The sequence below is a fragment of the Vicugna pacos genome, chromosome 7 (assembly GCF_048564905.1).
Source record: "Vicugna pacos chromosome 7, VicPac4, whole genome shotgun sequence".
NCBI classification, from domain to species: domain Eukaryota; kingdom Metazoa; phylum Chordata; class Mammalia; order Artiodactyla; family Camelidae; genus Vicugna; species Vicugna pacos.
Genome location: NC_132993.1, coordinates 77402164 through 77474252, shown reverse-complemented (window position 1 = coordinate 77474252; position 72089 = coordinate 77402164). Strand labels below are relative to the sequence as shown.

General features: G+C 38.3%; 1 protein-coding gene and 1 non-coding gene across 2 annotated transcripts; both read left to right on the top strand.

The window, feature by feature from the left end:
- Positions 1–78: 78 nt before the first annotated feature.
- Positions 79–151, top strand: TRNAS-ACU (transfer RNA serine (anticodon ACU)). Its single transcript has one exon. It is a non-coding gene; the product is annotated as a tRNA-Ser (tRNA).
- Positions 152–33040: 32889 nt separating this feature from the next.
- CCDC71L (coiled-coil domain containing 71 like) lies at positions 33041–34220 on the top strand. The gene has a single exon (XM_072965211.1). It carries the CDS (start codon positions 33344–33346, stop codon positions 34052–34054), a length of 711 nt encoding a protein of 236 aa, XP_072821312.1. The 5' UTR covers positions 33041–33343; the 3' UTR covers positions 34055–34220.
- The last annotated feature ends 37869 nt before the right edge of the window (positions 34221–72089 follow it).

Below are 72089 nucleotides of genomic sequence, written 5' to 3'. Positions count from 1 at the left end.
AGGAGTTACCCAGATGCAGATGTTAAAGGCAGTTTATTCCAGACAAAATGAGCAGTACTAAGAAGCAAGTATGGGGAAGGAGGGCATAGCTCAGTGGTAGAGCACATACTTACTATGCATGAAGTCCTGGGTTCAATTCCCAGTACTTCCATTAAAAAGTTAATAATAAAATTTTAAAAAGAAAGTATGGGAGAAAACAAGTGGCTGGAGAGGTCTGAATTTGGGCTGGCAGTGAAGGATAGCCATGATGAAAGGCAGGATGGTTATATTGGTTGTTTGCAAGTAAATATCATTGGAATTAAATGTCTCTGACTTTGAGGATAGCATCACTTGTGCTCCCAGGTTAAAAGAGTCTTGAGGTGAGGTGAAGGTGCTAAACCAGGCATCTAGCTCCCAAAGAGCATAGCAGAGTGAAAAGTAGACACAGATGACAGCCCCAAGTGATTATGGATGAAATTATCTAGAAAGGGAGTTCCACGAGGTCATGAGGCATTAATCTGGATTTGGCAATGGGGAGGAAGGTGAATGTGGTTCTTAGAGGAAGTGCTCTGAGAAGAATATTCCTGGGCAAAGTGGAGCCCTAGTTAATTGGGCTTCACCCAGTCTTACTCTGCAGAGGAGCCAACTGCCCACTCACGACAAAGAGTTATCATTGTGCCTTGATGGCATCTGTAGGTAGGGAATGGGAAACAACGGGAAGCAAGATGGGGTCAGAGATGTACCGTATGGGAGGATTGCGGGGTGAAGTGTCTTGTGGGCATCCCTCAGGGGGCAAGATGGACATTCCACTTCGTGGTTCATGTGTCAAGACTGATGTGGTCCAAGTGGGTATGAAACGTTTATTACTCACACAGTGAGGCTTTCTTGGGAGAGTAGGACAAACTCCTAAGTAGGTCTGAAAATGGCTGGAGAGAGCCAGAAGGGGAGACTGACTTGGGGCTCTATAATGGTTAGAATGTGGAGCTGGGCTGAAGGTTCCCTCACGCTGGCAAAGATTTTCTAGGTTTTAACTTCCTACCACTGCTGAAGGTGGGAGCACCTGGGCTTTCTTATCAACTTGCTCAGATGAGGCATAAGGGAAAGGGAGAGTGCAAGGCTTGAAGCTGTCAGCCATCAGAGATCAAAAATGAGGGGCAGACTCTGTTTAAAGTGCCAGAGAGCATTGGTGAGCTCAAGAGAATTAAAAGCACAGGGGTGCCCATCAGACATCTGCTTAATCCCTTGAAGACATGAGTAACCAGGGACGTTGGAGGCCAAAACTATAGCTCATGTGAAATGTTGGAATGTTTATTATAATTTTCCATGTTTCTCATTTATATTATTTCCAGTCTGTTTTCTGTACGGGTTATCAGACAATTCACATAACAAAAAGGGCCAGTAATCTTGTCATCACGGGTAGTGTGTGTGTGTGTGTGTGTGTGTGTGTGTGTGAGTGTGAGATATAGCTGATAGGTGCTCAGCATCTATTTCCATCTTATTTGCATGTCTTCTGATACTGCAGAGGCTGGAAACAGGAAATCACATTTGCTTTACTCTTCTGGATGAATTTTATTATGTACATATTGCTTTATGTGTAGAAAGCAGAAGTGAAGCCATCTTCCTTCTGTTTTCTGGCTGAATTCCTGCTGATGAGCCAGATCTTGGAGCAGGGTGGGTTTCTGAAGTGGTTCTAGTGTCCAGGAACCAGCTTCGTGGGCACTGATAAGCTGTTGTCGTGTGGCAGCAGTAGGCTCCTCATCCTTCTTTTCTGATCGCTGCATCACAGCTGTGGTTGTGAACCACATGATGTATGAACTCAGATCCTGTGTCAGCCTACCGATTGCCCACTCTCCTGATTGTTACAGAGTTACTAGCTTGCCTGGCTGGCCAGTTCTGCATTGTTCTGGGGGTTATTCCTGGAGGTCCAGCCTAGAGCCTGCCCCTCCAGCCATTCTAGTTAACTTGCAGACACCCAGTTCCCTGTATTACACTCCGTTGTGCTTAATACAGCAAGATTGGTTTCTGCTTCTGGCCTTGAACTTTATTGTTATTGTGTGTTTGTGTTGGTAAGGGGAGCCTGGTTTGGGAGCAAGGGAAGTGTGGAGATTATGTCAACTCCAAACCGTGTTTTGAGATGGGGAAGTGTAGGGGCTTCACAGGTGTGAGAGACTGGTGGCCTTTTTAGAAAGAAACCTGGCTGATCTTAGGGAGATCAGCTGGGACCTGAAATGGTGCATTGTATCAGTGGTGGGGTGAGGCGGGAAAGCCTTTGGGGTTCCCAGACATCTTCCCTCTGACTCCCCTGAACTTGGAGCTACAAAAGAAGAGGGATTTAGGACAGTTTCTTCAATCAGTAGATAAAGATGTTTAGTATTTTACTGATTGTTCTGAATATTCATTGATTTGCTTCTAAATTTCTGGAAACTTATGTTATAGAGTTCAAGCTTGTACTGCTCACCATATGCATGATAGGCCAAACAATGGAGAGACGAGGCGCTGGGGCTAGGAATAGCGACTTTATTTGGAAAGTCCACAGACCAGGAAGATGGTAGACTAGTGTTCCAAAGGACAACCTTAACGTGACTTAGAATTCAGGCTTCTTTTATACTAAAAGGGGAGGGAGTGTGGCTGGTTGCTGCAAATTTCTTGGTGCTGGCCAGACCCCAGAGGGGATATGATAATCCTTTGTTTTTGCAACTGTCCACATAGGTCTGGTCAAGATGTTCCTGTAAACCTTCAACAAGGCAAATATTATTCTCTGTTCTGCAACTTTTTATCTTTATATGAATGGAAAAGTGGTAAACCTTAAAAGGCCAAGCCTTGGAGGCGGAGCCTTGAGAAAGGGCTATTGTGTATATTTCAGGCTGTAGGCAACGTTCCTTTTCACAGGTGCAGAGCTAGCGTGTCTAAGCACAGGCAACAGAGCACAAAGGTTAGAGCTAAGGGAATAGATCCAATATGGAGTCAGGTTTGTTCTTCTCTGTTACATTTATTCTTCTAGTAGTTTTTATATTCTGAGTGCAGTCACAATATACTTGAAAAACTCCTTTTCCTTTTTCCTTTTCTCCTCCATAGAGGAGAGGTGGGAATAGATCCAATATGGAGTCAGGTTTGTTCTTCTCTGTTACATTTATTCTTCTAGTAGTTTTTATATTCTGAGTGCAGTCACAATATACTTGAAAAACTCCTTTTCCTTTTTCCTTTTCTCCTCCATAGAGGAGAGGTAACTTGATATGATCTCAATTTGAACTCATGCAGCCATCCCTGAATTTAGTAGAATAAAAATGAAGTTTGCCTAGGGCAAATGTAGTGACAATTTCTAAGATTTTTAAGGATATATTGATACCTTAATTCTATCTCATACAGTACTAGCAGGGTAAATCATTCTTTGATTCTGATTTTCTTTTAAATTAAAATATAGTCGATTCACAATGTTGTGTTAATTTCTGGTGTACAGCATAGTGATTCAGTTATGTATATATATATATATATGTATATATTCTTTTTCATGTTATTTTTCATTATAGGCAATTACTGGGTATCGAATATAGTTCCTTGTGCAATACAGAAGAAATTTGCTTTTTATCTATTCTATATACAGTAGTTAATATCTGTAAATCTTAAACTCCCAGTTTATGCCTCCCTACCTCTTTCCCCTCCTAGTAACCCTAAGTTTGTTTTCTGTGTCTGTTAGTCTGTCTCTGTTTTGTGTCCTGTTTTTAGATTCTACATGTAAGAGATATCATATGGTATTTTTCTTTCTCTTTCTTACTTACTTCATCAGTATGTGATCTCCAGGTCCGTCCATGTTGCTGTAAATGGCATTTTCCTTTTTTATGGCTAAGTAGTATTCCATGGTATATACATACCACAACTTCTTTTTTTAACATTTTTTATTGATTTATAATCATTTTATAATGTTGTATCAAATTCCAGTGTAGAGCACAATTTTTCAGTTATACATGAACACATATATATTCATTGTCACATTTTTTTCTCCGTTAGCTACCATAAGACCTTGTATATATCTCCCTGTGCTATACAGTATAATCTTGTTTATGTATTCTACAATTTTGAAATCCCAGTCTATCCCTTCCCTCCCTCTACCCCCTTGGCAACCACACACAACTTTATCCAGTCATCTGTCAATGGACATTTAGGTTGTTTCCATGTCTTGGCTATTGTAAATATTGCTGCTCGAGCATTGGGGGTGCATGTATCTTTTCAAACTAGAGTTCCCTCTGGATCTATGCCTAGGAGTGGGATTGCAGGATCATAGGGAAGTCTAGCTTCAGTTTTTTAAGGAATCTCCATACTGTTTCCCATAATAGCTGCACCAGACTGCATTCCCACCAGCAGTGAAGGAGGGTTCCCTTTTCTCCACAGCCTCTCCAGCATTTGCCATTTGTGGATTTTTGAATGATGGCCATTCTGACTGGTGTGAGGTGATGCCTCATTGTAGTTTTGATTTACGTTTCTCTGATAATTAGTAATATTGAGCATTTTTTCTTGTGCCTATTGGCTATTTGTATGTCTTCATTGGAGAAATGTTTGTTTGGGTCTTCTGCTCATTTTTTGATTAGATTGAGTTATATGAGCTGTTTGTATATTCTAGAAATTAAGCCCTTGTCAGTCACTTCATTTGCAAATATTTTCTCTCATTCTGTAGGTTGTCTTTTAATTCTGTTTGTGGTTTCCTTTGCTGTGCAAAAGCTTATAACTTTAATTCGGTCCCATTTGTTTATTTTTGCTTTTATTTCTATTGCCTTGGTAGACTGCCTAGGAGGACATTACTATGATTTATATCAGAGAATGTTTTGCCTATATTCTTTTCTAGGAGGTTTATGGTGTCTTTGTTTTATGCTTAAGTCTTTAAGACATTTTGAGTTTATTTTTGTGTATGGTGTGAGGGAGTGCTCTAACTTCACTGATGTACATGTGGGCTGTCCAGCTTTCCCAACACCACTTGTGGAAGAGACTGTCCTGTTGGTTTATAAACTTTCATTGATATCTTCTGGTAAAAGTAACTTATGACAGTATCAAAAGCTGCAGAATAGATGTCAGCAGCTTGGGAGAAAACCCAAAGTCAATATTAAAATATTAAGTGGCTTTCTAAGGCAGGCTGAGTAAGCACTCTTTTAATAGATGCTGTATATTGCTAATAGTCTGAGAGCACAGAAATCAATACTGTCTGGGAAAAGATGGAGATCAACAACTTTGGGTCCAAGAGAACTCAGAAGAGTTGGACTTTGTAAGGAAGTTTTAGAAATATTATGGCTAATTTATTTCATTTATATTTTCTTTTTTATATATGTACAACAGTGAAATATAATAAAATATCTAAGCCAAAATAGCTCTTTCAATTAATATAACAAATTTTAAGCTATAGGAGGGCATTTTGCCTTAATTTTTCAGCATGTTTTTCTTTGTGGTATACAATATAAAGGTGCATCTTAGTACACTGAGATTCAGTGAAGTGTGGTAATTCCAGAAGTTTTCTTTCTTTTTTTGTTTTTGTTTTTTTTAATAAAAGTCACGTTCCTTGTAGGCACATACCCCATTTCTGCTTCTTGGAGGCAGTTACTTTTTAATCTTTTAGATGTTTCTTCTGGTTTTGCTTCTTTTTCTCTAAGTTGCATCCTTATACTGCTTTCTTCCGATTTTCTTTTCCAGTTAGATCTATCTATTGAATTGTCATTATAGAAAATAAGTATTTAATAAGTATTTCATGCTCTCTTATCACCTCCCACCCCTTAAGACACCATACACACCCTCCTTTCCTTATCTTCCCAGTACAGTTATATTACACTTCTTAGTTAGATCAGTATTCACCATTTACAATATTATAGTTGTATTACCAGTATTGCCACCTGAGCCATATAGTGTACTTATTAATGTATTAATTCATTTCCTTTCTTGTGTAATTTTTTTGTTTTCCTGTAATTAACAACCTCCCTCACTTGTTCGTTTAGTTTTATATATCTCTGTCTTTCAATATTTCGTGTTGAAACTGTTTGGAAATTCTGTGTCTTTTCTCAATATATTTAAATGCTCACATATCCTATTAATTTTATTGTGGGGGTAGTATTTCTTTGACTGTGACTTGTGTTGTTCCCATCCGGACTGGGTGCTCTCTAGACCTGTATTAGCTGCCATCCTAACATTTCCATTTGCTATCACCCTGTGGTTTCCCTCACATCTCTTTTCTGTTAGGTCTCAAAATTCCTGTGTTGCATGCTTTCCTCTCTCTTGGCTTACTTTTTAGTTTTGGTGGAGTGCATGTTCTAGTAGCTATCTCAGAAAGGATGCAGAAGTAAATGTTTTGAGACCTGGTATGTCTTAAAATGACTCTAGTTTCCTCTATCACCTGATTGATATTTCTTGTGAGTGTGGAATTCTAGGTTGAAGTAAATTTTCCTCCAAATTTTAGGAGCATTGTTCATTCATTATCTTTTCGCTGCTAGTTTTGCAATGGAAGTCTGATGCCATCTTGATTCTAGATTACTTGAATCTAATCCTCTCACCCCCACCCTGGGTAATTTAGAGATTCTCTTATCTTCTGGACTCTGAAATTCTGTGATACTGTGCTGGGCTCTCAGTGGACTCTCACAATTAAAAAAAATTATCTTTAAATTCTGGGAAGTGTTTCATTGATAGTTTCCTTCCTTTGTTTTTTCTCTTCTCTTTTTTCTAGAATTTCTCTGATTTATTTATTTATTTTTTTGGAGGGGGAGGTAATTAGGTTTATTTATTTAATGGAGGTATTAGGGACTGAACCCAGGACCTTGTGTATGCTAAGCATACACTCTGCCACTGAGCTACACCCTCCTCCTTGAACTCTGATTTAAATGCTGGATTATCTAGATTCCAACATCTGAAGTTTTACTTTCTAGGATATTTCCTCAATTTTGTCACTTACCTCTTCTACAGAGTTTTGTATTTCTGATACCACTTTTAAATTTCTTTTGTTCTCTGAATGTCCCTCTTCATAACTTTCTATCCCTATTTGTGAATGCATCATCTTTTCTAATTTTTCCTAAGAATATCAGTTACAATATTTAGAAATTATTTTTTTAAATTGTGTTTCTTCCCAATTAGCTTTTGATTTGTTGTTGTTGTTTGTTTTGGATTCTGTCTTTCACACTGGAGGGTTTCCTCAAATATTTGGTGATCTTTGGCTGTTTGCACATATTTACAAGTAGGCACTAAAAGCTGATTCAAGGCTCTGTGTAGGGAGGCTGGGCTTTGTGTTGGAGGGCTTTGCTGTGGGTCCCAGACAGTTTTACTGTGGAACTCCCAACTATCTCATTGTCTAGATATCTCTTCTCCTGATCTGATCTCTTTTCCCAGAGAGGAATCTTCCAACCAAATACAGCTTATGACGCCTCTTGTAAAGTCTCTTTTGATCTCATTGGACATTTCTGCACAGGTGGCACTCAGTATCTTTTACGAATTCCTGATGCAACACCTATAAAACCTAGGTGTTGGTGTATAGAACACGTCATTAAACTGTTTATTTATAGATTTTTTTGGGGGGGATATTAATCTTAAAACTCTGTAATAGAAAGTAGGTGCCTTGTTAGTCATTCCTATGTCCTCTAGCAAATGCCTGGCACACATTTGTCCTCAATAAATATTTCTTGAATATATATGCATCAGGCACTGTATTAGGTTGTGGAGTGGGTGAGATGGGGTGGAAATGGGATTTAAAATGTGGGCCAAAAAACCCTTTTCTCTGAGAAATATTGTCTATCCATACCCAGAGGATACTTAAGGCCAAAATTTTTATCTCAATTTAGCTTTGGCTTTTGCTTATATTTTTACAATTTAAATTCTGAAACTTTCCTTCAAATTGATTCTTAAATTCATTAAAATTTTATACTCTATAAAATTTTAAATAATAGTCTTAAGCATCCAGAAAGGCAGGCTGTCCCCCAACTGATGAACATAACCTTGTTTGAGATTTTTCAGGAATGATGGTTTTGTTTTCGTCATCATAGACTAGACATGGCACTGAACAACTTGAGTTGTAACATTTAAAAAATAATGAAATGGTAGTATACCCTTGCACAACAAAGGCAGAGGGTGTTAAGTATCTGTAAATGGTGCTAAAGTATTTATCACCAATTGCCCACAGTCATGCTTGGTCATTTCCTCCCCGCTCTTGCTCTGTTCAGATAGCATTAAAAGAATGTATCAAACATCATAACCCATTGTGAAACTGCACATGTCAGCATAAGAAAAATAAATACTACTTTCTTAATCATAGTAAAAGGTATTTTTTAGAAATTACTTGCTTATCTTTTTTTCATCTTTTACTCAGTCCCACACCCTTCCCCCACACATGACTACTAACTAAGTCAGAGTGAATCCTCCTGTTGCTTCCTGCTCAGCTGAATCAACACTCCTGGAGGGTGTGACTAATAAAAGCCACAGCCCATAGTTACACTTGACTTCTGAAAATCCTGGTTAGCTTAAAGGACATAATTATAAGTGCCCACACTTACAGAATGAGTAAGTTGATAGAAAAACACAGACCTAATCAGTGACTGTTAACTTATTTGGCTTTATTTATTTTATTTTAGTTTTGATATTGACTGATGACTTAGCTATTCTGAGATCATGAGGATGTAAACAAAAATATTTGGTTTATAGGCTCCTTAATGGCTTTTTGCTTTCCTGTTCATGGCTCAAAATAAGGAGGAATAGAGAAAAGGAAAAATGTGATTTCTGAAAGGCAGTCTAACAGAGAGTATGTCTCGGAACATTATTTTATAGCTAATTGTTATGGAGATCAATTGATCTCCAAGAAAAAGGAGTGTTTCCTCTATCCAGAAACATAAGAATCTCTTCAATAATGTCATTGTGCTTCTGTCATTGAACCATGAGTAGACTTTTAATTTCCCCCAAGAAGAGGTTCCACCGAAAGAAAGTCACATGTATCACTTCACGTGCCCCATCTTGACTGACACCCGTGCCCATAAAGTTCACTTCCTTTTTCAGGTGCCCACCCCAGACCAATACGCCAGGCAATACTGGTACACTGGCCACCCCAGACCAATACGCCAGGCAATACTGGTACACTGGCCACTCCCTGGGCCCGATGGAGATAAAAGGTTTAGTGAATTGACCTATTTTCTTCCATCACAGGCAAGACCCTTGACAACATAATCTTAAACCTTCTGTTTTCAGTTCCTCATATTCCCTTTAGATCTCGGCTCCTTGTACTCTCGCTTCTGTCTTCAAAACTCATTTGAACTTGTCTCAGAAAAGCCATTGTTGATGTCCTAGTTGACAAATACATCACACTATTTCTGCCCTTATGTCTCATGAATTGTTAAAAGCAATTGATATAGTTGACAACCTTCCCTTCCCTTAGACCTTTCTGTTGGTTTTCCTTCTAATGCTTCAGTCAGTCCTTCTTAACTTCTTCTTTCCCATTTTTTTCAATTTCTCTATCACTATTGGTTTTTTTCTCCAGAGCCTTTTACTATGCTAAAGTTTCTGCCATATTAAAGGAAAAATCTCTCCCACAAACTTGCAATCCCTCTTAGAGATCACCCTACATTTTATCCACTTCATTATTTAACCCCATAAAAGAGTATAAAACATTTCCTACATGTCTTCATTGCTCATTCACTTTACAGCTCTCCATAACCAGGCTTATAATTTATCAATCTGGTGACATGATTCTGGTAAAGTCATCAATGAGCTTCTAGCTCTTTATAATCCTCACTTTATTTAACTTCTCTTTCCAGCACTTGACCATATTGATAACTTCCTTCTCGGAACTCTCTCTTCCTTGGCTTTCATGACATTCTCTTTACTGATTCTCTTGCCTCTCTGGACATGCTTTTTTCAGACTCCTTCTGTTCGACTGCTAACCCCTAAACACATGTTTCCCATCATCTTGGTGCTTTTCTCCTCTTAGCTTTTAGGCAACCCTAGAGTAAGTTCACCCTTTTCCATGCCTGTAACCACCCCAAACATGCTGATGACCAGTATGTCACCTACACAGTTCAGCATCTTATACCTTTGTCTTCTGCTAAGCAGTCTTGCTTTTGACTCCAGCCAGCTGCTCTGAGACACGTATGGCAACATCCCTCATAGCACCCTTCTTTGTTTGGCAGATTTTTTCTCAGGGGGCCCTTTTCCTAGACTCAAAGGCCATGATACTTTATGTTTATTTCACTCTCAATCCCCAGGGCCCCTTTCTCCCTTTAGAAATATAGTTCTTTTACCCCTATAGATTAAGCTTTGAAAACAGATTTCTAAGGCAAGGAGAGATCAGACCTTGGGATGCACTGCTTGGTTTCTGAGGTAGGAATTTGAGGCTGGGGAGGGAAAAATACGTATCTCATTGGATGTTCTACCATCACGTCAAATATAAGACGTCCAAAATGAATTTTGCTACCCTCTCCCATCACATCCTATGCCATATCTGCTTCTTTTCCTTTATTTTCCAAGCTGGTGAATTTTTATCACCATCTACCTAGTTACTCAGGCCAGAGTCCTGTGTGCCATCTTGGGCTCCTCACTCCTCCTCATCTCCCTTGTCCAGCCAGTTCTGATGATTCTATTGTCTAAATGCCTCTTAAAACCACCTTCTTTGCATGGTCCTCGGTGTCTCTGCCTCTATCCAGGTCCTATTTGTCTCCTTCCCTAGCTATTTCCTCTAGTATTGCTTCCTCCAGTCTGTCCTCCACACTGTTGTCAGAGGGATCATTTCATTTCAGGTCTGGTTATATTTATCTCCTACTTAAAAATCCTTTGATGACTAACTTTCCTGTGGCTTAATGGGAAGTTCAACCTTCTTAGTGTCCTGTGCAAAGCCTTTCATACTCCTCCCTGTCTTCCCTGTGGTCTCATCTCTTGTCAGCCTCTGCATCTACCCCATCCATCATTATCTCTAGCCTCCGTGTCTTCCTCTTCATGTTGGTTTCTCTGTCTGTAATGCACCTTCCCCCACCTCACCCTTCCCCACCTGTTGCCTCCACCAACATCCACTCATCAGGATCATGCAAATTAAAACCAGATGAGATACCACAGCGTGTCTACCAGAATGGCTAAGTGAAGGACATTTACAATAGCCAGTGTTGGTGAGAATGTGGAATCACTAAAACACAAATACATTGCTGATTAAGAGAGTAAGTCGGCTCAGCCACTTTGGGAAAGCTAAACATAGTCAGAAGCATGTAAGAATCAGTTCCCATTAGAAATAGTTGGCTTCAACTTCATGTTCCCCTAGCATTTTACTGTGACATTTATCACATTTTATTGTTCTTGTTTATTTGGTTTTTTTATTAGTTTTTCCCACTGGACTGCTAGATATGTCAGGAACAAGGTCTGTGTTTTCATGTCTGTATTCTGAGAGACGAGAACAGGCCTGTCCCATGACGGATGCACCATAAATGCTTGCTGAATGAATTACATGTATACTTAAAAGAAACGGAAGTTCATGCTTGATGGCAGGTCTCAGTAAAATTCCTTAAGTCTATGAACCTGTATGATTTCTTCTGATAGGAAGTGAAAACTGTGTAGTGCCAAATGTTTCCCCTTTTGCATGAATTTTCAGAAAACTCTATAGCTTGAAAAATCAGACTTGAAACTATCAGCACCAATACACCTTCTAGAAAAGCAGCATGTCATATTACTCACCTCGCAGAAATTGTCAGACGAAGAGTAAAGTGACATCAAGAGCCGTGAAGTGAAAGGTCAGCCTAGATTAGTGATGTCAATAGGAGCATCATGGGGTAAAAAGTACCTTAGATTCATACCTGATGACTTTATTATCTGGCTTAAAATAGACTGAAATGTAAAGTGAGACACTGACAATCAAATACGGTAAAGATCATCTAAGCAAACGAAGGGAAAAGATGCTGCCAGCTACCTGAGATGAGTTATCTGGTGCACCAAAGTGATGGATTTAGCTCCACATTTTCTGGAAAATAAGATGAAAAAGGGAGCAATTAAATGATATAGCTTTCTGTTTCTGTTGAAAGGATGCATAAATTCACACTCAAAGATCAACCAGCTCATACACGACAGAGCCAGAGTTTGAACTCACCTGCTCCCAGAGCTGGCGTTCCTTCCAGCACTCCAGGCTGCCACCTCCTCCCACGGTGGGAGGTGTGTTTGTGCTGGTCACAGCGCATCTCATCTGGGGAGCAAGGCTGCCCCCCAGAATAGTGAGGTTGGTTATGTAAATTTCAGATTGTCGGTGACAAGGAGTGTATGATGAAAACCTTAAAGGACTGTCATAAATGAAGACTGAGGTATATCAAGTTTATTTAAACTACCTCTACTACTTTTGATAAAAGAGTGGAATCATAAAATTCGTAATCCCTTGGTGCTCTGTCATGTTTCTAAGAGTGAATGGAAGATGTGACTAAGAGACCTTGTTTCATGAGTGCACCAAGGACGAACTTTTCTCTCTAGTCAGTGCACCTGTAACCTTTTAAAAAGAGGAAAGGAGAGAGAAAGAATGATTTGACAAGAGATGTGTCTCATCCATTTCTTCCTTCTGGAAGACTCTCTTCTACTCAAGTCACTGGTATTTTGCCCACATCTTTCCTCCACTTCCAGAAGGCTGCAGTTAGGAAGGTAGTTCAGACATCGAGTCAGGAACATCCTTCTTTCCACCCTGCTTCCTCATTGTCTTGCACAGCACCCTGTACCTAATGGCAGCTAATCTAAGTACAGTGAGGAAAGGAAGCCAGTAAAGCAACCATGAGTTCTTTCCTGGTAACAAAAAGCACACACAGATTGACTGCAGGGCAGGCATTGTCAGATCAATGCACTAGACAACTTGTTTTCTACTTTGCTGTCATCTACATTATCTTTCTGGTCCCAAGTTATGCTTGGGAACAATGCATCTGTGTCATGTATCTGGGGCTTGATGTCGTGGGGAGGGAGTGGGGAAGAAAGGAGGAATACACCCTCCAGTGTAATCCTGCTTTGAGAATCAAGCAGAATTCAACTGAATTAAAACTAGTTCTCTAATAGAACTTAGAGAAAAGTGATGTTGAGAATTCAGTACCAAACTGCATTTAAAAATAGCTCTTGTACAAAATATCATGCCAGTTTGAGCTCCTACCCAAACTGGATTTATTGTATAACGTTGGAATGTAGAATTGAAAATTCCTTGGTGAAAATCATACAGAAAAGGTGGCATGACACATAATCTTTTAAAAAGCTAAGAAAATGTGGTGTCTATTCGCCTCTGGTAACTTCACCAAAGTAAAAATGTAAAGGCATAATTCCCTAAAGACTAGAAGAGTGAAAGAGAAGATGATTGCAACAATACCTGGGGAGTACAACAAGCCAGTGGTGAGACCACAGAAGGCTGAAGACTAACCTAACAGTGAAGAATGCTTAGGAGCAGGTAAAGCTTTGCTGCAGAGCCTCCAAACTCCCCAGAAACTGGATCTGAAAGGGAACTGGGTTGAAACTTGAAATGAGAATTACTAGGTCCTCTCCCCATATTCCCTACCAGGAAACTACTCCCCTCCCAGCCTGGCAGGAGATGGAAAGTGACTCTGAGTCAGAAGGACTCTGGCCTCAGGGACAGCAGACACACCTGTGGGCGGAGCACGGCCGTGAAAACAGGGTAAATCTATGTATTGGATGGAAGAAATTCTTTCTTCCTGCAGCTTCCACAGCTCCAAAAATAATGCTGACAGAGAGGCTTACACACCCCAAGCAGGAATTTGGAGAATTTCTCTTCGGGGGACTGATAAACCCAAGAGAAAGACCAACAGATACTGATGGTTTGGGATTCCCAACAAATGACTGCATCCTTGTCCAATCAGTGAAGTTTAAACGTCCTATACACTCACCAACCATTCTTCAGTGCTTCATCTTTAAATATGGTCAAAGATCCAAGGACCACCAGAAACTGAGGAAAAAAAAATCTAACATGAAATAGAATGTACAGAAATGAAGGGGAAACTTTTTTAAAAAGGGACTTGGAGGATACTTAGACAAGGCAGGGAGCAGAAAACATTAGAAAATTATAATTAAAATTTGAAAGGTAAGAGAAAATAATACATACACAAAAAGAAATACGCAGAAAACAACAACAATATCTTTAAAATTAAGTATATGACAGTAGAAGTGAAAAATGTATATTTTCATTTGTATATATTGCAACCTTCTGGAATAGAAGAGTTAGACAATAAAGATGAGGAGACATTTCAGTATACAAAAAAAGTAATAGAGGTAGAAAGGAGAAATAGAAGGAAAAGTAGCCAAAGGAAAGATGTTCCAGAAATAGAGAGAGAGGAAAACAGAAAGGAGGAAATTAATTAAGAAATAGTACCCCAAATTCCCAGAATGGAAAGATCTGAGTTTCCATATTAAGTACCCAGCATGATGCAACAGAACAATAATCATCAGTATTTGGACCTCTGAGAACAGAATGAAGATGCTAACACTTCCAGAAAGGAAGAAGAGGTCATATACAAGGGTTCAGGAATCAGAATGGCATTAGTCTTCTCAGCGGTAACATTGGAAGCTAGAAGAAAATAGAACAATCTCCTTAAAATGCTGAGGGAAAGTGCTTACCAATCCAGAATTTCATTCCCAGTCAAACTTTTCATCAGTTCTGAGAATTAGGTACAAAGCTCTCCCAAAATTTAACTCACATGCACTTTGTTTTTCAAGAACCAACTGAAGGAGGTGTTTCCTTAAACAAAGGAGTAAACCAGGAAAGAAGATGATGACATAGGATCCAGATATCCAAGGAGATCCAACATAGGAGAAAGACAAGGGAATCCCCAGACTGGGGGTAAAGAGAAAGCCCAAAATGTCAGCGGGGAATCAGGTCAAGAGAAACACTAATTCAGTTTGGCACAAGAGGGCTGAGAAGATCAAGAGGGAAGTCTCTAAGAAGTAATGAAACCGACGTTTTGCCAGATGTCTTTAACAGTTTTGACAGAGTATTTATAGTTCTATTGAAAGTCTATATATGAAAGAGAGTTATACGTGGAAACTAAAGAAATGAAAAAGAAGCTATTAATAACTCCAGGGCAACAAAAAAAAGTAAGCAAGCAGATTTATAATCATATTACCCTACATGTTCAGCTGGAAGTATTAATCATGTAGTCATTTAATATAAATACTGACAATTAATCTAAACATAATTTTAATGCTAATGGGATTAGGTGTTGGAGTACGGTGTGTGTGCGCATTTGAGTGTGTGTATGTGTGTGATGTAAGAGAGCTAAGTTATACTCATCTTCCATACGAAAAAAGTCCATAGAATGTATTTAAGATGAAAAAAGCCAAGAAACAGTAAAAGCATACTATTTTGTAATATGGAGCTAACCATTAATAACAACTACAAACAGAAAAATGATCTCTCACTTCTAAATTAATATAGGCTTTTACTACTTGCCTTGGAGAATGGAAATTGGGAAGGGAAGAGGTAACATTTGGAATTTCGATTTTTTTTTAAATTCAGAGAATGATTTGAGTTTGAAAACTATATTCAAGTATAACTGATACATAGTAACTTAAAAATCATGTAGAAATTAGAAAATTTGAGAACTGTAGCATCTCAGTGTTGGAAAAGATTTTAATACATCATTTGTTTCAAACTTTTTGGACCACTACTCACTGTTAGAATATATTCACATAACAACCTTGGATATATACACATACACACACATACACTTTCATCCTCTCTCTCTTCCCACACAACCAATATATATTTCATGAAACAGTAGTTAAGCTTACTATTTGTAATATGCTGATACTTTCCCCCCTCTATTCTATTCTATATTTTATTACGTATACACACACACACACACACACACACATATATATATATATATATATATATATATATACTTTTTTTTTTTTTTACTGAAGTATAGTCAGTTACAATGTTGTGTCAATTTCTAGTGCACAGTATAATGCTTCAGTCATACATGAACATACATATATTCACTTTCATATTGTTTTTTACCATCCTATTCTGTATTAAAAGTGTTGGATTGTGACATTAATTGATTTTGTAACCTGTAATTTGAAAAAAACTGATTGAGCCTGACCATTTGATGTTTTGGATGCCACCCATCACAGAAAACTTGCTGATTCCCACTCAGTACTCATCCTTTGGTCAGTTGTTCCAACAGGACTCTTGAAGTGGTCTGGGGTTGGACAGGGTCCAAGGAGACCATCTCACATTGGACCAGACAAGTCTCCTTTAGGGCCTCTGGAGACAAGCCTAGAAATTGGGATGGAACTAATGGATGGAATAGCTTTCTAGGTCCTACAGTACTACAAACGTTTTTATTAATACTCTTGCACATAGAGGTGCTCAGTAAATATTTGCTGAATTAGCTTTACTCATTCTAAAAGGCCCACTGAAACCTCATCGTAAGCACACATTCATTCTCTTCCTTTCTTCTAGCTGAGTAAATAGAGCTGATGGCTTCTGTGTGTGTTCCCATTTGACGTGGCAGAGATTGCTCCATTGCATCTTGAAGGGTTTAGTGCTTAGAATGCATCTGAAGCTCCATCACCAGTGCCTTTCTTTTTAAGGGTATTCATAGATCATTGCTCATTCAAGTGCATTCAGCTTCATTCACAGGGGATGGACTCTGGCAGACCAACCATGCAGGGCTTTTTGTTAAGCATACCCAGAGGATGCACATTTCAGACATCTTAATGGACTAGATCCTCACAAAAGAATGAAAAGCATTTGAAAACAGGAAACACAGAAGCATGGAATAATTTGGTTTAAGGAAAATGTAGGCTTCTGGACACTGTATTCTGCCTTTAATTCTTATACTTCAAATACTATAAATGAAGGCTGAACCCCTAATGCTATAAAGATTAGAGTCTGTCTTTGGTTGAAAAGTGGGTATAGCTGCAAAGCAATAAAAGATTTATGGGGATGGAGGGTATAGCTTGGTAGTAGAGTCCCTGCTTAGCATGCAGGGGATCCTGGGTTCAACCCTAGTACCTCCATTAAGAAAAAAGTAATAAATAAATAAACCTAATTACCACCCCCAACTAAAGTTTTCTGGAAAAAAAAAACATTTATGGGAAGCCTATCTGGTGTGCAGTGAACATAGGATATAATTTTAGCTGATTTACTCTTTTGTTACCGTGAATTTTCTTGGAAGTTTTGTAGAGGGAAACATAAGTTTTTAAGTATTTTTTAAAGCCAAGCAGACATTCATAAACATGTATTATATTATAAAGTTGTCAACCATTCTAGTGGCTTTCTGGTTGTCCTTTTCAGTTTAAGGTTGTGGAAATTGTACATATTTTGTACGTCTCCAAATAAAGCACACATCAAAGGAAAACATTTCTTCACATATGAACAATTTACAATCCCTTAGAAAAGCTTCACACAATCCTGAATGTCCATGGAGCGTATCACAAAAACTGCTGGTCTAGGGGAAAGCACATGGGAGACTTATTTAAAAACAGAAGGGTAATAGCTGTATGTCTGTACTTAGATTGTATACAAAACTCAGTTACAACCAACGAAGATTCCCAAAGAATGCAAGGCAATCTGGGAAAAGGGAGTGAAAGGCTGCTGCCGTAGGAAAGGTGCATAATAACGCATCATTTAGTCTCTAGTGAAGTGTCTCTCAAAGTGTTGTCTGTGGACCACTTTCATCAGAATCCCTTGAGGTGCTTGTTAAAACTGGGGGCTAAGTGACTCCATCCTGGGCTACTAAGTTAGAATATCTGGGAGTGAGGTCCAGGAGTGTATAGTCAAGAAGTCCCTCACGTGGTTCTGATGAACACTAAGCCAAAGAACCACCCTGATGATGGGGGTGTGTCCACAGACTGGTCATTGTTACCAATGCAGCTGGCACATTTCCTGCCTCCTTACCACTGTATGACAGGTAGACAATGTTGCAGGAAGGTCCTGGTGGCACAGCAAGAAATAGTGTCAGCCATCTAAATGGGAGATCCAGGTGACCTGGCTTGTGAGAAGCAGCAAGTTATTTCTGCAGGTCATTTAAAGTAATTATGCTAGAGTTTCGGAGTGACACAGTTGGAGGATACAGCAGGCTGGATGAGGTTCTGCTGAGTGTTTTCTGCACCTGGTAGGACCTCACCGTGGACAAGCAGATTGTTACTGCCATCAACTGAAAACTCCCACTGTAAGACTCAAGAAAACTGCAAGAAGTCCTAGTGTTCTTGGCTTTGAATCTACCTTTCATGCTATTGCAGTGAATTGTAACTTCTGTAAGATTCATGGGCCAGGCTGGGCATTTTGTCAAACCTAAGACCCAGTTTCTGAGGGATGACATCAGCTGCATAAACATCTTTAGAGGATGCCAAGTGAAAGGAAGATGGTATGGAAAACATGCCCACACATAAACACACACACACACACACACACAGAGTTGAAACTAAGGAAGAGACCAATCATTTGGATTGTTTTAGGACCCGAGTCTTAAAAGTAGGAACATTTGAGGAGGAGTTGTAATTACCCTCAAAGTTGCCTGTTGTGTAATTAGTGAATTGATATATTCATTCATTCAACAAATATTTACTGAACATCTAAATACCAAGTTACTCTGTTAAGAGTTGGAGGTTCAAAGGAAATTGTACTTGTCATGTCTTCAAGACTTTCGGGAAAGAGAAACATGAAAGCAACTACAAAATAATGTAATAAGTGCTTAAATGCAGATATGGAATAAAAAAGTTACACAGGGAGTAGTGCTAATGGTCTTAACAAAGCAAGATTAGAAAGTTCCCCCCCTTTTTTTTTTTACTATAATTCTACCTATCTCTGGTGGGTAATAATTTTTAGTTTTTTCTTTAGCATTTAAAATATATTAAAGAACAGCTTCTGCCTACTGGTCTTCAGATGGTTCACTGTAGATCCTGACTTCAAGGGTGGACAAGAGGCATTGACACACTATTATTGACATGAGGCTGCATTGGAGTTTCTGGTTTTCAAATCGAGGCCCAGGTGTTTTTAGTGATTTACAAGGATCCTCAGGGAATTCAGGGAAATGGTGTCCTGTGGTTTTAATCCTGTAATACGGTAATATTTTTTCTAACATTAACCATTTACTTAATATATTCCTCATTGGTATGCAATCAAAAGAATATTTTCTCTGTTGAGTTCTGCCCTACCTTTTTAATAGAATTGGTGCCCCTTTGGGGCTTTTGCCTCATAAATATAGTGCAGACATTTTGCAACTAAGCAAATAAACAAAAAGCAGAAGATCAGTTTCAAGAAGATAGAGTCAAAAAAGTGAAATGCTAGACGCCATCGTGACAAAGCTGTATCCATGGGAGTGTGTTATTCTCTGTTATTATTATTCCGAAATATATGCCCTGTTTCTCAAAGCACGAAAATAAACTTCACTTCCCTAAAGCTAGCCAAAGCTTGGTCAGTAGTGAAGTGGGAACAAATAGTACCACTAATATTAAAACCATGGACTTTGATTTGATAATGTTGAGGTTTCACAGAGCCCGAAGATTGCAGATTCACACATATTACAGAAGTACACAGGTTACAGAACCTTCTTGGCTTCAGCCCTTGCCGCTATGTTGAATGAGGACCCAGTGGTGAGAGAAGTAACAGGTTTTCAAGAACAGCCAGAGATCTGTAATTCTTTTAAACTTTCATGGTTATCAAAATTCTGTGCAGGTACAAAGGAAGCATTTCTGTGGATTCGCAACCCCTGACCAAGGCTATAGTCCTGTTTCAAAAAGAGGAGTTCGTCTTACAGAAGATCTTGGGAGAGTCCACATCCTTTCACTGAAAACCAATCATGTAGCTCAAAGTCAAAAAAATTTTCTTTTTACTTTTTTCTTGGTTTTCATGGTATATTACTTAAATTCATGTAGTAAAGCTTCCTACTCAGAGGCTGGTACTATGTTGAATAAAAAAATAAAACCCTCACCTCCCCCATTTTATACTGAGAAACTGATAGACTAAATACATGTAGTTTCAGGGGAGAAAAGGAGTCATCCTTATGAGTAAAGTGAAGTAATGATTATAATATAAAACTCCAGTAATAATACTTATCACAAAGCTGGCAGTGCTTTAGGTCAAAGTGATATTCTTGTAAGTTAAATAAAGGGTCTGGCTTGACTCTGAGATGGCTCTTAGTTACATGAAAGTTTATCTGGTTCTACACAGAATCCCTTTTCCTGCTCTGCTCCAAGTTCTGTCTGAACACTAGTAGAAACCCAGGCATTCTGATAGATTTATATGGCATCCCAGTAGATCAGAGTGAAAATATCCTGACTCTAAATGAAACTTCCTCCCTTTACCTGTTACCAAATCACCGTGTCCACGTGCTGGGACACGTGGGTGCTACGTCCACACTCTCAGGACCTCGGGATGCCTTTTGGAAGCATAAAGCCCAGGAGAGTTTGTAGAGCTCGTCCTCTTATCTGCTACTCCCTCTGGTCTAAAATCACAATAGCACTAAACTGCTGAGTAAGAGTCAGGAAATGTAACAGAATTCTGATCTTTTTTTCCCCATGAGACCACTTTGGTGCTTTCTTTGGAACTAGTAAATGCCAGATTCTTTCACAAGAAACATTCCCATTTAAAGATGACCTCACATATACTGGCACTGTAGAAGGTACTGGAGATAAAGATAAATAAGAAAATATCTGCCATTCAGATATGTACAGGAACTCACTAACCTTGCAAGACATTTTTCCATTTTTAAAAGGCTTTAATTATGGTAAAGTTCACTTTATTTACATAGTCATGGCAATGTAAATGCTGGATACAGATTTAGCCCAAATATATGATATAAGTGTGTTAGGAAGTAGAGAAAAGGAGAATCCACCTCTTGCATAGTAAGAAATACATGAATAATATTTAAAACAGGAGAATCAAGAAATAGCAGTAGAAGCATGTTATTTAGAAACATGGACAGAAGAAATGCCAGAAGTGTTGAAAACAGTTGCTTCTGGGAAATGAAAATCAAAGAGTGAGAAAGGTTCCCCAAAATCTGCTTATTAAAAATGAGCCCTCATCCTTTAGATCCCTAATTGCCCCTCAAGTCCTGGTATTTGTGAGCAGAAGGAAATTATAGTAACTGGACTTACTGTGATTATTTCATAATGTATAAAAATACTGAATCACTTTGTTATACATCTGAAACTAATATTGTATGTCAAGCATAACTTCATAATTTTTTTAAAAAGCATTAAAGAGAAGGAGTTGGTAAACATTTTCTGTAGAGAGCCAACCAGTCAGTATGTTAGGCTTTGCAGGCCACACAGCCCTGTTGGCACTGCTCAGCTCTGCTGTTGTAGCAGGAAAGCAGACACAGACAATACAGATGAGTGTGGCTGTCTCCAACAACATTTTATTTACAAAAACAGACTGTAGACTAGATGTGTCCATGACCATAGTTCACTGACGCTGCCTTAGAGCTAGGGCCACTGCATAAAGCTGAATAATCTGTACACAAAAATGAGCAGGGGGACAAGTGGGGACTGAAATGCAGCCACACTCTCTTCGCCATATTCTGTAGCAAAGCATGACACTCTGCCCAGAGACAGGCATTTTTTTCATTTACCCCATGGGGGTGCTTTTTTCTGATAATACAATACCTCCATGTCTAGTTGTTTCCTAGTTTAGAACCTCAGAGAACATGCAAATGTTAAAACGTTTGCAAGTCATTGATAACATCCTATATGAGACTCCTATTTTCCAAGTAGAATAATCCAAGCCAAGCCATCTGTCCTTTCTTTCCATGACCTACTGTTGAGTCACTTTATCTTCCACATCATTCTCCTGGGGAATGGGCTCCACTGTGCCAATGTCCCAGAACAATACACAAGACTCCAGGAGTGGTCTGAGGAGTGCAGAGCAATGGTGATTATGATTAATACAGTTGTAGGATCACATATGTTCTTGAGCAGCAGATGTCTCCCATGAACTTCAATTAAGCTCGCTGCCAACTGCACCCCCTTGATCCTTTAAACGTGTGCTGCTGTTATGATATCGTTCTCTTATGTTATACTTCAGCAGTTGAGTTGTTGGACTCCAGGTTTAGATGTTATACCTGTTTCTATGAAATTACATTTTAAAAGAATTGGTTCATTGTTTTGGATACTTTAGAAGGAAGTATTAACTATCTCCTACTGCTCCATGGAGTCTCTAAGTTTGATGAGCCCACCACCCATCATCTTATCTAAATCACAGATCAAGGTGCTGAAAATGGTAAAACTCAAAGTATAAAAAATTGCTTGTTCACAAACTAAACAGAAACTTGTCATTTAAAGCAAGGTATATGCCTATGTAAGTGCAATAATAAGAAACTAACTTTATATTGCTTCTGTAGATCTTAATTCCACATTTCAATTACTATATAAAAAGATACATAATAAAAGAGTTAATATTTTAATAGCTTACTAGACCAATATATTGTCTTTTAAATGTTTACCACTAAGAGACCACAAGAAATAAATAAGTGTGAGAGACCATGAAGGGATAATTCAAATAACAGGAAATGTAAGTTAAGAAATATAAGGTGAAATATTCACTCTCACTAGTAATAGAAGAAATATATGTTAAAATAATAATTAATAATTAATAACAGGCAAAAATGCTTAAAATATATGAAGCACCTATTTCTGGAAAGGTTGGGGTGAAACACATACTCATATATTGCTGAAAGCATTGTACCTTGGTTGTGATTTTCTTAGAAATCAATAGAGTAACATGTATTAAAAAGTTGAAATTTTTTTCTTACTTCTTGACCCAGGAAATTTATCCTAGGGAAGTAATGAAAAGGAGAAAAAAATGCAGAAGAGTTGCATTTGAACATTGTTTATAATCCCCCAAAACAGAAAACAATGTCCTAAATATTCTTCAGATATTATGTTTGAACATCCTGATGAAAGAAATATTACGATGAAGTGGAAGTATGAAGTATTAAGGTTGTGTAAAAATAGAAAGAAATATTTATGTGTTAAGTGAAAAAACTATACAGCAATGTAAAATTGGACAGAACTATAATCTAGATGGTTTACAACCTTTTTTCTGTCCCATCACAATGGAGAGATATGACATACTCCCCCCAGGAATAGTGGTTCTTCTGGGGGTAAGTGTAAGGTGGGATATGGATGGGGAAATGAAAGCAAAATGACGCAGCCTTCATAGAATAGAAAGAGCACACAGGAAATCAGGTGGCTCTTGTGAGGAGCCTCAAAAGATGGATAAGCTTTGGAAAGAGGAAGATGGGAGAAACGAGCAGAAATGTAGGTAGGAAAGAATAGTCCCAGTCTACTCATCTGTAAAATGGGGCAAAGAGAACAGTACTTACCTCATGGGACTGTTGTGAAGATTAAATGACGTGATCTGTGTGATATGGTTAGCATGGGGTCTGGCACAGAATATGAATATTCAGTATATGTTAAACCTGTGATTCTGTGGGCAGAATAATGATGTTCACATCCTAATCTTTGGAACATGCAAGTGGGTTAGGTTACATGGAAAAGGGGAATTAGGGTTGCAGATGGAATTAAAGTTACTAATCAGCTGATTTTAAAATAAAGAGATTATTCTGGATTATCCCTGTGAGCCCAGTGTAGTCATAAGTGTTTTTAAAAGTTCAATAAGGAGGCAAAGTATCAGAAAGAGATGTGACTATCAAAGATGGTCAGAGGGATTTAATGTTGCTGTCTTTGAAGATGGAGGAGAGGCCAAGGAAAGAGAGTGGCTTCTAGAAGTTGGAAAAGGAAAGGAAATGGATTCACCCCTAGAACCTCCAGAAAGGAATGAAACCCTGTACATAACTTACTTGGTTTTAGCCCAGTAAGTTTAGTGTCAAACTGCAGACCTCCAAATCCGTAACATAATACACTTATGTTGTTTTACGCCACCAAGTTTGTGGTAATTTGTCACAGAGGCAATAGGAGACTAATAATCCTGGCCTGTGAGCACCAAGAGGCAGGTTTCTGATGCAATTCTGCTCCCTGTTTATTGACAGCTCTCATCTTGGTGTATAGCAGACTCTTACTAGATGATTTGAATGATTGAATAAACAGATATTTTAGAAATATACTGCGGTGAAGTTTGGGAGGAAGTTTTGCTTTGGTCTAGGCAAAAAAAGGCTGAATGTTGGTTAGGGTCATAATTTGAAAGTTTGAATATGAGGCTACAGAGTTTATTCTTAATTTGATAGGCACTGGAGATACACTGAAGATTTCTGAGTATTAAAGGAACAGGATTGGAACTGTGTGTTAAGAGATTAAACTGAACAGTGTTAAGTAAAATTAGGAAACATTTACTTCATGATTCTGGAATTTTATATGTCTATGTATGCATCCTACTTATGCGTCTAAAAAGCCATATTTTTAAAGTTATCCTACTAATTTTTTGACTCTTATTAATCTATTCATTTTACTTACTTCTCTTTTTCCACATTTATGATTCAATATGTTAATATTTTTCCAATCCGATGCTAATAATCTCAAACTGGGTAATTATTTTTATATATAATTGCAGCTGAGATCCAAAATTATTAAGAGAATGAATAGGACAAGTGGACGAGTGGGCATTTACAATTGAGATCAAACAGAGAGATTATAAAAAATATCTGATGACTTTATTTCACTATCAGATTTGGTAGAATAGGGACAGGCTCATAGTATATTTTGATTTCAATGAAAATGTGGCAAAGTCTTTAACAACATCTTCCTGAATAAGAGCATGTGAGCTGGGTGATGATAATATAAGGCAGGCTTGAGGCTAGTGGACCAAACATATCGAAAAGTGGACATGTTATCAGCATGGACATGTATCAGTGGACAGTATCTCCAGTAGAGTGACATAGGTCTTTGTCATTGACTCTGTGCTAACTGGTTGTGCCATTGATGACTTGGTTTAAGATGGAAGCATGCCTGTTTAATTTACTGAAAGGATTAATCAAAATCAGACATGATGGAATCCAGATTCAAAGGTATTATAATAGGAATGTTGGGCTGACACTAACAAAATGAAATTTAATGAGGATAAATGTAAAGTCTTCCAAGTACAGTAGAGTACAGTGGAAGGCATACATAATTTTGGAGAAGTTCATGTGGGAAAAAATTCAGGTTTTTATGTGACTGAAGTTACTGTGAAATAAGAATATGAAGAAATAACTTTGCATTTTTGACAGTCTAAAATTTAGTTTTTGAGATTGGTTCTATGAAGATAGACAGTGGATAAAAGATAAAATAGAAGTAGATTTTAATTAAATGTAAGAAAAATCTTTTAACTAGACCTGAGGAACAAAGAATTTTGGTTAATTTCAGCCCTAGCTAATTTGAAGTCTGAACAATTTCTTAGTCCATTTTCCATCTGGGCAATTTCTGATTTGATCAATCACTTATCAATAAACATTAATACACTAATGTTATATTACAGATTTATCTTATTTTATTTTGTTTTCTATTTTTCATTTCTTTCTTTTCATTTCCTGCCTTGTGGATGACTTGAATATTTTTTTAGAATTCTATTTTGATTTATCTGTAATGTTTTTGAGTGTATCTTTCTATAGGTTTTTTTAGTGGTTGCTCTAGGTATTATACTATATAAACATAACTTATCTCAGTCTAGTCATGTCCTTTTACCAGTTCCAGTGAAGTATAGAGGCCTTACCTCCCTTTGTGTCCCTTTATTCTCCTTGTTTCTAATATATTTGTTTTAAATATTTCCTTTCCATACATTTAGAACCACAACAGTGTTATAATATATGTCTCAACCATTGTATTAGTCTGCTTGGGCCGCCATAACAAAATGCCGCAGACGGTGTGGCTTCAACAACAGAAATACACTTGCTTACAGTTCTGGAGGCTGAGAAGTCCCAGAGCAAGGTGCCAGCTGATTTAGTTCCTGGGGAGAGCCCCCTTCCTGGATTGCAGGTGGCTTCCTTCTCTCTGCGTCCTTATATAGGGCGGGGGCCGGGCTGGGGTGTAGAGAGAGAGAGAGGGAGAAAAAGAGAGAGAAAGAGCACTCTGGTGTTTCTTCCTCTGATAAGGATATCAGCCCTATCAGAATAGGACCCTACCTTTATGACCTTCCTTTAACCTTCACCACCTCCTCACAGGCCCTGTCTTCAACTATTGTCACACTGGAGCTTAGGGCTTCAACAAATGAATTTGACGGGACACAAATATTTAGTCCATAACAATCATCAAACATAATTCAGAAAACTCAGTCAGAAAAGGAAAGTTGATTATATTTACCTGTATTTTTGTTTACCGTGTTCTTTCTTCCTTCCTGATGTTCCAAGATTCCTTCTTTTTTGTTGTTGTTAATTTAAAAAAATGTTTTTGTTGGGGAGGTAATTTGGTTTATTTATTTATTCTAATGGAGGTACTAGGGATTGAACCCAGGACCTTGTGCATGCTAAGCACACACTTTACCCCTGAGCTATACCCTCCTTGACAAGATTTCTTCTTTTATTGTTTCCTTTCTGTTTAGAGAACTTGCTTTAGTTATTCTTTTAGGGTAAGTCTGCTGGCAATGGATTCCCTTAGTTTTGCTTCATGTGAGAATGTCTTGATTTCCTCTTCATTACTGAAGGATATTTTCACTGAACATAGGAATCCAGGTTGACAGTTCTTTTCCTTTAGCAGTTGGAAAATGTTGAGCCACTTCTTTCTAGTATCTTCGGTTTCTGGTGAGATGCCTACTGTTATTCAGACAGTTTTGCCCTCGTAGGTAAAGTGTCATTTTTATCTTGCTACTTTCAAGATTTGCTTTCTTGTTTTTAGTTTTCAGAGTGACAATGATTTGTTTGATGTGGATTTTCTTGAATTTATCTTGTTTAGGTTTGTTCAGCTTCTTGAATCTGCAAGTTTCTGTCTGTTGCCAAATTTAGAACATTTTCAGCCATTATTTCAAGTTATTTTTTTCAGTCCAGCCTTCTTTATCCTCTCCTTCCAGTCCTCTGATGACACAAATAGATATTATATATTGTAGGCCCACAGGTCTCTGTGGCTCTGTTCTGCTTTTTTTTTTTTTAAGTCTATGTTCCCTCTGTTTTCAGATTGGAAAGTATCTGTTGTTTTATCTCTTTAAGTTCACTGATGTTTCTCCTCTGTCCCCTCCAATCTGCTGTTGAGACCATCCACTAATCTTTTTATTTCAGTTATTGTATTTTTCAGTTCTAAAATTTCCATTTGGTTTTTCTTTATAGTTCCTACTTCTTTGCTAGAATATTTTCTCTACTGCAGCTATTCATTTTTTCATTTTTTTCAAGAATGTTCATAACTGCTTGTTAAAGTGTCTTTATAATGGCTATTTTAAAATCTTTGAAACATAATTCTAACATCTTTCTCATCTCAGTGCTGGCATCTACTGATGGTCTTTTTTCATTCAATTATCTTCAATATTTATATTGAAATTTTCTTCTTGGTTCTTGGTATAAGTGATCTTCAGTTGCAACCTGGACATTTTGGCTATTATGTCATGAGATTCTGGATTTCTTTTAAACCATGTGTTTTAGCTGGTTTCCTCTGACACTGTTCTAACAGGGAAAGGGAGGGCTACTCCCTCTGTATTGCCAAGTAGAAGTCCAAGTTTTCCACTCTGCCTCCATTGATACCCAAGTTAGAGAGAGAGGCTCTTCATTGCTGCTGGGTAGGGGTGGGAATGCTGGCTTGCTACTAGACCTCTTCTGATAGCCCCCTGGCTGGGGTGGGTATGAGTGTCTTATTCTCCCCACGTGGTCTCTACTGACATTGTATGAGAGCACTGCTTCTTTACTGCCCATCAGGGATGAAGTTCTTGATTCCCTCCTTGGCCTTCTCTGATACCACCCCAAGAGTGGTGGTGGGGTGCCTCGTTACAGCCTGGTGAGGGTAGGAGCCATAGTTGGTCTTGGTGATGTTTTGTTGCAGTAGGTTGATTATTTTCTAAAAATTTCTGTCTTGGTAGGCTATTCCTTTTTTGGCCCCAAAGCTAGAAAGAACAAGATTTTGTTGGAGCTTTTATTGTCTGTTGGCATTTCTTAGTTGCTGGCTTCTCCAGCACTCAATCTGAGATGTGTGCACAAAAGAGGAAATAAAGAAAACTCAGGGAACTCACTGCTGTGCTGTTCTTTGAGATCCTTAGCCTGTCTGCTTTCTCCTCTCTGTTCTTCAGTCTTCTTATGTTCATTTTATATATAATGTCCAGGGTTTTAAGTTGAAAGTTGCAAGAGGAATAGGGAAATACATTCATTTTCCTGGTTAGAGCATATCAGAACTTTGAAATAACTTTCATAGAAAAATCTAAATTACTTTATAATGATTTTAATGAAAAGGCTGAAATTGATGAATCATGTTCTATGTAATTTTATTTGAACTAAACACTAATGCTATCTCCTTGGATTAAATACAAGAATGGTGGAAATAACGTTGGATTAACAGTTAGAAACCTGGGTTCTAGTTTAGATTCTTCCAGCATTCAGCTGTGTGACCTTGGGCAGATCTCTGGGCAACTCAGTATTCTCTTCTAAACTAAGAGTGTTGGACTCATTAGATGTTCTCTAAGTTTCGTTCTAGTTCTAGCATTTTGATTTTCCCCTCATCAATCTGTTACTTAAAAAAGAATCTACAGACTCCCACTGTAAGAAAATATTTGCAAAAGACGAGACTGACAAGGACTTAATTTCCAGAATATATAAACAACTCATACAACTTAATAAGAAAAAAACAAACAACCCAATCCAAAAATGGGCAGAAGACCTAAACAAGCAATTCTCTAGTGAAGACATACAAATGGCCGATAGGCACATGAAAAAATGCTCAGTATCACTAGTTATCAGAGAAATGCACATCAAAACTACAATGAGGTATCACCTCACACCAGTCAGAATGGCCATCATTCAAAAGTCCACAAATGATAAATGCTGGAGAGACTGGAGAATAGGGAACCCTCTTCCTCTGCTGGTGGGAATGTAGTTTGGTTCAGCCATTGTGGAAAACAGTATGGAGATTCCTCGAAAGACTAAAAACAGACTTACCATATGATCCAGCAATCCCACTCCTGTGCATATATCCAGAGGGAACCTTAGTTCAAACAGATACATGCACTCCAATGTTCATAGCAGCACTATATACAATAGCCAAGACATAGAAACAACCTAAATGTCCACTGACAGATGACTGGATAAAGAAGTTGTGCTATATTTATATAATGGAATACAACCTAGCCATAAAAAATGATCAAATAATGCCATTTGCAGCAACATGGATGGACCTGGAGAATGTCATTCTAAGCGAAGTAAGCCAGAAAGAGAAAGAAAAATACCACATGATATCACTTACATGTGGCATCTAAAAAAAAAATCAAATGAATTTATTTACAAAACAGAAACAGACTCACAGACATAGAAAACTAACTTATGGTTACCGGGCCGGGGGAGGGGGGGTGGTGTGGAAAGGGATAAATTGGGAGTTCAAGATTTGCAGATACTAATATATATAAAATAGATAAACAGCAAGTTTATACTGTATAGCTCAGGAAACTATATTCAATATCTTGTAGTAACTTACAGTGAAAAAGAGTATGAAAACCTGTATGACAGAAGCATTGTACTGTACACCAGAAATTGACACAGCATTGTAAACTGACTATACTCCTATGTATATATAAAATAAAAAAGCTAGGCAAAAATTTAAAAAGACTCCCACTGTAATACAGGATTTGAAATATGTTGGTTAAACCAAGTAAAATCCTCATAATTAGATAAGACAAATAAAGATAAGTTATTTATTGGATGCATTTTTTTTCTGGAAACATATTTATTTTGCTTTCATGTTTTGAAAGAAAACTGTACTTAGTATAGAATTCTTAATAGCAATTTATTTTCTCTTTGCTTTTCAAAGATATTACCCAATTATCTTCTAAATCCTATCATTTCTCTTGAGAAATCAAGCAGGATTTCTCTACCTATATGAATGTAACGTGCCCTTTTTTCCTGCTGCCTTTAAGACTTTTTCTCTTTGGCTTTTCACTTTTCTTCAATAGCTTTACTAATGCTGGTGCCTAGGTGTGGTTTTCCTGGATGCCTATTGTGATCCAGGCACTCTAGGAAAAGTTTTACTAATGTTCGCTCATCCAATCCTCAGAACAACCTATTAAAGTAGAGATTATGCCCATTTTATAGATGAGGAAACAGGCTCAGAAAGGTGAGAAAAAGTATCTAAGAATATTTTGTCATAAAGATCCATTTGATTTCAAGTTGATTTGATTCCAGAGTTGATGCTTCCAACCACTTACGTATACTTTATTTTTTGGCCACTTTTCAAGAAGCAAATTATTTTATAGAAGTGGGATCTTGAAGCACAAGTTCTGGATAGCTAAGAGATATATGATATTTTTAATTTCTCCAATCACTTTATTTTGTTTGTCTTCATTTTTAAACTACATAATTTATAAATTCAGAATATATACATGTATAGCTAGTTTTTTTCTTATGCTTATTCATAATAATAATGTCCACTACTTATTTATCTGATGTAAGAAGCATCATTCTCCATGAGAGGTAAAGGAACAAACTAGGCATTTTAAACAATCTTTCTTCAAGGACAAAATTTTAATTTGCCAACTTTCCATAAAGCTTATAGTGTCTTAGGAGAGTCCCAGGAACTAGAAGTATTTTATCTTTATGTGTAAATTTACTCACTTATGAAGAATGGATAAGAACCATGTTTAAGTCTATTTAAGCTAATCAAAAGGTAGAGGTCAAGAAGAAATGTAAAAATAAGAAATAGAGAAAACAGAATAGAGAGATGAAACAATGCCAAATTTAAAATTATACAATAATTAAAACGCTTTGAATTGACATTAATTCCTAAAAATATTTCCTAAAAATATTGTTTGGTTTTAAGTGAATTAAATGAGTATGTATCATAAAATGAACTATTGAATGCTCTACAATTTGTAGAGTTCTTATGTTTTCTTAGAATACAAATGGTCTTACAAAAAGATTTATCCTTTCAACTGGAATCAATTCTGTTAAGTTTGTGTAGATGTCTAGTATGTATTTATGTGGCAAAAGACTCTTAAGTCTTTCCATATTTAAGTACCCTAAGTACTTAAAATATGATTAACATGGAAGGGGGGAGATAACAACATGAGAAGCCAGGAGTACATAAATCCTTATTTTACCCCTTTCTTTCATTATGAAGTCCCCTTACCATTTCTGTTGGCTTACTCTGTGAGATTTTGTGTGTCTGACTTGCAGGGACATTCCAATGGAAGTTATACAAATTTCACATTAGAATGTGTTCCCAGAATTACCCAGAGAACTAATTGTGATGTAAAGAGTTGTTGTAATACCATTTCTTTATAAGGACTAATGAAGCTGGTTATTGGCACCATAATCTTGTTCTGAGATCAGGGTGTGCTTTTCTAGGAAAATGATTTTCTCTTCAGAAAATTACCATGATTTTGGTAGGATGAGAAACCGTTTCCTGGCAGGTAGTTTTGTTTTGTCCATAAGCCCATTGTGTGGAGAGGGTGCTCTGGTGTAGAGAAAGCAACTTTCAAAATATTTTAATCTTTTATTGAAACGAAACAAACAAAAATATTACCTGGTTCAAACAAAATATCATCTGTAGGTCCAATATAGGACAGATAAAAGCTGCTTAATTCTGGGAGGAGAGGAGTGTAATTAGAAAGAGCGGTAGAGCTCTGTCCCTTGGTCAGTCCATTTTCGCAATAAAGCATTTTCTATTCAATCTGTTAGAGTCTGAGCAGCACAATTTGAAAAAACCCTCCAGTAAAATATAAAAATCACTAGATTAAGAATCTAAAGATCTAACCTCTAGTCCTAGTCCTGCTATTAAGAAGCCATATTACAGAACCTCTGTAGATCCTCATCTGTAAAATATGGAGATTGAACTAGGTATCTTTCAGCTCAAATATTTGAGGGAACCATGAGCAGCTGGATGCAAATCACAAAACTCTGTTCTATCAGTTCTCTGCTGCAAAATAATATGCTCACTGAAGTGTAAAATTTGCTTGCCTACCTCAGAGTTCTAAGTACTAGATTTTTTTTGAATCTTAAAAATTTAGTGGAGTTAAGATAAAATTGCAGTGTAAAACATACAATATAAAATAGTCCTGTTCTCAGTGATTTCAATACATTTTTCTTTCTCATCTCATTTTAAATTAGTGATACTTCATTGATTCACTCAACGAACATAGAGTGCCCACTGTCTGACAGACACTGAAGTAAGTACTGGGGATAGAAAAGACTAGAGACTGTCCATTACTCTATAAACATTCATAATCCCCTCCCCTTGAATACAAAAATAATTGGTTCTTAACCATGTGTTCTTTCTCAACCGAACTTTTTTGTCTGTGATGCTGTATCCTTTCTCGGTGGTAAAGCCGGTGCTGCAAAGGGACATATTAAAATTAAATGAAGTGAAGTGTACTCATTTAGAAAGAACTATATATTTAAAAATGACGTTTTCTGTAAGGAAAATGGCTTTGTTGTCATAGATCTTTGATCAACTTTGAGCGCAGGGTATTTAGTCTATAGGTATAAAAGGCTTTGCTTTCCCGGTAAGTAGAGTCTCTCTTAAAATTGAAGATGGTTCCATTGTTCAGAAGGAGACCGTGTCACTGATGCCGCCCATACTACATGAATGATTCTGGATTACTAGCGTTGCTGGAAGTGGATTGGGGCCAACAGAGGGAAGAGTTGCATGAAGACGCAAAGGAGACCTTGTAAGGTTTAGAAGGGAATTGTCAAAGGGCCATTCCCTCTAGACTTAACCCCAGATTCCCTTTTTGTGATACAAGCCACAGCCTTTGGGCAGGTCTCCCTTTGTTATACAGACTGGTAGACCTTCCAGCTCAAGCCACAAATGCACACCCACTCCCTTGAGTGACTCTCCCCAAGGTGGAGCTGACGTCCACCCTTTACTCTTGACAGGGCACCCTCCCCATAGACCCACCCAACTGTTGACTTGCGTTCAAGGGCCACCACCATTACCCACCCCAGCACCATCTTCCAGGAACTGGCCTCTCCCCCATTAGTCCCCGCCCCTCTTCGGTGAGCACCCAATGGGTGGAGTCGGGGCCGCGGTGGGAGGAGCCTGAGGCGGGCACATTTAAAGAAAGGCAGAGGGCGAAAGAAGGCAAGAGAGAAGAAGAAAGAGAAACCAGGGGGCGAGGCGCCGTCCAATGACAAAGCCCAGGGGTGGGCGCCGGCCGCCATCTTGTACCGGGCGGCAGGATCTTCACCCGCGTCCTCCGCCCTCGGAGGGGGAGGGGCGGCGGCGGAGGCGAGAAAAGTAGCTAGAGACGCGCCGAGCGGGAGGCGCCAGCAGCGGCCGCAGCCGCGGAGCCGAACGCGGGCGGTGACGGCGGCGGCGGGACCCGGCGAGCGTGGGCGGCCCCGAGCGGCCTCCGATGCGGCGCAGCGTGAAGAGGCGGCGGCGCCGGCCCCCGGCGGCCCCGGCCCCGGCCGCCCGGGTCGGCGGCTTTAGAGCGGGAGGAGGGGCCGGGCTGGAGGCGCGGGAGGAGAAGGTCGTGTACTCGCGGTCGCAACTGTCTCTGGCCGACAGCACCAAGGCGCTGGGCGACGCCTTCAAGCTGTTCATGCCGCGCAGTACGGAGTTCATGAGCTCGGACGCGGAGCTCTGGAGCTTCCTCTGCAGCCTCAAGCACCAGTTCTCCCCGCACATCCTGCGCAGCAAGGACGTCTACGGCTACTCCTCCTGCCGGGCTCTGGTCCCCGACCCCCCAGTAAACCCTGCCGCCCGTGGCCAGACGCGCAGGCCGGCCCAGGGCGCCGCGGCCAGAAGGAGGCGCCGCGGAGCCCGGGCGCCCGCCGTCCGCCGGAGGAAGCCCCCGCCACCGCCGCCGCCGCCGCCGCCGGCCCTCGAGGAGAGCTGCCCCACAAAGCCCGCGGCTCCGGAGCCCTGCTTCGGGGGCCGCACGCTGGAGGAGATCTGGAGGGCGGCCACCCCGACGCTGACCACCTTCCCCACCATCCGCGTCGGCGGCGACGTGTGGGGCGAGCGCAGCCTGGCGGCGGCGCGGCGCCGGGCGCGCCAAGTCCTGCGAGTGAACCTGGAACCCGTGGTGAGGCTCCGCCGCTTCCCGGTGCCCCGGGCGTGAGAGGCGGCCCGCGTAGCCCTCCCAGCCTGGGACGGAGCTCCCGCCCGGGGGGATGGACTAGTGTCAGTCAAGTGTTTACAGATCCGGCCAAGACCCCGTCCCCTCGTGCACTTTACGGGCGAAGATGTCACCGGATGGTTTTCCCCGGCCCGCGGCGCCGCCGTCTGGGACCCGGGGGCAGGTGTGCCCTCCGCTGCCTCCCTTCCGGCGCCGAGTCCGTGGAGGGAGGAGACCGCTGGACCCGCAGGGGAGGACCCTTTTCTTCCTTACCCCGGACTGAGACGTCTCCAGGACTGTAGGGGCAGATCCGTTTTCTCCCTCTGGACTCTACCTCACTGGTCTGGAAGTCCTCCGAAGAAGTCAATTATTTTTCCAAAGGAATTTGGTTTCATGCTTGTGTAATAAAGCCAGAATCGACTTGCTTCTCACCCCGCTCCTCTAAGCCCCCGTTTTTCTTTTCGACTGCCACCCCTCTTGCTGGATGAACGATCGAACCTGTTTTGTGGTGGTGCACCCATTTGTGCTCAGGGTATTCTGAATCCCACTCGTTTCCTAATTTTAACTGGATTCCAAAGCTTTGACCAAGGATATTTTTCTAAGAGATTCAAGCTTATGACTGTTAATAGTGCAAGGATTTGTATGCTTTGAATTTCATGGGCTCACTGATTGCAAACAAAGAGATGCAAAGTACAACTGTTTAAGCATTTTAAAGATGTTTCTAAAGGTTTTATATTGAAATTTAATGTTTCAATTTACTGAGCTCCTAAAGAAAATGGTAGAAACTCCTATAAAGTTCTGTTTAGGAAAAGTTGACTTGTTAAATTCTTTTTAACTAAATAAAAATTAAAGTGCATTGAAACCACATGGCTTGTGATAAAAAAAAATGTATCATAAAGAACTGGTGTTGGTTAAAGAGATGGATGGAATCCTATTGGCAATCATATGGCTTCCTGGTCTAACATACAAATCCAGGAATAGTTCAAGGATAACTTTAAATTGGGGATCACATAGGAGAAGGGAATGTGTGTGAACTTTGTGATTGAAATGAGAAACAGAATACCCATTAGAATTCTCAGAGCTATTAATGATCTAGAGGGGTGGGGTCATTTCTTGGTATCAAATAACTGGTTGGAGTTACTTTGAGCAAAGTAGATCTTTCTTTACTCTTTGTTGTTGGATAGTAAAAAATGTCCAGAGTAATACCCATCACATTTATAAATATCGTGACAATTAGTTGATTTTTTTTTTTTGCTCCACGAGTATCTTTTATCTGAATTCCATTCATAATGTTTGCAGTTACCGGTCTTTGTTGACAGCTGAAGATCACAGGAATTGGAACAGGCGAGTCACACTGAGTACTGACCCTTCTGTTACATTTTTATAGTAGCATTTATACCGTATGGCCCAGTGTGGAATTCTTGATTATCCAAGTGCCTTTGGTCATTGGTGGCAGCAAGACTTAATAGTTTTTAGCCAGTGGTGCCACAGCCAGATTTTACTGCAATATTTAAAGGGTCAAGTAGTGTTTTTGTACCACTATTTTTCAGATTTATTCTGCCATGAAAAGGTTCATACTGGCTGAAACTTGACTTATGAAATCCTCAATATTAAGGTTTATCTGCTTGACAGCTTCTTAGAAGAATAAAAAGAGTTGCGGTTTTGACTCTTGTATTCTTAGAATTGAAATGGCATAGCTTTCTGAATTGAATTGTTCAAGTTTCATAGTCCATAAGTAGGAGTTTTGTGACTTTAATTTCAGTGTTCTTGTTTTGTAAAAAAACAAAATTATATATATATATATACTTTATGCCAGCTTCCTGGTACACCTCGTATTCTTTTATTCACTACTCAGTGACTGCGTTTTTCCAAACACTGTCATGGGAGTAAATAAAAGTGAATAATTACTTAGATGATGGCGAGTGTTAAATTATATTGTGTGATAGGAAGCTTATATATATTCTTTTGGTTATTAGCTTCCATTGCCAGTTGTATTTCAGACACATAGAGTTTCCCCCCTCCAACCCCCAAATGGTTAACTTTTTTAGCTAATTAGCCCCTGATGAAAAAATATGTATTTGTAACACTGACTATTGTACATAGTTTTATAATAATTAAAAAATAAATTCAATGGCCATATTAGAATGTAATTTCAACATATAGCTTATCTAGATAGTTTCCTAGAGGACTCTGAAATTAGACTTAGCTGGGAGGATAACTTTGCTCAGCACAAAACCGAACCAACCATTGACACCATACATTTATTTTAACTGAGATTCTTGACATTTTTTCCTCATGCCTTATTACTTTAGTGCATTTGAACTATCATAAATATTTCTTTGGATTATCTGGGCTGTCTTGATTTCAGTTTGGCTCTGATTGCCCATCTTGAATTCAAAATGTTATTTATCTGGTCTATTTAAAAATCATGCCATTACTAGTTTGTGAAAAAAGATGTAAAAAAATCCTTTATTTTTGCCAAGTGTTCTTTAGCAGAATCTATGTTACAACTTCTAAAATGTGAAGAAACAGCTATTATAGTTGGTGAGTGTTCTAATAGGGAAGAGTATTTTATGGGTGTACATTGGGCAGTATGTGAAAAAGGAACTTGGCAAGGTGGCCTTTATGTTGAAGTGTTCATTTCCTGTCCTCTAAAGTAAGTCTGTAGCTTAGCTTGTATATAGTTTTTTAAAAGAAATCCCATGATCTTTATTAATTCTCTTATAAGATTATCTTATATGTCTTATGGCACAAGTAGGAGGGGGAAGCTAGGAGGAACTTTATCACCTTGCAATGCTTTTATTTAATTTTTAACTCTTGAGTGCCTAAATGTGGTGACTGGCACCTCAGCTAACCTTTTGAGATTCCCGATGTCATTTTTACCCTCCTTCTTGTCAACCAGCAACTTACTTTTTCCTTACTGAAACCAGTAATGTCTTGATTGTTGAGGGTAAGCTTTGTTGTTGATAGTGCAAAGTGTTGTGGTGTGTATTTATTTTGTCACAGTTTGAGTACCCAGTTGAACATGTGTAACTTAAGCTGGTGGCCAACCCCTATTGATTTGCTACTTGCAAATGATACTACTATTTTTCTGAAAACTCTTCCCTCAAAAAAACATTAAAAATACTTGAATACAAAAAAAAAAGTTCTGAGCAATTTTGAACTCAAAGCTTTTTGTTATTTTAAGGGTGGCCACGGCACTTTTTAAATTGGTGGTTTTTCACGGACGTATATACATAATATTTTCTTTTTTGGTGTGTTTGAAATATTTTTTTGATAGACTGTAATGTCTTAAGTGCATTAGAAGGCAATTGTAACGGAAGAGAATCGTTTCCTTGGACTGTTTGATGTGCATATGATCAAGATTTATGATCTGTATTTTGCTTTTTAACTTATTTACTGTAAATAAATTTTAGAGAATACACAGTGTCTGGTTTTTCTAATGTTGAATGTTTTTGAAATGGGATTTTATGTTTACATGTGAATTGGGAAGCACCTTAATATACAGTGTGATCAATTTTGGGTTTTTTTTTGTGAACTTCAACTTCTGGAAGTCTCAGGATCTGTGTTTGGTGCTATCTTGGGACTTGTTTGTTATATCACCTCTTGAATCTCCAGGATGGTACTACATGCCCAAGCCAAAGCCATTGCCCAGTTTGCCAGCAAAAAAAGACTTTAAAAATGCATCAAAATTCAGTTTTGAGTCCTGGCCCCCAAATCTTCCTGTGGTGGTGATAAAAAATCTAAAGCTCATGTTCTTTAATATTAGGAAAGAGTCAAAGTGCTCCCATGTGAGTAGGAACAGTAAAGCCAGTTTCGCAGAATAATAGTAGAGCTAGAATTTTCATTACATTTTAGAAGGTAGACGTGCGGTGTTAGCAAGAGCAGAATTCATAGTCCTATGTGGCCTGAATGCGGCTTTGTACCTGAGTTCCTATCAATAATTGGAGGCAGCGTAGTGTAATAGGTGTGAATCATAGTTCCTGGGATGGAATTAAGGTTTTACCACTCATAAGTGTTAGGACTTGAGGGAAGATATGTTAACTGCTTTAGCTTCCTCGAGTATCACCTGTGCTTAGTAAAAGAAACTACTGGGCTATTATTGAAAGGACTCAAAGGAATATGAATGGTGGACACGTAGGAAATAAATAATATTAATTGGAGGTGTGTGTGCTGAGAATATAAATGCTGAGAGTGGTCCTCTGGGAATTTAGCTTCCCGAGAATAGAGTGTCATCTGGGAAAGCTAAAAGACAAATTAAGAGATGGTAATTTATGGGTGAATTAAATTGAAGATGGAGGAACCTCAAAATGGATTTATTCTGACAAGCTATACAGCAGGAAGTTGGATTAAGTTAATTTACTGATTTTACTCTTGGAGTTTTCTAAGGCTTTCTTAAAATTTTATCATCGTGTTATCTCTGAAAGATATTTAAAGTGTCATGTTACATGTTTTAAACTATCTGAGAATTTATAAAAGTATTAGATTAATGTTACTGATTGAAGAACTTGCCAGATTTCCACACTAAGTTTTCATCTGGAGTAAACTCAGTAAGGGTTGCTTAAGAACCATATTAATTTAATTAATTTGCATGTACAGAACTAAGTTAGAATTAATTACTGTGAAGTTTGTACTTCCTGTGTTAAAGGAAACAAATGAGTATGATAGTTATGTTTGAAACAGCAGAAAATTATTACTGAAAATAAAAAAATCCTAATCTTTGAAGAATTGATACACTTTGTTTTAGATTTTGGGTCTAAAGCCTTTAGTTTAGTTAATTCCTCTTGGCACAGAGAATAACAAAACATATTCTAAGTTGGTGAGCAAGCCAGGGTTGCAGTGTCTGAAGCTGACGCAAAAGAATTCGTTAGATGGAAGTTATCCAGTAGTAAGAAGCTCAAAACTGAGCCTGATTGCTGTTTTGATTTCACAAGAGCGATGACTTCTTACTGTCAGCCATGACTTGTCTTGGTAAATGTCACTGTAAACCGTGATCTGTAATGTGATAAACACACCCAGAACCCAACTGAAAGATAACAATCATAACAACACCAAGCACTATGGCTGGCCCAGCAAGTTTGAATTCATGTTCTATTGGACTCAAAATTGGACTACTTTTTTTAAAAATGTGTGTATATATATATATATGTGTGTGTTTGTGTGTATGTTTACGATTTTTTTAAATATACATATCTTTAACTATAAATGTTCAGCAATAGTAGAAAAAGCAGTGTGACAGGGCTGTAAACTCTCAGGTTAAAAAAATTATTGAAGCGTAGTACACATACTAAAAAGTACGTATGTTTAAAATATTATAAGGACAGCTTGATGAAATTTCATAAATTCAATATACTCGTGGAACCAGCATGCAGATTGAAAAAACAGCATTACTAGTACCCCAGGAGACCCCATTATGCCCCTTTCAGTCACTACCTATCTCCTCTCTAAGGTAACCTTTATTCTGACTTCTTACAGTATAGATAACTTTTGCCTCCTTCTGGTTGTAATTACATGGAATTATGTGTTGTAAGCCTAGCTTCTTTCACTCAAAGTTATGTTTGTGAGATTCACTCATATTATGGCATGTACTGTAAATCATTTGTTTTCATTGGTGTATAGAATTCTATTATGTGAATATTCTACAATGTTTCTGCAACTCTTGACGGGCATTTAGTTAGATTTCAGTTTAGGGCAATTATAAATAAATCTTCAAGGCACATGAGAGAACATGTCCTTTGGTGAATTTTTGAAAAAAAAAAGTTTACCTAGGAATGAATTTGCTGGGTCATGTGCTATGCAAATGATCAGCTTTGGTAGATACTTCCAGTTTTCCAAAGTGGTTATACCAAGTTACATGAACTTTCATAGCAGCATATAAGCATGCTGGATATTTCATATCCTTGCCAACACTTGATATCTTTGGTCTTTTTCATTTAGCCATCCTGGTGGATAAACAGATTTTTTTTTGAAAAAATTAAAAACATTTTAATCCAAGTAATATATAGACATGATTTAAAAAAAACACCTTAAAATGCACTTGAGGGCTAACAATAATGAAGTTAAAGCCCTGCTCACCCACAGACATCCCTTCCCTAAAGGCAACCTTTTTTTTAAAAGTTGGGGTGTTTTCAAAATAAGCTATTTTTTAGGGCAGTTTTAGGTTTGCAGGCTAATTCCATAGAAAGTACAGAGTCCCCCTACTTTCTACAGTTATTGATATCTTGCATTAATGTGAGTACATTTATTATATTATAACTGATGGGTGAGCCATTTTTAATTTCATCTTTTAATTAAATTTTTTCTTTCAGTTTTATTGAGATATGATTGACATATAGTGCTGTATAAGTTTAAAGTGTACAGCATAATGATCTGACTTACATACATCATGAAATTACCACAACAAGTTTGGTGAACATCTATCATCTCATAGAGATACAAAATTAAAGGAATAGAAAAAATATTTTTTCCTTGTGATGAGAATTCCTAGGATTTACTCTCTTAACAGCTTTGATATATAACATACAGCAGAATTAATTATATTTATCACAGTGTACATTACATCCCTAATAATAACTTATAAGTAGAAGTTTGTACCTTTTGACTATCTTCATCCAATTCTTCCTCCCCTATCCCCACTGCTGGTAACCACAAATCTGATCTCTTTTTTTCTATGAGTTTGTTTGTTGGTTTTTGAAGTATAATTGACGTACAACACTTGTTCCTATTACATAACACAATGATTCAGTATGTCTATACATTTCAAAATGATCACATGATCAGTCTAATTGCTATTTGTCACCCTACTTAGATATTATATAATTATTGATTATATTCCCTACACTGTACATTTCATACCTGTGATTCATTTATTTTGCAATTGGAAGATTGTACTTTTTAATCTCCTTCACTCATTTTGTTATGTTTGTTCGTTTGTTTTATTTTTTAGATTCCACATATAAGTGAAATCACACTGTATTTGTCTTTTTCTGTCTGACTTATCCTACTTAGCATAATGCCCTCTAGATTCATCCATATTGTGACAAAATGGAAAGATTTCCATTTTTTTATGTGTGAGTAGCATTCCACTGTATATATATACCCCATCTTCTTTATCCATTCATCCATTGATGGGCACTTAGGTTGCTTCCATATGTTCGCTGTTGTAAATAACAAAACAATAAGGGTGCATATGTCTTTTCTAATTAGTGTTTTTGTTTTCTTTGGATAAATTCTCAGGAGTAGAACTGCTGGATCATATGGCAGTTCTAGTTTTAATTTTTTCATAGCAGCTGCACCAGTTTACATTCCCATCAACCGTACATCAGGGTTCCCTTTTCTCCACATCCTGGTCAACCCTTCCTATTTGTTGTCTTTTTGATTAGTCATTCTGACAGGTGCGAGGTGATATCTCATTGTAGTATTGACTTTCATTTCCCTTATGGTGAGTGATGTTGGGTCTCTTCTCATGTGCCTGGTGGTCATCTGTGTATCTTCTTTGGAAAAATGTCTATTTAGGTTCAATGCTCATTTTTTTTATCGGGATTTTTTTTGACGTTGAGTTGCATGAGTTCTTTGCATGTTTTGGATATTAACCCCTTATTGAATATATTGTTTGCAAATATCTTTTCTTATTCAGTATGCAGCCCTTTCATTGTGTTGATAGTTTTTACTGTGCAAAATCTTTTTAGTTTGATGTAGTCCCCTTTGTTTATTCTCACTGTTGTTGTCCTTGCCTGAGGAGACATATCCAAAAAAATATTACTAAGACTGGTGTCAAAGAACATACTACCCATGTTTTCTTCTAGAAGTTTTATGGCTTCAAGTCTTACGTTTAAGTCTTTAATCCATTTTGAATTTATTTTTGTATACAGTGTGAGAAAGTTGTCCAGTTTGATTCTTTTCATGTAGATGTCCAGTTTTCCCAATGCCGTTTATTGAAGAAGCTGCCTTTCCCTGATTGTATATTCTTGCCTCCTTTGTTAAATTGCCCATTTAAGGGTGGGTTCATTTCTGGGTTCTCTATTTTGTTCCATTGATCTATGTGTCTGTTTTTCTGCCAGTACCACACAGTTTGATTATGATAGCTATGTTAGTGTAGTTTGCAGTGAGGGAGCATGATACTTACAGCTTTTGTCTTTCTCAAGATTGTTTTGATTATGCAGTCTTTTGTGTTTGTGTACACATTTTAGAATTCTTTGTTCTTATTTTGTGAAAAATGCCATTGGTATTTTGATAGGGATTTCATTGAATCTGTAGATTTCTTTGGGTAGTATGGTCTTTTTAACAATATTAATTCTTCCAGTCCATGAACATGGAAGATCTTTCCATCTGTGTTATCTTGAATTTCTTTAATCAATGTCTTACAGTTTTCTGAGTGCAAGTATTTTACCTCCTTAGTTAGATTTATTGCTAGGTATTTTATTCTTTTTGATGCAATTGTAAATTGAATTGTTTTCTTAATTTCTCTTTCTGATAGTTCATTGTAAGTGTATAGAAATACAACAGATTTCTGTATATTAATTTTGTATACTACAATTTAATCAAATTCATCAATGAGTTCTAGTAGTTTTTGGTGGTGACTTTAGGATTTTCTGTGTATATTATCATGTCATCTGCAAACAGTGACAGTTTTACTTCTTCTTTTCCAGTTTGGGTTCTTTTTATTTCTTTTTCTTTTCTTATGACTGTGGCTAGGGACTGGATGAGTCATTATTGACATATTATTAATTAACTAATATTAGAGTTCACTTTTTCTGTTGTATAGTTTCATAAGTTTTGACAAATGCATAATATGATGTGTCCACCACTATAATATCATACAGAATAGTTTCACTGCCCTAAAAAGGCCCTGTGCTCCACCTGTTCATTACTTCCTCCCTTCCTCCTTGGCAACCACTGTTTTTTTTCTTTTCTTTTTTTTTTTTTTTACGAAACAGTAAAAAATATATATATATTTACTATAGTTTTGCCTTTTTCAGACTGTCTTATAGTTGGAATCATAAAGTACATAGTTTTGCCAGATTGCCTTCTTTCACTTAGCAATATGTATTTAAGTTTCCTCAATATCTTTTAAATAGCTTCCTCCTTCCCTCCCTTCCTTTTCTTCATTAATGAGTTTAATTAATTAATTATTTTTTTTAGTGGAAATAGGTTTGAATCCTTTCATTATGGCTTGGCTTACAGTCAATTTACAATGTTATGTGTTAGTTTCTGGGGTACAGTATAGTGATTCAGCTTTTCATATTCTTCTTCATTATAGGCTATTACAAGATATTGAATATAGTTCACTGTGCTATACAGTAGGACCTTGTTGTTTATCTATTTTATATATAGTAATTAGCATCTGCAAATCCCAAACTCTCAATTTATCCCTCCACCCACCCCGTTTCCCCCTGGTAACCACTAGTTTGTTTTCTATGTCTGTGAGTCTATTTCTGTTTTGTAAATAAGTTCATTTGTATCATTTTTTAAAATTGCACATATAAGTGATATATGGTGTTTTTCTTTCTATGGTATTTTTCTTTCTATTTTTGGCTTACTTCACTTAGTATGACTATCTCCAGGTCTATCCACATTGCAGCAAATGGTATTATTTTATATTTTTTATGGCTGAGTAGTATTCCATTGTGTATATATGCCACATCTTCAGTCATCTTTCAATAGACATTTAGATTGTTTCCATGTCTTGGCTATTGTAAATAGTGCTGCTATGAACATTGGGGTGCAGGTGGCTTTTTGAATTAGAGTTCCCTCTGGATATATGCCCACGAGTGGGATTGCTGGATCATAGGGTAAGTCTATTTTCAGTTCTTAAGGAATCTCCATACTGTTTCCCATAATGTCCACACTAAACTACATTCCCACCAACAGTGTAGGCGAGTTCCTTTTCTCCACACCCTTTCCAGCACTGATCATTTGTGGACTTTTTAATGATAGCTATTCTGACCTGTGTGTGTGTGTGTGTGTGTGTGTGAGATACCTCATTGCAGTTTCGATTTACATTTCTCTAATAGAGATAGTGAGCATTTTTTCATGTGTCTGTTGGCCATTTCTGTGTCTTCACTGGAGAAATATTTGGGTCTTTTGCCCATTTTTTGATTTGGTTGTTTATTTTTGTGTTATTGATTTATATAAGCTGTTTGTACATTCTGGAAGTTAAGCCCTTTTCAGTTACATCATCTGCAAATATTTTCTCCCATTCTGTCAGTTGTCTTTTTGTTTACAGTTTCCCTTGCTATGAAGAAGCTTATAAGTTTAATTAGATACCATTTGTTTATTTTTGCTTCTATTTCTATTGCCTCCTTAGAATGACCTAGGTGAACATTGCTAAGATTTATGTCAGAGAATGTTTTTCCTGTGCTTTCTTCTATGAGATTTATAATGTCTTGTCTTATGTTTAACTGTCTAAGCTATTTTGAGTTTATTTTTGTATGAAGTGAGAGAGTATTCTAACTTCATTGATTTACATGCAGCTGTCCAACTTTCCCAACACCACTTGCTGAAGAGGCAGTCTTTTCTCCATTGTATATTCTTGCTTTCTTTGTTGAAGATCAATAGACTGTAGGTGTGTGGGTTTATTCTGTTTACTGCTCTATTCTGTTCCATTGCTCCATACGTCTGTTTCTGTGCCAATACTGTGCTGTTTTGATTACTGTAGCTCTATAGAATTGTCTGAAGCCTGGGAGGGTTTATTCCTCCAGCTTTGTTGGTTTTCTTCAGTATTGCTTTGGCAATTCTGGGTCTTTTGTGATTCAGTATAAATTTTAGGATTATGTTCTAGTTCTGTGAAAAATGTCCTGGGTAATTTGACAGGGATCACATTAAATCTGTACATTGCTTTGGGTAGTATGGCCATTTTAGCAATATTAATTCTTCCAATTCAAGAACATGAGGTATCTTTCCATTTCTTTAAATTATCTTTAATTTCCTTAATCAATGTTTTATGGCTCTCTGCATGTAAGTCATTCACCTTCTTGGTCAGATATATTCCAATTTTTTTTTGATGTGATTTTAAAAGGGATTGTTTTCTTACTTTCCTTTTCTGATCTTTCATTGTTAGTGTAAAGAAATGCAACAGATTTCTGTATGTTAATCTTGTATCCTGCTACCTTGCTGAATTTGTTTATTGGTTGTAGTAATTTTTGTTTGGAGTCTTCAGGGTTTTCTATATGTAATGTCATGTCATCTGCATATAGAGACAATTTTACCTCTTCTCTTGCAATTTGGATCTTTCTAATTTCTTTTTATTGTCTGATTGCTATAGCTAGGACTTCCAATACTATGTTGAATAGAAGTGGTGAGAGCGGGCATCCTTGTCTTGTTCCAGATTTTAGTGGGAAAGCTTTCAACTTTTTCGCCATTGAGTATTATGTTGGCTATGGGTTTGTCATAAATAGCTTTCATTATGTTGAGATATGTTCCCTCTGTACCCATTTTGGTAAGAGTATTTATCATGAATGGATGTTGAATTTTATCAGGTGTTTTTTCTGTACCTGTTGAGATTATCATGTGATTTGTCCCCCTTTCTCTTGTTAATGTGGTATATTACATTGGTTGATTTGCATTTGTTGAACCATCCTTGTGTCCCTGGGATGAATTCAACTTGATATAGTATATAATCTTTTTTACGTGTTGTTGGACTTGATGTGCTAATATTTTGCTGAGAATTTTCACATCTATGTTCATCAGCAATATTGGCCTGTAATGTTCTTTTTTGGCAGTGTCTTTGTCTGGTTTTGGTATCAGGGTGATGGAGGCTTCATAGAACGAGTTTGGATGTGTTCCTTCCTCTTCAGTCCACTACAGACTAGTGATTGGCCTGTTCAAATTATCTATTTCTTCTTGATTCAGTTTTAGTAGACTGTATATTTCTAGAAACTTCTCCTAACGAAGTTTATTTTTTGAAACAGTTTTAGGTTTCCATAAAAATTAACCAGAAAGTACAGAGAGTTTCCATATACCTTCTCATCCCTGCCATGTCCCACTCCCCCTGCTCCCACACACAGAGTTTCCCCTATTATTAACATCTTGCATTAACATGGTACATTTATTACAGTTGATGAGCCAATATTGATACTATCGTTAACCAAAGTCCAGTTTATCTTATGGTTTGTTCTTTGTGTTGTATAGTCTTATGAGGTTTTATAAATACAAAATGTCACGTATTCACCATTGCAGTATCATACAGAAAGAATAGTTTCACTGCCATAAAATCCCCTATGTTCCATCTATTCATCTCTCCCTTTCTACCCTGACTCCCTGGAAACCACAGGTCTTTTACTGTCTTCATAGTTTGAGATAACACTTTGAACTGTTTCAGGTTTTTATTCTTTTGTGTTATCTTCATAATTCTATATAATGTACTGTACTGCTGTTTATTTATTTATTAATTTTAGGTACCATCTGCTGACTTCCTAAATGAAGATGAGATATAGTTCACTTATACCATCTTTCTTCTGTCTCCTCTCCTCCTAGTATACTTACATTACTAAATTTCTATCCTTATTACTGTTTTAGTCAGGATCCAGCCAGAAAATGATTCACTATAGGTATTTCAAACAGTTACATAGGTGATGGGAGATCCCAGAAGCCAAACAAAGGATGGTGAAGCAACCAGCAATTAGTATCATCAGAAAGCTGTTTCTACCCTGTCTAGAGTGGAAAGACACAGAACTATGCCTAGTAGGATTTGGGATCATAGAAGAAGGAGCTTCCCAGCTAGAATGTGTGCTTATATCTCTCTTCCTTTCTGCAGCCCAGCCACCATTGGTCAAACCACTCTGGAAGCCAGTTGGCAAAGGTCCTAGGAAATGTAGGTTGTAGAAGTATAGGAACTGGATTTGAGGGCAAAAAGGCTTAATGGATTGAGTTCATATGTGTATTAGTCAGGGTTCTACAAAGAAACCATATCAATAGGAATTGGCTCGCACGATTATGGAGGCTAAGAATTCCAGACCCAGGAAAGCCAATGGTATAGTTCTGGTCCAAGTTTGAAGTCCTGAGAAGCAGGAGATGATGGTGTAAGTCTTATTTCAGTCTGAGTCCTAAGGTGGGAGAAGACCAATATCTGAGTTTGAAGACAATTGGAGAAAGCGAGTGAATTCTTTCATACTCATTCTTTAATTCTACTCAAGCCTTTGATGGATTAGATGAGGCCCACTGACATTTGGGAGGAAAATCTGCTTTACGCAGTCTACTGATGTAAATGTTAATCTTACCCAGAAATATCCTCACAGATGCACTAGAAATAATGTTTAACCAAATATCTGGGCACCCTGTGGCCCAGCCAAGTTGAAAAATAAGCTTAACTATCACATCATGTACTTTAAAAGTAGATACTTAGGTCTCTTTTACTTGTTTTATCAATTTTCACTTCTTACATTGTAAGATGAATGTCTCCCTCATCCTTTCCGCATTTTTTGGTGTGGTCTTTTTAAAATTTGTTTAAATTTATTTTTTATTGAAGTATAGTTGATTTACAATGTTGTGTTAGTTTCTGGTGTACAGCATAGTGAGTCAGGTTTTTTTATATAGAGATATATTATTTTTCTTCTTCATATTCTTTTCCATTATAGGTCATTATAAGATATTGAATGTAGTTCCCTATTCTATACATTTAGGACCTTGTTGTTTATCTATTTTATATATAGTAGTTTTCTTTCTCCTTCACCTACTGTCAGCTTTGGACTTTTATTTTGTCATTGTTGTTAACATTATTATTCTGCCCTGTAATCAGGTTCTTTTTAGATTGTACAAGTGTTGATTCTAAAAGTTGAAAACCAATAAATGGTTTGCATTGTTAAGACTATGTAAATAGTATTCAAATCTTAGAATTACTGGTCCTTCTTTGCAACCCTTGAACCTCTAGAATGAAGACATCCCTAATGTCAAGGTGAAATGGACCCTTTTTCTTTATACTCCATCAGTGCTTTAAACTATGCCATATTTTGGTTGGTTCATTCCAATTAAGACCATCTTATGGATATTTTTTCCCCAATGGTATGGAACTTACTTTATGTATGTGTGTGTGTGTATGTGTGTGTATATATATATATATGTATATATATATATACACACACACATATATATATATTTATATATTTATATATTTTATTGAAGTATAGTCAGTTTATAATGTATCAATTTCTGGTGTACAGCATAATGCTTCAGTCATACATGAACATACATAAATTCATTTTCATATTCTTTTTCACCATAAGTTACTACCAGATATTGAATATAGTTCTCTGTGCTATATAGTATGAACTTGTTGTTTATCTATTTTATATACATTAGTTAGTATCTGCAAATCTTGAACTCCCAATCTGTTCCCTTCCTACCCCCTTTCCCCCCTGGTGACCATAAGTTTGTTTTCTGTAAGTCTGTTTCTTGATTTTCTAACTGCTCATCTTTGTTTTCTTGCACTCTTAATGTTCCCACATCATGCCATCTATGAAGTTGTCTTATTTTCCTCCTAGAGTTGTTTCATTGAATCCTTTTCTTTTCCTGCCCCAGTTTCTGTTGATGACTCAGTAGGCCTGCTTCATAGCTTTCACCCAGAGGTTTTCTTTCCTTTGCTGCTGTCTGTATTTGGTCCCACAGTTTCATGGTAACATGACTGTCTGGGAAGATAGGGAGTGTTTAAGAGCATGGGATCTGGAGTCAGATTGCCATGGTTAGATCTTAGTTCTCCAGCTTTCCAATAACAGGTAATTCATTTGGCCCCTTGTAACTAAATCTCCTCTTCTATTCTAAAATAATAATAATAATTAGTATATACTTCATAGGATTGTTGTGTAGTTAAACGTAATAATACATGAAAGACACTCAGAGCAGTGCCTGGCACAAAATAAGCACTCAGTAAATGTTAGCTATGATTAATTATTCTTTTTATTTCTCTTCTCCTTGTTTTGCTGGAGTACCTCCTCAGATAACTTCCTAAAGAGCGAATAGGGTCAAATATTCTGAGGCTTTGCATGTCTGAAAATATCTTTATTCTCCTCATACTTCATTGACAGGTTTAGAATTCTAGATTGTGATGACTCATTGCTCCTTCCCTGAGCGGCCCCAGATTATTACACCATTGGAACTATCATATCTACTATCTGTAGTGTTTCTGACTCATATGGTCACTTTTATCTTATTTTGTTCTTTTGAAAAGATTTACTAAGTCCAACCCGTACTCAAGGCAAGGGAAATTAGGCTCTTCCTTTTGAAGGTCCTTAAAGAGAATTTGTGAACATACTTTAAGCCACTATGGTCTTCCCCCGGAATCAAATTATTTACATTCATGTCACATGCAAAATATCCTTACCCCTTACTAAGAATTTCTCCCCAGAGACCTAGCTCTTTACAACATTAGCTCAAAGTCCAGGATGTTTCATCTAAGTTAGATCCGGGTGTGGATGAAGCTGCTCAGGTGCAGTTTCTTTAACACAGGTCCTTGAGTACACTCCCCCTCGATCCAAATACCTGTGACTTGAAGGTGCAACCAACATTGCATGGTGGGACAGGCATAGGATAACCAGATTAGACACTGCTGTTCAAAAAGGGTGAAACAAGGAGGTATAAAGGGTCACTGGCCCACAGAAATCCTGAAATTCAGCTGGGCACGGTTGGCAGTTCCTTTACTGGAACTCAACGCCTGGGAATAGTTTTCCCTGGCTCCAGCTCCACCCTCTGGGCTCTTGATTTCATCCCTTGAGTCATTGTTTTTTACTAAACGTAGCCTGCTCTGTAGCTGCATCATTGTCTCAGTCTGCTTGCTGATTGCAGTCACTTGTAGGTGCAAAGCACTCTTCCACTGTTCTGTCTCCATTCTTTTAAGTGAACCCTTCTCTACGCTGGGCTTCTGCTGAGAGGTCTCACAGTTGACTTTGCTTTGTGAGAGTACATGCTTATGTTGAAGAATACTGGGATTCTCCAAGACTCTGCTTCCTTTGGGAAACTTTTCTGGCATCTTTTCTCAAATGTCATCTGTTCAGTTTCGTTCTTAATAATTTCACTTTTGATAAGGGCTGCATGATTAATGTTGTCTGTGCTAATGAAATATGAAGCTATATTTAGAATGTATTGACTAAAATGCAAGTAGTCTCAGTTAAGAATGCATTCAGCCACAAGTAGCAGAAAGTCTGCCACTGATGGCTTAAACAGAGAGAGATTTACTCACAAGACAGGCTGCAGCCTGCACTCCTCTGAGGCAGCAGTGTCATCTCAAGCAGGCTGCACAGAATGGCAGAGCTGCTGATTTCCTTACAACCTCCTTTAAAATATTGGAAGAAATAATTAGCAGTCATTACTACTAATAATACTGTTATTCGCTGATCACTTACCATTTGTCCTCTTCAAAGTGCATTAGAAAGATGAGCATTTCAGGCTCACAGCAGATCTATGAGGTGGAACAGTTAATGTCATTTGAAAGTCATTCCTTTTCTTCTTCTTCTTCTCCAAGTCACAAACTGTCTGTGATATTTCTAGAGGATGTGGCTTCACCAAAATTCCTCCACAGTCTCCTTGGCTTATCAATGCATCAAGCAAACTTGGAAGACTTTAAGACTCAAATGCTTTTGGGTTTTGGAGAAAGCAGTCAGTGCAGCCTTTCAAATCATGTTAAAGATCCATGTGGTTCAGTACCCTTTCAGGATGACTCTTCTGATGGTGCTCCTGTGGGTGCATTGGCTTTATGTTTCTGTTGACAAGAACTTTTCCTCCCAAAAGGCACTGCAACTTTTCTATCTATTTTAATTACTAATTAAAGTTAAAACAAAGGCTTTTACTTTGTCTTCTGGTTGACATTTTCTAACTTATGCTAAGTTGCCAAGTTTCGTTTTATTTAATTCTTATCACCATATAACTACTGTATCATTACAGAGCAGTGGTGGACCCACATGCAACACCAGCTGTGGTAACAGCAGATGTGGCAGTAGTGACAGTTTGCTGGACTCCATCCAGTTCTTGGCTACTTGGGTTTGTCTGCTTCTCTCCATTTATCTCACCTCCCAGCTCCATCAGTGGTGAGAATCTGATTAGTTGGCCTAAGTGTCTAGCAGATATGGATATAATCCATCTCCCTGGATAACCTTTGTGTTTAGCTGTGGCCAGGGTAGCAGGGTTAGTTCTGGCAAAAGCACCTGGCTTGGGGGGCCATAGAGCAGTGTCTGTGCTCTTCCTTAGAAAGGGACAGTATATATTTCAAGCAGTTAGGGTGTTTGTTCACTGCTCCCTGAAAGCTGATACGTTTTCATCATCTTCATCCATTTACCAAACTAACATAAACTTTATGATAAAGAAAGTGGAGTTTGTGCATCTTTTGCAGATTGGAATCAGGGTGCTAGTTTTGGGTATCTTACCAGTAAGTGATGAATTATCTTAAAATATGGAAGTAGGAATGTGAGCTCTTTATGGTTCTGATGAGGGGGAGGAGGTGGGAGGATCTGATCTTACTTTGAGAAACCCTGCCTTAGAAAGTTATAGCTCTTTTGATTTTCAAAGCAAAGTTTATAACCTGGTTAGCAAAGCTCTGAAAGGTCTTTGTCAGTGTCAATAGAGCTTTTCTGAGATCCAGATCTTAGTCTCTACTTTTTCATTACCTTTCAGCGCTTTTTCCTCCAGAGCTTTCTTCACTTCCTTTGCATTATTCTGCTATGTATTTGATCAAACTTGTCAAGGAAACTTTTCCTCAAATTGAATATGAACATTTGGAAAGAGCACTAACATGTTCAATACTCAGATATTTTATTATCTCTGATAGGAGTTGGTTCCCTTTCTGGAAGTTGAATAAATAATGTCTTTTTTTTTTTTTGGTCCCAAATGAAAATATCTTCTTTATTGATCAGCAAATATACGTGTGAGGAAACATGCTGGTACTACAAGGAGGTACAAGTGGTTAGGAATATAAATTATATTCTATTTATGTCATCAAATAAAGAGATAAACTATTTTTATCTGATTAATGAAGATAAGCTGCTTTGCTTTAAAAAAAAAAGGAAAGATAGCCATGAAATCAGATAAAATTTTAAGCAATGAAATATTTTTCCCCCTAGGGCAGCAAGGAGTTATGGGAAATATCATAATCTGTAAGTTTTGTATTAAAGAAGTTGCTGATAATAAGATTACAAGACTTATCTTTTAAAAGTTTGCTTTGTATGGTGCTATTATTCCTTTGTTCTTCAAAGCTGTGGACATTTTTTTCCTTCTGCTTTTAATGTGAAATAAAGACATTTCCCCCCACTATGTTTTCTTCTTGCTATCTTAAAGCTGAGCTTATGTATTAGTTCTTTTTTCTCCATCCTTTGTACAAAACCAGCTCTGAGATTGGAAATAATGTTGACGATTGTTAACCCAAGCCCAGTGAACTTTAATTATCATAAAACCAAGCATTTAAGGAGACTTGAGTTCATCTCTTGGGCAGGATTCTATTAAAAGAATCCATAACATAGTGGAAACCTTATTTCTGGAAGAAACTGTCTGATTTGACCTTATATGTTGACTTTTTTTTTAGAAACCTAGGCATTGGGAAGGCTGGAGGTTGGGCAGTAGGAGATGGGGATTTTGTGTAAGTGCAGAATATCCAAGAGGAGTCATGTAACCATGAGGAGTCACAAACAGTTGTCAACCCTTCCTTCTCCCCCACCCCCTAATTGCCATTCTAGAGCTTTTCTGTATTGGAATCCTGCAGGCCGACTGCAGATACCTCTTCCAGTTCATAATGGTATCAGCTCTATAGGTTGCTACCACATGACCATGTGGACTAGGTTCTAAGTATATTCAGATTCCCTTTTATCTCCTAAACACCTTCATAAGGTTTAAATACCACATTTTACCAAGATAAGCTACTGAGCTGAGAAACAAAAACAAGACATAATAGAATCATGGACACAGAATCAGAGATACACTGACCTAAGGACAGGGTATGTGGAAATCAAAGGGAGAGTTAAGGAAGGAAGAGGAAGCACCCGGAGCATATTTCAGTGGAAGTTCAGATACTAGCAAAGGTGGGAGTTGGCCCTTGGTTCCTTTGTACCAAAATTCCTTGTCCCCAATGCATGATACCCACTCACCATTGCACTTGGCAGCCAAAGGATGGATCAGCTGCCTCTGTGATCATGGGAGCTACACCACCCACAGAACTTGCTCATTCTTTTGCCCTATAATGCTTTCCTTCTAGCTGATACTGCTAAAAGCATCTATTTTTCTCATAGTAGAACAGGTAGATTTACCTTTGCCAGACTTTGCTTGCTTTCTTCTCAGTCCATTTATCCACCAACGGCTTTATTCAGGCACTCAACAAAAATTCATCGAGGGCTTCCATGTGCCGGGATCTGTCCCAGAGGTAAACCCTGCCCTCGGCACTGACAGGCTGGTGGGTGATTTGTATGTTCAGTGCTTGCAGCTACTACATCAGGGGGTCACTCCCCAAACTTCCAGTGCTTTTCTGTTTTCAATTTGGCAGATGCGTATCTGCTTCTTTTCTCTCATTATATACAGAGTGGAATTCAGTGCTTTGGGAATATGGAAGATTATTGTGAATGAACTCCTGGGTGGGTCTGTTATTTTGGTGAATCGTACGCATTGTTTTCAAAAGCCAGTTTACTCTTGAGCTAGATATTTTAAATAAGGCAAAATAAACCTGAAGGGGCTCATCTAAAGTCCTAAGGGATTAACAAACATTCAGTGGCTTTCTGTGGAAGGCTTTGGTCAAGGGACAGAGTTGATGAGTGAGTCCCCATGCTGGGGGGCTTTTTTTCAGATCAAAGTGCAACCATTCTGGACCTTGAAAATGTGGCTTAGAGAAAACTCTGAAAACAGCCCAGCCCTACCCACTCATTTTCCTGTTTCAGCCCAGAGAGCCACAGCACCTGCCCAGGGTTGCTCAGCTAGTGAGCGGTACAGCTGGAACGAGAATCCTTATAGTCTGTTCTCTGTCCAGCATCTTTTTCTGCTGATCCATTTGTCTGGAAGGGCTTAGCCCTTCTTGGACTTGTGTTTTGCTGTAGGAATCAAACACTAGATAGGTTTCTCAGGTAGCTGGAGCTGGGGGAAGGGGCTGTGACAGCAGGGTGGGGTGAGAGGCAGGGAGACCAGGAAGGAGAGAGGACACTAAAAGGCCAGGAGAGTGGGACTAGGGGACACTAGTCTCCATCCAGTGTCCTCCAGACTTGGTCCTAGTGAGGATGTCTGGGCAGCCTGGTCCTGAGTGCTGGTGGAGTTTCATGCATTGGCGGTGGCTGGAGGTAGGGGCATCTGGGGTAGGGTCCTGGCAGTCTGTGGGAAGTAGGTGTGTGTTTATGTGTGTGTGCACGCGCACGAGCAGAGGAGGATCACAGTGTAGGGATGTGACACATATTCTGATTGCCTAGTCATTTTCAAATGTTTCAAATCATAGAGCATTTTCCTTAAAAAAGGAAGTCCTAAGTAATATAACAGTAATAAATAATAACATTAGATCTAGAAATTAATGTTTATTGTTTAAAACAATTCCTTCTAAATATGTTTCTTTGATTTAAGAAGTTGGCTTTGGTCTCCTCTGAATCCTGGAAGATGTCATGAAACATTAAACGTGGTTTGGAATGGAAGCTTTATTAGTGTGATTTTTTGATTCACTTCACAGATCAAACATTCTGGCAGGAGACATTGGAAATGTACAGTCAAACGAGTGATCCCAGCCAATGTGGAGCAGAGAGCCAGGCAGAATGGGGTGAGTACAGAGAGTGCAAGGTTTAGAAGCTGAGTTCACAGTCAGCACAACTACCAACCTGCTGTGAGGACTTCGGCAAATCAGGGTTCTTTCTATTCCGAAGTTTCATGATGCAAGTTAAAGTTCTCCGTGATTTCTGTTCAATCAAAATTCATGCCTGCATGAATAATTCAGAAAGGAGGGCTTCAGATGGAGCTATGCTGATAGATGTTGTTCATCTTTCAAGTCAGTGATGGAAAATGATGATCAGAACTCTAAGATCATATGGCTGAGGTTCAGAAATTTTATTCATTCACCACGAGGGCACTTTGGTACTGAATTTAACGTTATCCAGGTTTAGTTCTTCAACTTTGGTCACTTTTTTAGTTAAAATGTTAGATAAGCAATGTGTTTATCTTAGTTATAGCAGAGCTAATGTCTGAATAGAGACGTCATAAGGAAATGAATTGTTTTGATTCTAAAGGAGAGTCATCAATTAGGACAAACTATGCCTTGAGTATAGTGACCAGCATGTGAAAGAATGTTGTGAACCCAGGATTCTATTGTGGAATACAGGGTTTGTTACATTGAAAGATGATTATGAAAATTCCAATATTCTTACTCCTGGGCCCTGATAGTTAAAAGGAGAGTGATAGCTTAGTTGAAATAAGTTTTGCTCTTGAAAATTTAAGTATAAATTGGATTCTGATGAATTATTGTGCTACTTGTTCTTCATTAGGCAAAGTACTGTGTTATGAATGGAAACACTAATCTCACTTCTTGAAAACAAATATTATTCAAGAGATCTCTGAATGTAAAGAGCCGCTGGAAATTTCATGGAAAATTCTGTTTTCTGTAGATTTGCTCATTTTCTCATGACCTCATAGACCTTTTTCTGATGGTCTAGTTTGGTGTTCTAGATCTGAGAGTTAGGGTGCTGCCTCCCTCAAGTACTTTGAGTCTCTTCTTTTATGATTCCCCCATGTTCAAAAAACACATGTATTTCTCAGGGGAGATTATAGCTCAGGAGTAGAGTACCTGCTTAGCATTCACAAGGCCCTGGGTTCACTCCCCATTATCTCCATTAAAAATAAATAAATAGATAAGTAAATAAACCTAGTTACCTCCCCCCGCAAAAAAACATATATTTAAGATTTCTGTTACAGACCCACTATTACGATGCTTGTCGTGTAAACTGTGTCCACCTTTTCTGGAGAGCAAATTGGCAATAAGTATCCAGAACCTTAAGTGGCTGCTCATACCCTTTGGCTCAGTAATTTCACATCTAGAATTTTGTCCTAAGGCCAGCATCAGAGAAGAAAGATGAAATTGGTGTATAGAGATGCTTGTGTAAGAATATATGTAATACAATTGTAAATAAACAATGTCCAATAAGGGGATGATCATTGAGTTACAATATACCTGCATAATGAAATTTATGTAGTGATTAAAGTCATGATCTCAAAGCACGTTTAGCGCTCTGATGGTAAACAAACAAAAAAGCAGTTTATAAAGTAATAGAGAAGATGTATTCCCAGTTTTTTTCCCCCAAATACCTCAAAGTATTTTGAGGTATAATTTACCTACAGTAAAATTTTCTCTTTTCAGGCATACATTTTGATTAATCTTGACAAATGTGTACGGTCATGTGATAACCACCACCACAAAGAGATAGACTCTTCCACCCCCAAAAGGTTCCCCTGCTCCTTTGTGGTCAGTCTTCTCCTTCTACTATCAGTCTCTGCAGGTTGTAGTTTTGTCTTTTCCAGAAAGTTAGTGGAATGGAATCATACCGTGTGTTGCCTTTTGCATCTGGCTTCTTTCGCCTCTGAGATCATTCAGGATGTGTGCATCAGTGCTTCACTCCTCCTGTTGTCCAGCAACATTCCAGTGTATGGACGCATCACACTGTTCATTCACCAGTCTATAGACATTTGGTTTGTTTCCAGTTTCTGATGATTATGCACCATTTGTCTTTGGGACATGATGGTTTTATTTCTGTTGGGTAAACACTTCAGGAGAAGGATTACTGGGTCATGTGGTGAGTGTATGTTTTAGAAATTGCCAGTGTCTTTTTCAGAGTGTATCATCTTGCATTCCTCCCAGCAGTGAGAGTTCCAATTGCTTTGCATCCCCTAAGCTCATGGTATTGTCCATTTAAAAATTACAGCCCTTCTAATAGGTGTGTGATGGTCTCTTGTTTTCCTGGTGTCTAATGCCAATCATCTTTTCCTGTGCTTATAAGTCATCTATGTATCTTCTCTAGTGAAAGTTAAATCATTTAAATCTTTTAAAAGTAGAGTTATTTTCTTAGTATTGAGTTTCGAGAGTTCTTTATATGTGCTGTATACAATTCCTTGGTCAGATATATGATTTGAAAATATTTTTTCCCAGCTTGTAGCTTGTCTTTTCATTTTTATAACAGTGTCTTTTAAAGAGCAAAAGTTTTAAATTTATCAACTTATCAATTTTTAATTTTATGGTCCATGCTTTGTTATAATACATTTTTAGTTTAGAATAGTTTTAGATTTATACAAAAAATTACAAAAACAGCACAGAGAGTTCCATAAACCCCACACCCAGCTTTCTTCCTTATAAATGTAGGTCTGGTTCATTTGTCACAACCAATGAATATGGCTGCTTTTTGTGACTTACCTAGGAGGTCTTTGCCTGCCCCAAAATCAAAATGATTTTCTATGTTTTTATGTAGAAATTATATAGTTTTGGCTTTTACGTTTAGGTACAAGATGAATTTTGAGTTAATTTTTTATCTTAAGGAATGTTGAGGTTTATTATTATTTTTTTCCTGTGTGGGCATTCAGTTGTTACAGCACTATTTGCTGAATAGATCTTTTATTTTTATACACACACACACACACACACACACACACACATGCATAAAGATACATGTATATATAGTTATGTGTATGCTTGAATGCAAGGATATGCTTGGATGGTGATTTCATTTTTTACCTCAAATATTTTCTGTATATGTCTGCAGTTAGCCTGGATAAGCAGAAGTTTTGAGTGAGCTGACACAGTACGAGGAAGAGCAATAGTGAGAATAAATGCAGCAGAAGCAGAGACTGAGAGAGGGTGGCCTCTGGAGGCGGGATCAGCAGGTTGTGTGGCCGAGAGGTGACGGCTGCCTCGGTCCCCCATTTGTCGATTTCTGAACTGCCCAGTGGACCCCATGAGGCCCACCTCTGCTGTGGCTCCTCTTTTTCTCTGTGGTCTAGTCCGTCCAGTAGTTGAGAATCCTGTCGTTTTTACCTCCACTTCCATTCTTACAGTCAATATACCTCCTCCTTGAGGCAACTTGAGTGGCTCTCTGTGTCTTACAACAGAGTGGAAACTTACCAGCCAACCCAGGCACAGAGAAAGCAGGCACCTCTCTATGAGGTGAAGATGGATGACTAAAGAAAAACACGTGCCCCCCAGAAACAAACAAACAAACAAACAAACAAACAAACAAAAACCAACTTCTCCAGGATTCAGCCTCCATGATGACATTAGAGCTATGTTTTTTATTATAACATTGTGTTTCTGGTACTTGTAAACATATTGCCAAGATCAAGGGATAACATATTCATATAGTAATCATTTATTTGTTTAAAACTTTATTTTTCCTATTATTCCAGCTCAGAGAGCAGAGTTCTGAAAACACAAGTGAATTCTAATTAGGAGTGGGGAGAGAGGGTTGCAAGTAGAAACTTTCTGAACACAGGCCAAGACTTGGGATGCTGGTTATCAAAGCTGGCGAAAGGGTCACCAAAGCTTGAGTCTGCATACATGAGACATAGCATGTCACGGGTAAGAATTATGTGCTGAGTTTAAAGGTCATCTCTGGGACTTTCTGAGCTGTGTGACCTTGAGCAGGTTACAAAGCCTCCTTAAACATCAGTTTCTCTTTCTGCACCCAGGAGTGACTGGGAGGCTTCCATCAGGTCACCTGCCTGGCAGAGAGGACGCGCTTTATCGCTGTCACTCATCTTCTTGCTCCCTGGTATTCCCAGCACTCATGCCAGGCGCCCAGAGACCTGGTGTGCTTGCCTGAATTTTCAGGCTAACTGTTCACTTTGCAGTGAAGGCCTCTCATTTCCCTGAGCCCTTGAGCCATCCCATCTGTTTAGCTGTCTCTATTTCTCTGTGTCGGTTCCCTCCTCCTTTTTAAGACCCTTAATTAGTCTTGGGTGATACAGTGATCAGCACCACCTGAGCATCAGTTATTAGCAATAAATGCGGCTCCTCCAAGTAGCTATGGTGTACTGATTATTTCCATAGAAAGGTAGTTTTCTTCCGCTCTGATTACCTGCCAAATTGTAACCGTGCATCTTAACATTTTTTTGTTTATTTTGAAATCATTTGCCTCAAGTTCAACTAGTCACTCCAGAAACACCTGCAATAACACTGGGATAAAATTCTTTTGTTTTTTCCCTTCAATTTTTCACTCCAATGCATTTTTTTTAAGCATCCCATTGGGAAGTTCAAGTTCTTCTATTTTCTGGCTCATGTTTCCTAAATAGCCAATTAATTGTTTAATAGATACTATCTCTGGGAGCTTGTTGCTCTTTGCCAGGCATTAGGATTGTCATGCCAGGCCTAGTGTGTTAATTCTTCCCTGACTTGGCCTCCAGGTTCACAGGACGGAGGCCACAGGCCGAAGAAGCTACTGAGATGAAATAGCTAGAAATTCAATTCAATTAGGACCAGGTTAGCACCTGCCAGAGGCGGAGGGCCCGGTGATTAGGACAGGAGACCCGAAAATGAGCCACAAATAAGCAAAATGGGCTGGGTATGAGAAAAAATCCACCATTTCCAGCGCTATAATCAAACTTTATTTTTGCTAAACTCTGATGTAAGTGTGTAACAAGCAACAAACGCATTCTTTGGGATGTCTATTCTAATGTTCACATTGGGTCTTAGTGCTGGGGATACCATAGGGAGTGGTGCATGTGCCCAGTCTAAAGCTGGTAGAGCTGTATTTAGCTCTGGCTGAATTTTTTTCTTTATAACATTTTGTACCATAGAAATATTTCATAATTAATGAATTTGTAAAGTATATTTGAAGATTGTAATTGGGTGGAAATCTAGCCAGGGGTCACTCTAGTAGTCCAGGAGGGGAGACAGTGACAAGGATTAGAGTGGAGGCAGGAAATGGAGAGATGACAGATTTAGGGTTTTTTTAAAAAGAGCTTTTAGTTGTTTAACATACTATAAAAATAAGTTCTTTTGGTGTACAGTGCTATGAGTTTTAACAGATGTATGATCATGTAAACGCCACCCCAGTGTTAGTAGAGAAGAGCTCCATCCCCACCCCCAGACATCCCTTGTGCTGTGGTCACCCCTCCCCTACCTGTAACCCCTGACGACCACCGTCTTCATCCCATAGCTTTGCCTTCTCTATACTATCAGGTAAATGGAGCCTTATTGTATTTAACTTTTTGAGATGGGTTTCTTTCACTCAGTATAATGCCTTTGAGATGCCTCTTTGTTATTCATATACCAATAGTTGACTCTTTTTTTTTCCCCAAGTAATACCCCATTGTATGGAAATACCAGAGTTTGTTTCACCATTCATCTCCTGAAGAATATTTGTGTTCTTCTTAGTTTTTGTCAATTATGATTAGAACTACTCTAAACATTTAGGTGCAGGTTTTTGTATGAATACAAGTTTTCACTTCTCGAGAATAAACACCTTGGTGTAGGATTAATGGGTCATATGACATGTAGTATGTCTAACTTTATAAGAAACTGCCAAACTGCTTTCCAAGCTAGATGTACCGTTTTGCCTTTCCACTAGCAATGTGAGGGCACTGCAGTTGCTCTGCATCCTTGCAAGTATTTGGTATTGTCTAAAAAAAAAAATCATTTTAATAGGTTTGCAGCAGTATCTTATTATGGTTTTAATTTGCATTTCCCTATAGCCTAATGTTGCTGAACATCTTTTCATGTACTTAAATATATGATATTCTGGATATGAGACCTTTGCTGCATGTGTGATTTGCAAATATTTTCTTCCAGTGTGTAGCTAGCTTGCCTTCCTGTTCTCTTAACAGTGTCTTTGATGCAACAAAAGTTTTAATTTTGATGAAATTCTATTTATTGAAGTCCGATATTATTATTTAAATAAATCTAATTTATAAAGCTTATAACTTCATACCTAAAATCCCTGCTCCTTCTTGGCATGCATTTGCTGTTATATATTAGCATCGGAATGTTTTCAGGGTTGTTGCTTATGGTTGCACGAGTTGTGCACTGCACAACTCTAGAAGGTATGAGTTTTATGGACTACAGTGTGAATGGCAACCCCAAAAGCTTTCAAGTTTGCAACTTGTACAAGCATACATTATCTCCCTGGTGTCTTCTTTACTGCACAAATTACCGTCAGCGCTGTGGTTCTGTTTTACTTCTCCTGTTACTTATTTGTTATTATGTGGAATATATATTGGAGCCATATTTAAGTAGCCCCTGCATATGAGCCATGTAAAGCTAACTTGTTCACACTGACCCTTCAGCTAGCTGATGGCCTGTACTTGGGGTTCCAGCAACATCATGCTTTCAGGCTGGTTTCCTCAGCCGACTCTTTCCGTGAGTGCACATTTATGGAAATTGGAAACTCCCTGCGCTTAGCCAGTCTTCACTGTCTAGACAGCCATGTCTAAACAAATGACTAAAAGCCTGAGATTTGTGGCATCATTCATTATGTAACTCTGGGTTTACATTTTAAAAAAGCAACAAAATATAAAAGGAAGGGAAAAAAAGCAGCAGAGCATGAAGACAGGAATGCCATTAGCAGGTAATATTTTGGCTATGAGTAATCCATTATTAATTCCAAGTAGCTCTGAGTAAACAGCGAGGTGGCACATGGCATCTCTCTGACAATGTGAGGTTCCATGCAGTGGTTGAGAATTTTATATTCTGAATACTTGACTGGTTGTCCTTTCTTACTCCTGGTTAAAGACAGGATCACAAGCTGTTTATCAGTCGACAGTGAGTGTCAGAGCTGAACCAGAAAAGCTTCAGCAGAACAGAATTGTTCTCAGTGTCCTGCTGTGTTGTCACCTTCATCAAGTAGTATGATTAATACAAGCTGTAAAACGCAGCACTGCTGGGCGGGGGTGGGGAAGGAGGCACAAGCATCCTATTTATGAGTTGTTTTTATTCAAAATCAGGCTTATTGTGTTTTCATCCAGGGAAGGCACAGAATCTGATTGTATCTTGGGAATGAATACAAGTTAACTGGGGAAATTGCTAAGAAGGGTATCTTGAGAAGTATGGACTTTGAAGGCTGACAGTTTGGAAGGAGTGGGGGTATATGGTCAGGCCAGTCAAGATGGCTGTCCTCTTGCTCTCCGTACATCCCCTGGTTGGCCAGTCCCTGCTTCACTTCTACTCTACTCACACGACTCTCCAATCCTCTTAATCATAGGGCTTAATCAGTAGCTACCTACATGTTTACCTGCTGCACAAGCTGCTGGTTTCCCTGATAACTGATGAGCCAATCTGATGTCAATTTCCCCTGTAAATGATGGCCTCCTTCTCCCCTGTGTAGGTAAGATTGTTGCTGTGTCCTGCCTGCCATCCGCCGTCCAGGGTTGGGTGTTGCTCCAGGACTTTATTTTGGACTTGTAAGGTTCCCTATCCATCAAACCACTGGTGTCTCTGTCACTGTCTCTGGGCTCTTTTCGTCTCGCAACTGGGCAATTACAAGGCTTGCAGGACTGCAGAGTGCAGCCCAACAGTGTGTAACATCACAGGTAGGTAGAAAGATCGTGTAGGAAGGGATCACTTTTTGGAGGCTCCAAAAAACTTGGCTAGAGGGATAAGGGAAGGGAATGGTTTATTTGAGGGACCATTGATCCTGCTGTTAGAAGTGATGAAATACAAAAGGGCAGAACCAACAGGTGCTTTTTATTTTGTAAGTAAATCCATGAACATATTACAAGGAAGATGATCTTCCCTAGGTGTCTTCCACCCACCCGGCTTCTTCATAGTAAGCTACAGTATGATTTCAGAAAGCATCCAACTTTCTACCGTTACATATGATGCTAGCTGTAGGGTTTTTGGTTTGTTTTTAGATGTTCTTTATCAAGTTGATTAAGTCTCCCTGTATTCTTTTATGCATCTATGCTTTTTTGCATCTATTGTTAAGATCATATAATTTTTCTTCTTTAGCCTTTTGATGTGATGGAACACATTAATTTGCATCTGAATGTTGAAGCAGTCTTGCATACCTGTAATGAATCCCACTTGGGCGTGGCGTATGATTCTTTCCGTATAGTGTCGTATTGATTTGTTAGCATTTTATCAAGGATTTTTTCATCTATGTAAATGAAAAATATTAGTCTGTAGCTTTCCTTTTTTATAAAGTCTTTATCTCATTTTGTTATTAGCTGGTTTTATTAGTGCTGGCCTCATAGAATGAGTTAGGAAGTGTTCACTCTACTTTTATTTTCAGGAAGAGATTGTAGAGAATTAGCATCATTTTTCCTTTAAATATTTGGTAGCGTTCCCCAGTGAAACTGTCTAGGCCTGATGATTTCTTTTTTGGAAGATTATTAATTCTTGATTAAATTTATTTAATAAATAGAGACCTATCCAGATGCTCTGTTTTCCCTCGTCTGAGTTTTAGTAGTGTCTTCTAAAGAATTGGTCTGTTTAAGTTGTCAAAGTTTTGGACATAGAGTTGTTGATAATATTCTTTTATTATCCTTTTGACATTTATGAAATCAGTAGTGATTCTTTCATTCCTGATATTAGCAATTTGTACCGTTATTTTTCCCCTTGGATGGCCTGGCTAGATGTGTATCAATTTTATTGATGTTTTCAAAGAATTAGGTTTTGATTTTTCTGTTGATTTTCTCTATTGATTTCCTTTTCTTTATTTCATTGATTTCTGATTTTCCTGTTTTTTTATTTCACTGATTTATGATCTAATTTCTATTACTTCTTTTCTTCTGCTTGTTTTAGTCTTCATTTGTACTTTTTCCTCTAGTTTCCTAAGGCAGAAATTTAGGCTACTAATTTTAGATCTTTCTTCTTTTCTAGTATATGCTTTCAATGCTATAAGTTTCATTCTGAACAGTGCTTTCATTGCATCCCATACATTCTGATAGGTTGTGTTTTCATTTTCATTTAGTTCAAAATACTTTAAAAACATTTTTGAGACTTCTTCTTTGACTTTTATGTTATTTAGAAGTATGTTCTTTAATCTCCAAATCTTTGGGAATTTTCCCAGCTGTCTTTCTGTTGTAGATTTCTAGTTTAATTTCAGTGTAGCCTGAGAGCATAGTGTGATTTCTGTTCTAAAAGATGTGTTTTGTGGTCTGTCTCGGTGAATATTCTGTATGAAATTGAGAAGCGTGTTTATTCAACTACAGTTGGCTGCGGTATTCTATAAATACCAATTAGATCCAGTTGATTGATGCTGCTGTTTTGTTCGACTATATCCTTACGAACTTTTCTGCCTTCTCTGATTATTGGATCTATAATCACCCAATATGTTGCTGCTTTTATTATTTTGAACAAATGGTTGTCTATTAGCTCAGGTAAGATCAAGAAAAATAGGACTTTAATTTTTCCTTCACTTATTCCTTCTCTGATACTCTTCCTCTCTTTATGTAGATTTGAATTTCTGTCTCTCTCCACTCTTGATTTGCCATGCAAAAATCTTAGTTTTCTGATGGATCTAAGGAAAGTCATTGATTTTTCAGTCTGTTCAGTTTTTATCTTGTGGTGAGGACTGGAGTGATGGCTTCCGGGTTCTTTGCATGCTGGATCTGAAACTAAAAAACCACATAGTATTTTTTTTTATAACTCACTTTTAAAATTTGCATACAGTGAAATTCCATCTTTCAGTATAAATTTATCTGTTTTGACAAACACAGAGGATCATCTAGCCATCACCATGATCAAGATGCCGAACTGTTTCCTTGTGCCTTATGCTGTCCCACTGTGCTCCACCCCTCTTCCATTCCCAACCCCTGATGACTACTGATCGATCTGTCTCAAAACTTCTTTTTAAAGTCACTTATGGGGTTGGGAACCCTCTGGGGCTGTCATGGGATACATATTTTGGGGCACAAGTAAACCAAAAAAGAAACTGCCTTGGTGTGGAGCCCAGATATGCACTATAGCTCCCAACGCTGCTTTCACTTAAAAGAGAAAAAGCAAACAATTAGCAAACAAAAATAAAGTAAGAATAATGTAGCACATGTAAAAAGAATGGATTAAGTGGTAAAAAAAGTTCAATATTAAAACAAATTCCATAACCCTTTCTTTGAAATAATTAGGTAAACAGTGACATACAGCTGCCCTGGGCAAAGGACATGAATACGCTGACTCCTCCCTCACAGGCATCTTGTGATACTGAGCTGACTGAACTTTGGGGATGGCCTGATGACTAAGGAGAAGTCACCAAACTAACTCACCAGCCACATCTGGCATACCACCGGTTTTCATATGGCCCAGAGGCTGAGAATGATTCCAATATTTAAAAATGATTGGAAAAAATAAGAGACTATTTCATGGCACATGAAATTTAAGTTTCATGCTCCACAAACAACTTTTTATTGGAACCCAGCCTTACTCATTTGTCTTGATATTGTCTATGTGCTTTTAAGCTATAATGGCAGAATTGAGGAATTGTGATAGAGACGATATATGGCCCTCTCATCACTTTGGACTGATGCTTGGCACACTACAAACTGCAGTTATAATTCAACAGCATTTTAAGTGTCATATGATTACATTTCCCTTCCTTCCTTCCTTCCCTCCATTCCTCCCTCCCTTCTTTCCTTCCTTTGTCTCCTCCTCCCCATTCATTTCAGTTTACAGTAAATACCCATCAAAACAAGAAACATGTCGAAACAAGAAAGAAAAAGTGGACTTTGACTATCATGTTTTAACGGCATATGTGCATTATTTTGTTATAGAATTAGACAGCCAAGCATTTGCTTACTATGCAGGGACACTGTCGCTGTGCTTAAAGAATACAGTATGTGTCAGCAGAACCAGACTAAACAGCCATCACAATATTACCAATTCACAGAAAAGCAGTGGTTAGAAAGATCAGAAAATTCTAAAACAGAATTTCTCATCCTAGCAGAATTTCTTCCCAAAAAAACAAAGCATGAAAATGAGCCTGCAACCCAAGAACGTTTCTGAGTGCCTCATTGATTAGCTAAGCAAAAAAAGCTGTTTACCAATGGTGAATTAACGAAATTGTGATTGATGGAAGCAGCCATTCAAATGTGTCCAGAGAAAATAAGCTTGTTTGAGACTTTGAGCCTTTCAGTGAGTCTCAGAGAGTTGAGAACGTTGGGAACAACGTTGTTGGTCAAGTAAAGCACAAGAGAAATAATTTGGAGTGTTTTCCCGTGGCTCTTGATGAGCCCACAGATACTACAGATACTGCTCAGTTGTTGTTACTTATTTAAGGAGTCAGTGCTGGGTTTGAAGTGACGGGAGAATTAGCCTCTATAAATAGTCTGCATGGAACAACTACAGATGAGAACATGTTCAAAGAATTTGAGAAAACTAATTCTGTAACCTGAGTTGGAATTTGCTAAAATGTGTTACAATTGATAGCAGTAAAAATATGTTTAGACCTTAAAGGCTTAGTTGGACAGATTCACAAGCTTGAGGAAATGTAAGGTGTTTAAGGCTTGAGTTATTTGTCAACAGGTACTTTGCAGATACTTGAGTCTGTCATGTGTCACTGATCCAGTGGTTCCCCTGAAGAGTTCATTTGCTCTCATAGATGTAACCATAGTGGGTCCCATGAGTTTTCGTGGAAAGAGAAGCTGAGTATCCCGACTTGTCCCAACACAGCAGTTCAAAGGCAATGGTAAAGTTTTACTGCAATTTGTTGAGCTTGGGGCTGGGATTGAAATTTTTTTAAGTGAGATGAACTGTCTTCAGCCACTACTGTTGAACACTGAATGGCTTTGAAGTCTAGTTTTTGCTGCAAACTTGATGTTTCTTAATGAATTCAACCTAAAATCACAAGGCCAATCAGCACTCATATGAGAAACTAACACTGCAGTGAAGTCATTTCAACAACTAACATTGAATGTCAAGCTGCCTTATACACCTCTGGAGATGTCAAAAGATACAACAAGAGGTAAGATCCTCATGCCATGCAAATTTGCAGTGGATATATTTTCTGAGTTCAAACTTCAGTTCCAGCAGCATTTTTTGGATCTCAATGCAAGTGCAAAGAAAACATCCATATTTCAAAATCCATTTACATTGAGCAGTTGAAGGGCTTCTACCTTCAGTTGGAAGTGATTAATCTGCAATATAATGATATACTAAAAGAGAAATGTGGGTAGAAAAATTTAACAGAACTCTATAAATGCCTTTTAAGCAATCAGTATGCTCGATTAAAATTATATGCTCATGAATTGGTATCAGTTTTGGTAGTACTTTTCTGTGTGAAAAGACATTTTCAAAGATGTAGTTTTCATCTTTGAATGAAAACACTCAATGAGGTAAAAACCTCACTACAGATCAGCATTAACACATAACCATTAGCAGTCAGTGTTGGTGGTAGGCGAATTACATTGACCCCCAAGTAAGTGAAATGCTGTTGCCCCAATAAGAATTTTATTCTTCTCATTATTAGACTGGTGTTACAAAATGATTTTGCTAAATTACTATATTTTAAATTTTGTAAAAAATGTGTCAAAATTTGTTTTCCTTCTCATTTTATAAGTACCTATTTAATATCCTTGATTTTGCCTCTTGGTCCACAAAGCCTAACAACTTTGCTGTCTGCCCCTTTATAGAAACTGCGTGCTGACCCCAAATCTAGACTGTTCTTACTTCCTGTGTGCTAGAAGACAGTCTGAGGTCCTCAGATGGGGAAGTCCCAGGCACAGAGCCAGTAATCAGTAAGAATCCTTATACATTACAAATGGAACAAAGAAAGCTTTTGGTTGGTCAGCTGAGATATCAGTCAAACTGCCCCTTAGTATAACCTGGCACATAGGGTGCCTTTTTTCCAATACACCTGTGTTAGTTTCCTAGGGCTGCTATAACAAAGTACCACAAACTGGGGGCTTAAAACAACAGAAATTTATTCACCTGTAGTGCTGGAGGCCGGAAGTCTGAAATCAAAGTATTAGCAGGGCCACACTTCCTCTGAAGCCCCTAGCAAAGAACCCTACTTTACCTCTTTCTAGCTTCTGTTGGTTGCCAGCAGTCCTCAGCATCCCTTGGCTTGTAGCTTCATCATCCAATCCGTACCTCCATCATCACATGGCCTTCTTCCCTGTGTGTCTCTGTGTCCAAATCTCCCCTTCTAATAAAGATACCAGTCATATTGGATTTAGGACCCACCCTAATCCAGCATGATCTCATGAATTTAATTAATTCAACTTAAATTTAATTGCATCTGTGAAGACCCTACTTCCAAGAAAAGTCACCTTCTGAGATCCTGAGGACATGAATTTGGTGGTGGTGGTAAGGGAGCACAGTTCAACACAGTACATTTTAGCAGCGAAAGCTGATGCTTGGCTAGAGAGCGTCAGGACGTGCGGTAGACAGAGTGCCTCTTTCCTCCCCTGGCCCCAGCAAAGGTGTTCACATCCTAATCCTTGAAATATGTGGATATGTTGCTTTATATGCTGTAAAAGGACTTTGCTGATGTCATTTAGCTAAGGATTTTGAGATGAAGATATCATGCTGGCTTATCTGGATATATCCAGTGCAATCAAAACGGTCCTTATAAGAGGGAGGCAGGAGAGTAAAAGACAGAAGGAGATGGAATGAAGAAGCAGAAGCTGGAATGATGAGCTTTGGGTTGGGAGAAGGGGCAAGGAGCCAAGGGATGCCAGGAGCTTCTTGAAGCTGGAAGAGAAAAGGAAATAGATTCCTCCCGGAGCTTTCAGAAGGAACACAGCCCTCCTGACACCTTGATTTTAGCCTCGTCAAAATCATTTCGGACTTCTGACCCTCAGAGCTGAAGAGAGTAAATTCATATTGTTTTAAAGAACAGTTTGTTGGTAATTTGTTAGAGCAGCAATAGAAAGAGCTAGTTAAGCTGGTTCCTTTAGCGAGATGGAATGAGTCCTGGCTGTGGATGAAGAAAAGGTAACAGTGGAGAAGTGGACTGAAGAAAAACCAGTCAGGAATGGGTGCGTGTGCCTCTGGAACAAATGAGAAATCAGAGATAAGTTTTGTGCTTCTGCCCTGTTATATAGGCTGGGTGTTCTTTAGGAGATGATTTAAATAGACAGACAAATTTTGTTTGGGCCTGAAATTTTAAATAACAGTGACTTAAGTTGGTAGAAAAGAGGTGATGTTTTCTTAAATTAGTGACAGAACGTAGGAAGGACGTGCAGTTTTTCAGATTCAGAGCACTCCTGATCCTCATAATCAGTGTTCCTTCCAGGTAGCCTCCCACAGGTGCTTTTTGTTCACTTTCCAAAACACAAGCATGTTGAAAGGACCTCTCAACATTTTGTACCTAGGGATGTTAAAGGCTCCACTTTGGCCCAGAGAGCTAAGAGATGTATGCAGCCAAGCAAACATTTCGTAGGTGGCATGATCCCTGAAAGGGACAAATCACCCATGGGCATAGCAAAGTGTGAGAGCAGGAAAAAGAAGCTGGGTGTTACCACGCACTATCACGTTTGGGTCAGACTCTTGGCTAAAAATAAACTCTGCTAGCCAGCTCATTCTGTCATGACCCCAGACTTCTTAGGAAACTGTAATGCTGGAACTATTTCTCAAAGACGTAGCAAATTAAGAGAACATCATGCCAAATGGGGGTTAAAAGATCAGATGCCCAGAAAAGGACTTGTTCTGAATGGTTTTGCATTTAAAAATTATAAGAACGGTCTTTTATTTGAAAATTAAATCATGATAACTACAAGGTTCTTTTAATACTGGATTTTACTTATTTATTTTAAAGAGGAACATGATTTTAAAAGGCAAGGGAGATTCTGAAATTTGTACCCCTAGAGAGTCTTAAAAAAATAAAATAAGATATTTATCTTCCTGGGGTGGATATTGGAAGTCACTGCCCACTCATAGGTAAACAGATGAGATCAGAGCTTTTAAGACTTGGCTGCCAGTGGTTTTGAAATCTTTTCTCTAGTTAGAGACCTTTAAAAAATACTGATGCCCAGGCCCCAAACCGTGTTATTCTGATATAATTGTTTCAGAAACAGTACTAGGTGGGTCTTGAGTTCCTTGAAAATGTAGAATTTTTACAATTGAGGCCACTTAATTTTAATAAAATGATCATATTTATGATCACTTTAATTTTATAATTATTGTCGAAATCTTATCATTAGGGCCACTGCAGTGGGCTGAATTCTTTAAGAGATTTCACTTCGCCAACGTTTATCACCTACTAAGTATGCAGCCTTACTCTTCAGTTCAGGAGGGAAGGGAGGCATGTAAAAAAGGGAAGAATTCTCATGTCGTGTGACACGTACCGGCATAGAGTTATGTTTAAATTAAAGAGGGAGTAGAGAGGAAGGGGAGGTGAGATTTATTCAGGGTGGGGTGGAGCTGATGCTGAAATAAGCTTTGGTCTTAGCTGAGTTTGGAAAGCTCATTAGGGTTTGTGAGGTTGACAAGCAAAGAGGGCACTTCCGGACCTAGGGAGAGCGTGTGAAAAAATCAAAGGCGTGAGATACCCTGTTCAGAGGATGATCATACGTATTTCTGGAGGGTGACATCTGGGAGACAGAGCAGGAGTTGAGGGTTGGCACAAGGTAGGAGGTGAGGCTGGACCCAGAAGGGGGTGTTCTTTCAACCTTACAACCTCAGGAGGCACATCCTGGAGCCAATGGCCACCAACAGTTGGAGGTTCTAAGATACAGGACATGAACAGACTTGCTTTTTGCAGACTCTCTCTGACAGTCCTGGGGAGGATGAGTATGGGAGGAGTGAGACTGGAGGCGGGAGGTGAGTAGGAAGGCTGTTGCCAAACCCAGGCAGAAGACTTGAACTAAAGTGAGAAGAGAAAAGGGGTTAGCTCTAGAATATATCAGGGAAGCAGGATGAATAAGAGCTGGCCAATGGTGACAGATACAAAAAAGACAGGGCATCAGATTGACTTCCAGGTTTTTGGCTTTTTGGTGGTTTTTTTTTTTTTCAATGTTTGTTTTGTTTTGGAGAGGGATTAGATTATTTATTTATTTGTTTTTATTTATTTATTTTAACAGAAGTACTGGGGATTGAACTCAGGGCCTCATGCATGCGAAGCACACACTCTACAATTGAGCTAAACCCTCCCCCTCTCTTAATTAAAAAAATTTTTTTTGAGGGGAGGTAATTAGGTTTATTTACTTATTTATTCTAGTGGAGGTACTGGGGATTGAACCCAGGACCTTGTGCATGCTAAGCAAGTGCTCTACCACCGAGCTATACCCTCTGCCCCCAGGTTTTTCTTTTGACCAGCCAGATGACTTATGATACCTATTAGGCACTAAACACAGTTGACTTTATAGAATCAGTCCTACAGGAATAGATACCTTCAGGCTGGGCTCGCCAGCGTGGCAAGTGAACTGTGTTTCTACAGGTCACCCCAACCTCAAATGTGTGGATGTGGGTATAGGGGTGTGGAGTGTGTGTGCAGGTGTTCAGGGTAGAATATGCAAACGAAGGAATGCTATTTGTTTTAGTTGTAAAATACAACATAAAATTTACCATTTTAACCATTTAAAATTGTGCAGTTCAATGGTGTATACCAGTTCAGCATATGCAGTGGTATATATACTGTTGATATATTAAGTATATTTACATTGTTGTATAAATATTACTACCATCCATCTCCAGAACTGTTTTCATCTTGCAAAACTGAAATTGTGTACACATTAAATAAAAGTTCCTCAGTCCCCTCCTTCCCAGGTCCTGGCAAGCACTATTGTACTTGCTGTCTCTATGAATTTGATGACCTATGGACCTCATACAGCATTTGTCTTTTTCTGATAAGCTTATTTCACTTCGTATAATGTCCTCAAGGGTCATCTATGTTATGGCATATGTCAGAATTGCCTGCCTTTTGTGGCTGAATAATATTCTGTGGTATTATGAAGACATTTGTTTACCCATTCATCCATCAATGGACACATGGGTTGCTTCCTCCTTCTGGCCGTTGTGAATAACGCGGCAGTGCCACATGGGTGCACTAATATCTCTCAGCGCCTTGCTTTCAGCTCTTTTGGACATATACCCAGAAGTGCTATTCCTGGAACATGTGGTAATTCTATTTTTAATATTTTTAGGAACCACCATGTTGTTTTCCACAGTGGCTGTGCCGTTTTATTGCATCTCACCAACAGTACACAGGATTTCAATTTCTCCACATCTTCACCAACACTTATTTTGTTTGTTTAAATA

Excerpts from the sequence above, each read along its gene's own strand:
- CCDC71L (XM_072965211.1), top strand. The coding sequence starts at position 33,344 with ATGCGGCGCAGCGTGAAGAGGCGGCGGCGCCGGCCCCCGGCGGCCCCG.